Source organism: Nyctereutes procyonoides, unplaced genomic scaffold (assembly GCF_905146905.1).
Source record: "Nyctereutes procyonoides isolate TBG_1078 unplaced genomic scaffold, NYPRO_anot_genome, whole genome shotgun sequence".
NCBI lineage: Eukaryota > Metazoa > Chordata > Mammalia > Carnivora > Canidae > Nyctereutes > Nyctereutes procyonoides.
Window position 1 is genome coordinate 16595727 of NW_026575082.1, and position 66774 is coordinate 16662500.

The 66774-nt window shown below is 45.1% G+C and overlaps 1 protein-coding gene and 1 non-coding gene across 2 annotated transcripts; one reads left to right on the plus strand and one right to left on the minus strand.

Annotated features, from left to right (window-relative positions):
• Positions 1-2946: 2946 nt before the first annotated feature.
• On the plus strand, positions 2947-3135 carry LOC129514683 (U2 spliceosomal RNA). Its single transcript, XR_008665491.1, has one exon. It is a non-coding gene; the product is annotated as a U2 spliceosomal RNA (small nuclear RNA).
• Positions 3136-24847: 21712 nt separating this feature from the next.
• Positions 24848-37898, minus strand: LOC129514615 (gastrin-releasing peptide). Its single transcript, XM_055333349.1, has 3 exons — positions 37690-37898; positions 32397-32639; positions 24848-25194 (listed from the first exon to the last, which is right to left on the minus strand). The coding sequence occupies exons 1-3, from the start codon at positions 37826-37828 to the stop codon at positions 25136-25138; spliced, it is 441 nt and encodes a 146-aa protein (XP_055189324.1). The 5' UTR covers positions 37829-37898; the 3' UTR covers positions 24848-25135.
• Between the last annotated feature and the right edge of the window lie 28876 nt (positions 37899-66774).

Consider the following 66774-nt stretch of genomic DNA (forward strand, 5'->3'; position numbering starts at 1 on the left):
TGAGAAAGTTCTTTCCAGTGCTGACACCAGCTGGGGTCTATATCTAGTCTCTCCATGTGTACTTAAAGAAAAAAAATTAGCCCTTAGTTGTTATTGTTATTTTCACTTTCTTAACTTACCTGCAATCTTTATCCATTCTGGACATCTGTAAGGCGTGATGGACATGTAATAGTAAGAATCTCCACCCTCAAGGAACATGGTGTAAGTAGAGGAAATGACCCATTTCTATATATTCTATATATTTCTATATATGTTTTCAAATTTGTGTCCCATAGGCTGCCCAAAATAGACATGTTCAAAACAAAACTTACTCATCTCTACTCTGTGGCTTCCTATAAACTTCCTTAAAACTCCTCCTTCTTTCTTCAGCCATAGCCACCCAATGGATATGAGAGTCATTCTTGGTGCCTCTTACTGCTCAGCCATAGAGCTTCCAGATCTTAGCTGTCCAGAACAAAGACACCTGCCAAACTCCCATCAATTAGATATGACTAAATATCTACTAATGTCTTGGAAGGGAAAACACTTCGAGGAAGTAAGTTCTTACACGTCACTGGCGTGCCCTGCCCGTGTCCCTTTCCCCATAGTCCACCCCCTACAAGGAGGGTGTGATGCTGGTGCTGGAGCACCCATCTGGGACCACGTCATGAAGCCATGTGTTGAGAATGTTGAGTAATAGGATAGAAGGGACCATATGTGAGCGCTGTACTGGCTCTGGACTGCTGTCTGGGCTCTCTGTTTCAAGTCCATTTGTCACCATCAGCCAAACCTAGCCCTAAATTAGTCATTCCTTTCAACAACTAATGCAGTTCATTACTTAACCGCATCGCTTTTACTTCAGAACATGTCTAAGCTCACCTATCCTTGATTTTCTCTTCCAGATCTCCCCCGTATGGCACTTATCACAGACACTCCTGCTTTACGGTTGCTTCTTCATTGATTCATTCGCAACCATGTATTGAGTCTCTCTCTCTCTCTCTCTCTCTCTCTGGAGCTATAAAGACATGGCCTCCACATGGATCTGCATGTCACTCAATCCTCAATCTATCCTTCATACTATAGCCAGAATTAGGTATCTCAAACAATTCCTCTGCTTAAAACAATTCTTGTGGCCTAAGCAACCAAATCTAAGCTCCTCCTAGTCAGTATGGCATCTGGGGCTCTTCTGAATCAGACCCGACCCATATTTCCAGGCTTGTGTCTGGCATACTTCCTCTTTCCCTCTTTCTTTCCTTGCCTTCTGTTCAAGTGACACCAAGGCACCCTGCATCTCACTGGTCTACCATGTGCTTTTCACTTTGTGGCTTTGAGCATAAATGTTCCTTCTGCCTAGAAGGACTTCCCAGCGTCCTGCTCCTGGTGGACTCCTTCAGGACCTGGCCCAGGTGGCTCCGCCCCTCCATGAAGCTTGGCTGCATTGCGGCAGCATCAGTTCCTTGTCCTCCCCTACCCCAGTGCCTACTGTCCCCAGGAGCACTTCACTGCTGTCCACTCGGGGGCTATTCCAGCACATACCCCACAGTGTCACCTATGGTCCCCAGGGGGACTGTAGGATCCTTAAAGGCCCTAGTCTGATCCTTCAGTGCCTGACCTCATGGAAGCACCCAGTAATTGATGGGCAGTAACCAGCACAAGGGGTGGGTGATTCCCAGAGAAAGCACCACATTCTGTAACAGCGTATAACAAAGAAACCTGCCTTAGCCTGTGAAGTCATGAAGTCCTGGACGACTTCCCTGAGGCTGAGCCCTGAAGGAAAAACGGAAGAATGAAACAGGGAAAAGTTGAGGGGGAGGTCACCAACTTCCTTCCTGCAAAGGAAGAAGGAACAGGGCTTGTCTGAGGCTCCCAAACTAGACTGGTCCCACAGGAGCCAAAGGACAAGTTAAGGAAACAAGAGTCTATGTGTGGCCACAAACAATGCAGGAGGTAGGCTCTGTATCCAATCAGGAGTCGGAAGGAGGGGAATTCTCCAACATGGGAAGGGTGTTCCGCTGCTGGACAGCCAAAAATTAACTGTCACTACAGGTGGTGGTGACAGGATCACTTCAAATAGATTATCGCGCATGTGGTATGCAGAAGAGCTTGGGAGGAGGAAGGAGAGCGTTCTAAGAAGGTTATGGATTTCAGATCTTTCCTGTTTTTTTAATATGGGCACTTGCTGCTAAAAATCCTTCTAAGCACTGCTTTAGCTGCATGCCAGAAGTTTATGTTGCACCCTCCTCCATCTTAAAGCATTTTCTGTGGGGGAAAGATATTCCAGAGCTTGGGCGAAGGCATAGGGGTGGGAACGCTCAGGGCAAGTTCAGTAGAGAGCCGAGTTCGGCAAGAGCAGAGGGTGTGCGCAGAGGAGAGAGTGATGGAGAGAAGTCAGTTGGAGTCACAGTGTGCAAAGGACTAAGAAGTTTACACTGAATGGGTTTCAGATCATCAGTTACCACTTCTAGGACCCCTGTGTTGTTTCACTTTCTTCCTAGATGTGGAATGAGAGAAGTGGAAGTGCTGTCACTCCTCTGGTCCCTCCAACACTGTCCACTAAATGCTGGCATTTCGCAAGGCATCCTCTTCTCCCTCCACTCCCTCCCCCGCGGCACCCCCCTCTATGCCCACGGCTTCTATTATCTTCTGTACACTGATCTCAGAGCTCGGATTCTTTCCCTGAGCTCCTTTTGATACTTGTAAAAATTCCCTCTCCTAAAGCTGCATATTAACCTTCCCTTTAATAAAGCACTACTGCGATGTGAGGACCTGTACGGGGACAGCCTGGTTGCGTCTGCGGGCTCCCAAGCAGGTGCTGTGATGAAATGCTTGTAAATGAGTTGGAGCCCACTGTGGCTCCTAGACCTGATGTGGGTGTGTATAAACTTACTGTCCAGCCCTGAAAACAAACAAACAAACAACTCAATAGCTTCACTCAAATGCATTTGATCAAAACTGAACTAAAAAAAAAATGTTTCTCAGCCTTTTGGCTAAGATCAAGTATAATATCTGTTCTTATCAGTTTACTATCTGACATGTCCTGTATCTGAAGACAACATATTACATGGATTTTTGGAGCAGGGAGGTGGAAAAGGAGCTGGCTCTGTCCACTTCACTCATCAACCTGTATCGCAGTACTTCTAGGATGGTGCACCCTCTCGGGGCAGCCGCAACATCAAAAATCTCCTCACTCACCCTCAAACCTGGCCACCTTGCCACTACAGGAGGCTAAGCCTTCATTTTCCTTCAGGACCTGCAACAGCCTTCTAACTTGCTAATTCAGCTAACACATAGTCGGTGCCTACTGTCCTAGGCACAGAGGTACATCCACACACTTCCAGTTTCAGATCTCAACTCCTCTTTCTGCATGCCTTACTCACCCATTTCCCCTCCCATTGACCTTCTGGGTGATAATAGAGACTCTCTGCTTTAAACAAGCAACCTGGACAGCATCTTCCTCTCGGTAATTTCTTCCCCATACTATTTCTCAGGGTGAGCAGTACCCTCTCACCCAAAATGACAGACTGGCCTAAAATCCCACTTCTCCTGGGAAAGAGCAATCACTTAAAATCACCATGTGATGTTGAAGCTTGGCTGGAGGGAAATTTCTCTGCCAGTGATAGTTCAGAAAGGTGGGGATGGGGCTGGTGGGGGCGTCCTATGAGGAGCAAGCATGAAAAGAGGGAGGCCCGAGGCTCAAGGGAAGCTGGGCTCACATGCCATTTGCACAGGGCTAGCCCTGCTTCAAGGTGGGCTTGTTCCTGCTTTTTTTTCCACCTGGTTCATACTAACCATCCTGTGTCTGTCTCCTTTTCTCCTCTCCTTGCCTCTAACCCTAGTTCAAAGCTCATCTCCTCCAGGGATCTCTCTGGTTTCCCTGGTTGCAGTCTTCCTACTTCCCCAGGATCTTGTGTCTATGAATTCCCCTCTTTTGTCCTCCCCCACTCCTTTTTATTGTTTATTTTTTTATTTAAAAAATTCTTTATTTAGGGGATCCCTGGGTGGTTCAGCGGTTTGGCGCCTGCCTTTGCCCCAGGGCACGATCCTGGAGTCCCGGGATCAAGTCCCACGTCGGGCTCCCGGCCTGGAGCCTGCTTCTCCCTCTGCCTGTGTCTCTCCCTGACTCTCTCTCTCTCTCTCTCTGTCTATCATAAATAAATAAATAAATAAATAAATAAATAAATAAATAAATCTTTAAAAATTCTTTATTTAAATTCAATTTAGTTGACATAGTGTTTTATTAGTTTCAGGAATTTAGTGATTCATCAGTTGCATGTGACACCCAGTGCTCATCCCTTCAGGTACCCTCCTTAATACCCGTCACACAGTGACCTCACCCCCTGCTCCCCTCCCCTCGGGCAACCCTCAGTTTGTTTCCTAGAGTTCAGCATCTGTTATGGCTTGCCTTCCTTTCTATTTTCATATTATTTCATTTTTCCTTCCCTTCTCCTATGCTCATCTGTTTTGTTTCTTAGATTTCACATATGAGTGAAATCATATGGTACTTGTCTTTCTCTGATTGACTTATTTCACTTAACATAATACCCTCCAGTTCCATCCACATTGTAAATGTCAAGATTTCCTTCTTTTTGATGGCTGAGTAATATTCCTATACACATATATAAATATATATATATATACATACATACACATAGCACATCTTCTTTATCGTTCATCTGTGGATGGACATCTGGGATCTTTATATATTTTGGCCGTTGTGGGGGACATTGTTGCCATAAACACTGGGGTGCAAACAAAAGCAAACATGAACTACTTGGACTTCCTCGAGATAAAAAGCTTTTGCACAGTAAAGGAAACAGTCAATAAAACTAAAAGGCAGCCTATGGAATAGGAGAAGGTATTTCAAATGTCTTGCAGGATAAAGGACTAGTATCCTCCTCCATCCCTTTTTATTTTTTTTTTCTCCATCCCTTTTTAAAGCAAATAAGCCCTTGGTAAATGTGACTGCCTAGCATTTAACAAAAATCTGGTGCTCGCTTCGGCAGCACATATATTAACAAAAATCTGCTGGAGGCTCAAGGTTTGGCCTGCAAGGCTTTGTACTCAAGCTCACACGACTATGTGAGTATTCAAACAGGCCTGCTCTGTCTTTTCTATCCTTTATTTCATTTTGTTTGAGGTGAGGAGCACTCCTTTCAGGTTCCCATTATAGAGAGATGACCGGACTTCTTGGCAGGAGGTCGCGGGACCCCCAGCTCTGCCACCGACTTGATGATGTGTGGCTTCAGGCTGCGTAGGCTCGGTCTGGCTGGAGTTCCTGGGCTGCAAAACCAAAGGGCCAGACCCGGGGCCTCCACTACCTTCCCTGCTGCGCAATTGGCTCCGGCGAACACACGAGCTTCGGTAATTTGGCGGAGGCTGCCATCTGATGGCCATTTTGAGAACTACACCTGCTGCCGGCGCCCTAGAAGCTGTCCTAGTGGAAGGCTTGCTTCCCTGCGAGAAGGGCCTTCCAGCAGCCAAGCAATGACCCTCCTGAGTTCTTCCAAGTCCATGGCCTCCATGCTTCCCCTTAGGTGGAAAGGCCCGCCTTCTCCACTCAGGTTCCCGCCCGGGCAGGGACCCAGCCCCGTGGATCCCTACATCATTAAAGCCACCCTAAGAGAAACCAGGAGGCCAAGCAAGCTGTGATTTCATGTTCTCATGCCCCCCACCCCCTCCCCACTTCAAGTTAGGAATGAATGGGTTCTAAGGTAATTTGTGCAAAGCAGGTGTGACTTAACCCCTTAAAATTTTCATGAGGCACTATTTGCATTTTTTAATAAAATGAGCCCTGAAGTAGGGCAGTTCTTTTTTTCTTTTTAATTGAATGCATTTGACATATCACATTGGGCGAATTTAAGGTGTACATGTTAATGTGATACATTTCTATATTGCTATATGATTTCTGTTGTCGCAACATTTAGCACCTCTATCACATTACGTAATTATCCTCTTTTTAGTGGTTGTGATAATAAAGTTTCCGTCTCAGCAAGTTTGATGATCATAGTACAATATTGTCTGTATTGAAGTAGGGCAATTCTTAATTTAAATTCAATTAATTAAAAATCATGCTGGGGGGAGAATTTTAGATGTCTGTGAAGTGAATACATTTGATACAGAGTGTCCCCATCCTGGTATCCTTCAAATCACAGCAAATAGGTAATAAATTCAGTCCTACCAGTAGACATTATCTACTATAGGATTTCCATTCAGGTTAATCTCTAATACCTGGTGTTTCATAACAATGTATTAGGAACACAAATATCTTAATACGCCACCCCACTTAGAAATACATACATTTTAAGAGACAATCTGAGGTGTACAATGACTGATGCAAAGAATCAATGGTGGGATGTAGGTGTGTAAGAAATACGGTGGGGAGATATTTTGAAGCTTGGGGACCACCCTTCAATGACTGAGGTGTTGACGATTCTCAAGGCTCATCTGTGGGAAAGGATACTGAGAATGGTCTATTCGTTTACTTGCTTCCTAGAGGAACAGACATTGTCCCAGGAATGGAATTACCTTGACTCCGAGGTATTTGTAGGAGACAACTGCGGTAGAGTAAACTAGAACTTGCCTTTCCCCTCTGCCCTGTTTTTCCTATTTACAAGCCAGGTGTCCTTGAGTCAGTTCTTAACTTACATACTTCAGGTTACTACTCTGTATGATTTGCATAATGTCATCTATGTTAAGGGTTGTTCTGAAACACTGAACAAGATAATCTATTTGGAATTTCCAGGTATGGCTTCTATTCATGCTAAAGTGGTGTCCGATCCCCCGTTATAGGAAAAGGCACATCCTTTTATTTTTTTTAAGGGTCACATAGCAGAGGCTTTCAGAATGAGCACAGTATTTGTGAATGTATCTTCCCATTTCCTCAATCTAGATATTATGCAAAAGATGCGAGACCCTCGAACACCAATGTCAGTGACACTAGAAGGTAGTCATGATTTGAGGAAGAAAGTGTGTAAATGCTGCTCCACATCACTGAGATTGCCATAGAAACCATGCAGAACAACTCAGTATTTTTTAGGTACTCAGGAAAGGATTTTGTGTCCAGATGGAGCTGACAAATAGTTGCGAATAAGCAGGAATCTAAAGGGTATTATTCCTTCTTAAGCCCATTTCAAAGTAACTATTAGAGAGGCATCTGGCTGGCTCAGTCGATGGACTTTTGATCTCAGGATTGTGAGTTCAAGGCCCATGCTGGGTGTAGAGATTGCCTAAAAAATAAAATCTTTTAAAAAATAACTCTTAAGGAATGGATTTCAGGTAATCAGGAGATAATGAAGGCAACCACAGCCAAGGAATTGTGGATGAGCATTGAACACGTGCTGTCTACAGAACCATGGTGAAACGAATGAGGGACGTGTTGAGGCATGAATATTATGGAACTGATGCAACTGACAAAAAAAAAAAAGGAAAAAAGAAAAACATCAGAACTAGAGTAAATTTGTTAATGCCATATGTATAATAGCTAGAACTCTAATAATATCACTTAAAACTGAAAAGTATATGTATATTTAATCGTACAAAGCTAAATACAAAAAAGGTAACTTTATTGACTAATATGGGAGAGGGCAAAGGGAAGGAGGGAGGAGAAACATCGTTTGGAGTAGGGAATGAATAGATACTGCCAATAAAAACAGATGTCTGGGACGCCGGGGTGGCTCAATGGTTGAGCATCTGCCTTTGGCTCAGGACGTGATCCTGGGGTCCTGGGATCGAGTCCTGCGTCAGGCTCCCCACGTGGAGCCTGCTTCTCCCTCTGCCTGTGTCTCTATGAAAAGTATAGAGATAATAGCACCAGGGACTTGCTATAGTTACATATATTTATACTTTTGCCAGTACAGAGCAGTATGGAGACATGAGGCCGGGTGGTATCTAATAACCACCCCAAGATGATTTGGCCCTGAGCAGGAGCCAGTGGTGCAAAAATCTGGGTTGTACTGGACAAACGGGGTATGGAGCTGAGGGCTGCCATTTGAGTGGAGGGGCTCTAATTTGGAAACTTAGGTTCACATAAAAGCCTACACAAGAATGCTGATAGCAGCTCTAACCTGGAGTCTGCCCAGATAATCCTTCCACAGATGAGTGGCTAACCAGACTGCGGCCCACAAGCCACAGGATACTACTTAGCAATTGAAAGAGTGACGTCTTGGTAGATGCAGCCATGTGAATGCATTTCCAGGGAACCATGCCGAGGAAGAAAGCTAATTCCAAAAGATGTGTGTTCTCTATGGTTCCACTTATATAGTACTTTTGAAAGGACAAATTTGAAAAACAGAGGACAGGTTAGTGCTTGCCAGGGTGAGGGGTGATGGCCGGATGGAGAGTGGGTTATAGAAGGACAACAAGAGGGACCTCACAGCGTTGAAACTGGTCGGTATCTTGACTGCTGGTGGATACATGAACCCACATGGGTGATAAAAGAGTATGGAACCCAAAACACACACACACACAAACACACACACACACAAATGGTTACAAGTGTAACTGGGAAATCTGAATTAAAAAATTAGAAGATCATTTCAATGCCAACATCCTGGTTGTGCTGCAAAATATTATCATTAAGAGAAATGGGGCAAAGTGTACAAAGCATCTGTATTATTTCTTACAACTACATGTGAATCTATAATTACCTCACGTTTCAGTTAAAAAAAGGAAGAGTTTAACCTACTTGGGAGGATGGTGATGAAAGGGATGGGTTGGTGAGGAAATGACAGGCCCAGACATGGAGGTACAAAGGGGGCAGCAGAATGGGCAAAGGCCCTGAAGCAGCAGAGAGCTTGGTGAATCCATGAAACTAAAGAAGTCCAGTGAGACCCAAGTGGGGAGAGGTGAGGTTGGAGGCCACAGCCAGACCAGGCAGGGCAACAGACAACTCTAGAGATTTGGCCTTCTGCCTGAGAATGAAGAGAGACCATGTTCTAAGCGGCAGAAGTCCATGATTTCTTCCAAATTTGGAAAAGCTCACCCAGGGTGTGTGGATCATGGGTTGGAAGGCAGCAAGGAAGTGTGTAGAGAGACCATTTGGGCCATGTGGCCACAGGAAAACTATTTCAACATCCACCAAGAAGGAGATTCAAGATGATAAGGTTCATTGTGGACTTGCGAGAGGGCACGAGCAGAGGAGTGCTACGTCTCACACTTGGACTTTTTTTTTTTTCGAGATTTTATTTATTTATTCATGAAAGACACACAGAGGCAGAGACACAGGCAGAGGGAGAAGCAGGCTCCCTGCAGGGAGCCCAATGCGGGACTCGATCCCAGGACCCTGGGATCACACCGTGGGCTGAAGGCAGGCGCTCAACCACTGAGCCACCCAGGCACCCCTCACACTTGGACTTATTAATGAATAAAGGACTTGTTTTGAGTGTCGGCCGTATATAAAGCCAGCTGATGGATCCTGGTTGAGGTCTACTAGGAACTAAATCCATCAGTCACCTCAGCAACCACGTAATGCCATAGGTTTCCTTCCCTCCATGACTCTCTGGAAACCACGTGCTTCCCCAGCAGGGCCAGAAATGCACAGCTCGGAGTCACTCCGGGGACACATCAGGACCACAGGTGGCATCTTCCGGCCACCTGACGTGGCTAGTCTGCCTGTAACACAGTTCCTTGAACTTTAAACTAATGAACCGCTTCTTGTTTAAACAGCAGATGGTTGGGATCACATTTTTTGCTTCTGGCCAACCCAAAATGTAGAAAGTCAGCCCACGTACTCCAGAGGAGAGGGAATAAGTCAGATGTGGTGCCCAGGCCCCTCCTCTCAGCAACGGAGGAGGGATGGAGGGAAGCCTCGGCCCTCCACTGCCCCACCAGGGTCGAGACTGGACATTTACTGACATCTTCAAATAGGACAGAGGTTCTTGCTTCATATGACTCTCTCTCTTTTAATCTCTCTTTCTCTCTTTTCTCTTCTTCTTCTTCTTTTTTTTTTGTTTTTTTTGTTTAAAACATGCTCCCTGACATCATGTGCCTTCCTTAATGCTCATCACCCAGTTACCCTTCCCCTGATCCCCCTGCCCTCCAGTGACCCACAGTTTATTTCCTATGATTAAGAGTTTCTTATGGTTTGTCTCCCTCTCTGATTTTGTCTTGTTTTATTTTTTCCTCTCTTCCCCTATGATCCTCTGTTTTGTTTCTTAAATTCCACATATGAGTGAAATCATATAATTGTCTTTCTCTGACTTATTTTGCTTAGCATAATGCTTTCTAGTTCCATTCATGTTGTTGCAGATGACAAGGTTTCATTTTTTTGGATGGCCGAGCAATATTCCATTGCATATATACACCACATCTTTTTTTATCCATTGGACTCTTTCCATAGTTTGGCTCTTGTGGACATTGCTGCTATAAACATTGGGGTACAGATGCCCCCACTATTTATATTTTGGGGATAAAAATACCCAGTAGTGCAATTGCTGGGTCATAGGATAGCTCTATTTTCAGCTTTCTGAGGAAACCCCATGCTGTTTTCCAGAGTGGCTGCACCATTTTGTGTTTCCACTAACAGTGCACGAGTGTTCCCCTTTCTCCACATCCTTGCCAACATTTGTCATTTCCGACTTGTTAATTTTATCCATTCTGACAGGTGTAAGGTGATATCTCCTTGTGGTTTTGATTTGTATTTCCTTGATGCCGAGTAATGTTGAGCATATTTTCATGTGTCTGTTGGCTGTTTGTATGTCTTCTTTGGAGAAATGTCTTGTTCTGTTCATGTCTTCTGTCCATTTCTTGATTGGATTATTTGTTCTTTGGGTGTTGAGTTTGATAAGTTCTATAAAGATTTTGGATACTAGCCCTTTATCTGATAAGACATTTGCAAATATCTTCTCCCATTCTGTCTGTTATCTTTTTTTTGGGGGGGGGGGTGTATCTTTTGGTTTTGTCAACTGTTTCCTTTGCCGTGCAAAAGCTTTCTATCTTGATGAAGTCCCAATAGTTCATTTTTACCTTTGTTTCCCTTGCCTTTGGAGATGTGTCTAGCAAGAAGTTGCTGTGGCTGAGGTCACGGAGGTTGCTGCCTGTGTTCTCCTCTAGGATTTTGATGGATTCCAGTCTCATATTTAGGTCTTTCATCCATTTAGAGTCTATTTTTGCATATGGTATAAGAAAATGGTACAGTTTCATTCTTCTGCATGCAGTTGTACGACTTTCCCAACACCATTTGTTAAAGAGACTGTCCTTTGTCCATTGGATATTCTTTCCTGCTTTGTGGAAGATGAGTTGAACATAGAGTTGAGGATCCATTTCTGGGTTCTCTATTCTGCTCCATTGATCTGTGTGTCTACTTTTGTGCCAGTCTCACACTGTCTTGATGATCACAGCTTTGTAATAGAGCTTGAAGTCTAGAACTGTGATGCCACCGGCTTTGGTTTTCTTTTTCAACATTCCTTTGGCTATTTTTTTTTTTTCTGGTTGCAAAAAAATTTTAGGATTATTTGTTCCAGCTCTGTGAGTAAAGTTGGTGGTATTCTGATAGGGATTGCATTGAATGTATAGATTGCTCTAGGTAGCATAGACATTTTAACAATATTTGTCCTTCCAATCCATCAATATGGAACATTTTTCCATTTCTTTTTTTTTAAGATTTTATTTATTTATTCATGAGAGACACGGGGGTGGGGAGCGGGAGAGAGAGAGGCAGAGACACAGGCACAGGGAGAAGCAGGCTCCATGCAGGGAGCCCAACGTGGGACTCGATCCCAGGACCCCAGGATCATGCCCTGGGCCGAAGGCAGGCACTTAACCACTGAGCCACCCAGGGATCCCCCATTTTTCCATTTCTTATTGTCTTCTTCCATTTCTTTCATGAGTGTTCCATAGTTTTCTGACTACAGATCCTTTACCTCTTTGGTTAGGTTTACTCCTAGGTATCTTAGGGTTTTTTGGTGCAATTGTAAATGGAATTGACTCCTTAATTTTTCTTCTGTCTCATTGTTAATGTATAGAAACACAACTGCTTTCTGTGTATTGATTTTATATCCTGCCAAGTTGCTGAATTCCTGAATGAGTTACAGCAGTTTTGGGGGGGAGTCTTTGGGTTTTCCACATAGAGTGTCATATCATTTGTGAAGAGTGAGATTTTGACTTCTTTGCTGATTTGGATGCCTTTTATTTCTTTTTGTTGTCTGATTGCTGAAGCTAGGACTTCTAGTACTATGTTGAACAGTGGTGGTATAGTGGACATCCCTGTCATGTTGCTGACTTTAGGGGAAAAGCTCTCATTTTTCCCCCATTGAGAATGATATTCACTATGGGCTTTTTGTAGATGGCTTTTACAATATTGAGGTATGCTCCCTCCATCCCTATACTGTGGAGAGTTTTAATCAAGAAAGGGTGCTGTACTTTGTCAAATGCTTTTTCTGCATCTATTGAGAGGATCACATGGCTTTTGTCCTTTCTTTTATTTATGTGGTATATTGCACTTATTGATTTGTTGATATTGAACCACCCTTCCAGCCCAGGAATAAATCCCCCTTGGTATGGTGAATAATCATTTTAATGCAGTGTTGGATCCTATTGGTTAATATCGTGGTGAGAATTTTGGCATCCATGTTCATCAGGGATATTGGTCTGTAATTCTCCTTTTTTGGTGGGGTCTTTGTCTGCTTTTGGGATCAAGGTAATGATGGCCTCATAGAAAGAGTTTGGAAGTTTTCCTTCCATTTTGATTTTTTGAAATAGCTTCAAAAGAATAGGAATTAATTATTTAATTTTTAAAGTTTTTAAAAGATTTTATTTATTTATTCATGAGAGACACACACACACACGGGGGGGCGGGTCAGAGACACAGGCAGAGGGAGAAGCAGGTTCCATGCAGGGACCCTGATGTGGGACTTGATCCTGGGTCTCCAGATGCTCAACCGCTGAGCCACCTGGTCTGCCCAGTATTAATTCTTTAAATATTTGGTGGAATTCCCCTGGTAAGCAGTCTGACCCTGGACTCTTATTTGTCAGGAGATTTTTTTTATTATTACTGCTTCAATCTCCTTGCCAGTTATGGGTCTGTTCAGGTTTTTTATTTCTCCTGTTTCTGTTTTGGTAGTTTCTACATCTTTAGGAACACATCCATTTCTTTCAGATTGCCTAATTTGTGGGCATATAGTTGCTCATAATATGTTCTTATGATTGCATTTATTCAATATTGTGATCTCTCCTCTTTCATTCAAGATTCTATTTATTTGGGTCCTTTCTCTTTTCTTTTTGATAACTCTGGCCAGGGGTTTATCGATCTAATTAATTATTTCAAAGAACCAGCTCCTAGTTTCATTGATCTGTTCTAACTGCACTTTTGGTTTCTATTTCATTGATTTCTGCTCTACTTTTTATTAACTATCTTCTCCTATTGGGTTTAGGCTTTATTTGCTGTTCTTTTTCTGGCTCCTTTAGGTGTAAGGTTAAGTTGTATATTTGAGACCTTTCTTGTTTCTTGAGAAAGGCTTGTATTGCTACATACTTCCCTCTTAGAACTGCGTTTGCTGCATCCCAAAGGTTTTGAATAGTTGTGCTTTCATTTTTATTTTTTCCATGAATTTTTAAAATTCTTCTTTAATTTACTGGTTGACACATTCATTCTTTAGCAGGATGCTCTTTAGCCTCCATGTATTTGAATTCCTTCCAAATTTCCTCTTGTGATTGAGTTCAAGTTTCAAAGCATTGTGGTCTGAAAATATTCAGGGAATGATCCCATTCTTTGGTGCTGGTTGAGACCTGATCTATGATCCAGTATGTGATCTATTCTGGAGAATGTTCCATGTGCACTTGAGAAGAATGTGTATTCTGTTCCTGTTCTGTTCTAGATATATCTGTGAAGTCCATCTGGTCCAGTGTGTCATTCAATGCCCTTGTTTCCTTGTTAGTCATCTGCTTAGATGATCTATCTGTTGTGTGAGTGGGGTATTAAAATCTCCTACTATTATTGTATTATTATCAATGTGTTTCTTTAATTTTGTTATTAATTGGTTTATATAATTGGCTATTCCCATGTTAGGGACATAAATATTTACAACTGTTAGATCTTCTCGTTGTATAGATCTTTCAATTATGATTTTTATTCATCTTTTATTAGGCTTTGTTTTAAATTCTAATTTGTCTGATATAAGTGTTGCCACCCAGCTTTCTTTTGATGTTCATTAGCAGTATAAATGGTTTTCCATCTCCTCATGTTCAATCTGGAGGTGTTTTTGAGTCTAAAAGGAGTCTCTTGCAGACTATATATTGATGGGTCTTGCTTTTATATCCACTCTGATACTCTTGTCTTTGGGGCATTTAGTCAATTTACATTTTTTTAAGATTTTATTTATTTATTCATGAGAGACAGACAGAGAGAGAGAGAGAGAGCGAGAGAGAGAGAGGCAGAGACACAGGTAGAGGGAGAAGCAGGCTCCATGCAGGGAGCTTGACATGGGACTCAATCCCAGGTCTCTAGGATCAGGCCCTGGGCTGAAGGTGGTGCTAAACCAGGCTGCCCCCCCATTTACATTTAGAGTAACTATTAAAAGATATTAATTTAGTGCCATTTTATTACCTGTAAAGTCACTGTGTCTGTATATTGTCTCTGTTCCTTTCTGGTCTATGTTACTTTGGGGCTCTCTCTTTGCTTAAAGGATCCCTTTTAATATTTCTTGTAGAGCTGGTTAAATAATCACAAAGTCTTTTAGTTTCTGTTTGTCTTGGAAGCTATTTATCTCTCCTTCTATTTTGAATGAAAGCCTAGCTGCATAAAGTATTCTTGGTTGCATATTTTTCTCATTTAGCACCCTGAATATATCATGTCAGTCCTTTGGCCTGTCAGGTCTCTGTGGATAGGTCTGCTGCCAGTCTAATGTTTCTACCCTTGTAGGTTACCAGTCTCTCATTCTGATCTGCTTTCAGGGTTTTCTCTTTGTCTCTGAGATTTGCAATTTCACTATCATGTGCCAGGGTGCCTATTTTTACTGATTTTGAAGGGGATTCTCTGCACCTCCTGGACTTGAATGCGTGTTTCCGTCCCCAGATTAGGGAAGTTCTCTGCTATAATTTGCTCCAATATAACTTCTGTCCCTTGCCTCCCTCTTTCCTCTTCCTCTGGGATCCCAATTATTCTAATATTGTTTCTCTTTTTTAAAATTTTTATTTATTTATGATAGTCACAGAGAGAGAGAGAGAGAGAGAGAGAGAGGGGCAGAGACATAGGCAGAGGGAGAAGCAGGCTCCATGCACTAGGAGCCCGATGTGGGATTCGATCCCGGATCTCCAGGATCACCCCCTGGGCCAAAGGCAGGCGCCAAATCGCTGTGCCACCCAGGGATCCCATATTGTTTCTCTTTATGGTATCTCTTATCTCTCAGATTCTCCCCTTGTGATCCAGTAATTGTTTATCTCTCTTTTTTCTCAGCTTCTTTATTCTCCATTATTTTGTCTTGTATATCACCAATTATTTCTTCTGCTTCATTTATCCTAGCAGTTAGAGCCTCTATTTTTATGGCATCTTATAAATAGCCTTTTTAAATCTCAACTTGTTTAGATTTTAGTTCTTTTATTTCTCCAGAAAGGTATTCTCTAGTGTCTTCTCTGCTTTTTGCAAGCCCAGCTAGTATCATTATAATCGTTATTCTGAGCTCTAGTACTGACATCTTACTTATGTCCGTACTGACTAGGTCACTGACAGTCATTACTGCCTCTTGTTCTCTTTTTTGAGGTGAGTTTTTCTATCTTGTCTTTCTGCCAGAGTAGAATGATGAACAAGAGAAGAAAATACTAAAATGGCTACAATGACCACAGACAAGTATACACTAAACAAAGCAGAAGAGACCCAAAACAAAAATAAATAAATAAATAAATAAATAAATAAATAAATAAATAAATAATAAAAATTAAAGAACAAAAAAAGAATATAATCAGACAGGTGAACAGAACAGAACAATACACTAGATCCCAATGTGTATTTTGGTCTTTTAGAAAACTAGATCCCAAGATTGTAAAGAAAGAAAAATTTACATATGTACAAAAACAAAATTAAATACAATGAAAGGATAGAATATAATGTAAAAATCAAAATTAAAAGACAACAAAAAAAGAAGGAATATAAACAGACAGGTGAACAGAACAGAGCAAAACATTATACCTTGAGTATCTTTTACTCTGTTTGTTAGAAGAAACTGGCTCCCAAAATTGTAAAGAAAGAAAAACATATATATACAAAAACAAAATTAAATACAACAAAAGGATAGAATGTAACTGTTAAAATGAAAATTAAAAAAAAATTTAAAGAGTTGATAAAATAAGAAATTGGTTGCAAAAAGAAAGAAAGAAGAAAATTAGAATAGAAAGACTAAAGAATTATGGGGGGAAAAAACTCATGAATTCTATATGCTGTTTCCCCCTAGTGCGGGAGTTTTGCAGTTCTCAGTGATCCCTAAACTTGGTCTTGGCTGGATGTTCTTGCCAACCTTCTGGGGGAGGCGCCTGTTGCTCTGAGTCTCAGGGGTCTTTGCCCCCAGCAGAATTGCACCGGCCTTGCTCAGATTGCTCTAGGTGGCTTTTGCTCCCCGAAGGCTTTCCTCGCAGCTTTAGAAGATGAAAGTGAGAATGGAGACCTCCCAGTCTCCAGCCCTGGAGCTGAAAGCTGGGTGGGGGTCACTCCTCAGTGTGCCCTCAGGGAAAAGCAGTCAGTCACCCCTGTCTCCCCGGTCTCTGATGGGACTCTGTGCTCACCCAGCCTGTGACCAAGGTTTCTATCTCGGGAATCCCCAAACCCTGTTGACCTCTGCAGTGCATGTGTGTGCTGCTCCCCCCAGGGGAGGGGGTTCTCCATGGGGTTCTGCTGCTTGCTGGGCCCCTACTCGCAGAGCAGTCACCCACCGTGCAGTGGTTCGTGGTCTATGCCACCCAGAGCTGAGTGTCCACTCCTGGGCTCACTGATGGCAGCCATTTCCCCTCCAGGGCCTGGGAACTCTGCTACACCCAGGCACCTTGGTCTCCCGGTGACCTGGGGGGATCCTGAGACCCTACTGTCCTGCCTGGGATTCTTCTCTCGGATTCACTTCTCCATACCTCCCACCTTGTAGAAAGTGGTCACTTTTCTATTTGCAGAGTTGCAGCTATTCTTTCCTTAGATCCCGAGTTGAGTTCTCAGGCGTTCAGGTGATTTCATGGCTATCCTGCTGAATTCCTGGGACCACGTGAGACTCAGGTCTCCTACTCCTCTGCCATCTGGGACTCCCTTCTTTTACCACCTCGCCTGTCAAAATCATAAGGAATCTCTGGAAGTCTTTGTGCAAATTCAATCTCTCGTTCTCACTGTCCAAGAACAGGAAAATGTCCTGTTTGTGGCATTAAAGTCTCTAAGTAATGGTTGTTGGTTCTGTGAGAACTGTGGTCTCCATCTCTCACAAATGCATTAAGTGCCACAAGATTAGGTGAAGCAGGGAGAGGTCAGGTGGGGTGTGTGCTGCACAGAGCACAGTTATTCATCTAGATTCCACGCAGGGCCTGCTCTTTGTTTCCAGATCCAGTAAGAGCCTCAGCAAACGAATCTCTGGAAATAAATGGTCTGGTTGTTAAGTTCTCCACACGATCTGATTCCAGCTCTGTTCACTTATCAGGGATGTCTGACCAGTAGCACTTCAGAGTGGATGGCATTGCCTAGCAATTTTGTCTCTTCTTAAACAGGCTTTCTAACTTATTCCAGCCACCAGCTGGGAAGGGAGTGAATGAATCTTCAGAATCAGCCGGGAGAGCAGATATTATGCAGTAAACATCTTTTCAAAACATTGCACACACAACCAGAGAATCACAAGCAGGGACAGGAATTTAAACAATATTGTCCAACAAGCATGGATACTCCCCTTACCTCTAACATACCTAATAGTTAAACCAAGAGCATAGACTCAATGCCTCACATGGGCAGACAGGTAATATAAATAAATTAAGCAGGAAGGGGTGGACACTAGGGTGTGATGGGGACTGTGGCAAAGTGGACAAAGTGAGTCCCGTCCATAGGGGCAGCACCAGGCACTGCCTGTCTTCAGGGAGAGCAGGATTTTGCAAGAGCTTGCAACCTGGATTGATACGTGAAATCCCTTGATTTTTAAATATGTGTGACAAATTCTAATTTTTAAGACACCATCCAGGCAAACAGCATGTCTATTTTAGCATCTGACCAGCAGCCTGCCTATTCCTGACTACTAAGACAAATTGCTTTTTATGCTATCCACTTTTCTTTTCTCCACCCAACCCTAGGAATTAAGTGGGAAGAAAGGCACCCTCTCTACAATCTGGACTGGGCTTTTTTTTTTTTTTTTTTTTTTGAATTCAAGATCAACCCCCAGCCTGCCCATTTAGTCTGCTTCTCACTTGAGGTATCATGGGAAATTGCCAGGCGGTGGGACCACAATTTGAAGCTCCCTATTTCCTTTTCATTTCTGTTTATTTCAGTGGTGGAGTCAGAGGAGCAATTACGTTGCTACAGTGATGGCCATTTGTCTTGCCAGGCAAAGAAAGCAGTAAAGGCTGAGGGAGGCCCAGACAAAAACCAGGAGCAGCCTGTCAACTGCAATCACATCAGTGCTTTGAGGAAGAGAAATAGACTATTGCTTGCTCTTTGGGACTCATGGTTTTAAAACTACTGGAAGGACTTTACACGAACATCTGAGAATAGAATAAAACCCAACAAGTTTATACTTACTAGCAGTGGCTACATTTTGAAATTGGTATACTGACGAAACCAGGGTGTGAGGTCATGAGAAATGAGGTTCATGCTTATTGCAGATGCTGTTGGAAGTCCGTCTCAAATCACTTCCACTTCCTTCTTCACTGAGAGAGTCTTGATTTTGTTTATGTTCTTGTCCCTCCTGCCACATGACTCATTGGTAAATCCTAATCAGGGGAGATCAGTTCAAGCGATCAGATTCCCTTCGTTAATGGCTGGGTTAGGGCAAGCATGTGACCCAGCTGGTCATGGAGGTGAGGAGTGGGTTAGAGATCTCCAGGAAAGGATTTATCACTATTAATAATGGGGAGCCTAAAAAGAGATGGCCTCTTTTCTTCGTTTGAATATGGTCATGTCTGGATGTGACACCCGGAACTCCAGCAGCCATCCTGTGACCGTGAGAGAATCTGAACTGCCAGTGGCAGAGTGGTGAGATGGAAAAGCCCACATCTTTGGACTATAATGTGAGTCCCTGAATAAAGCTGAACTAAACAACTTTGAATCCCATCTCCTGGTGAGAAAATAAATCTTTTTATCTTTTATGCAAATTTGAATTAAGGGTTTTCTGTTACCAACAGCCAAAGTGTCCTAACTGGTATGATGTTCATTCTTAAAAGTCTACAGTAAATCTCTTTTCCAGCTAGAGTCGGGTGGAATCATTCACTCATCAGCCATTGATGAGCTCATGAGTCTGATCACAGGGCAGGAAAGCACGGCCACAGTTAGAACTCCCTCATGTTCCAGCGATCTCACCTCTGGGTCCCCACAGGAAACAAAGTCAGTGTCTTGAAGAGATACCTTCATTCTCATGTTGGTTGCGGCATTACTCACAATCGCCGAGATGTGGGAACTACTTAAACGTCTGTCGATGGATGAATGGAGAAAGAAAATGTAGTGTTCAGAGGCCGTGGAATATTACTCAGCCTTAGAAAGAAGGAAACCCTGTCATTTGTGATGACGTGAATGAAACTGGAGGTCTGTATGCTAAGTGAAATAAGCCAGACACAGAACGACAACAGCTGCATGGTGTCACTTATAAGTAGAACCCAAAAAAGTTGACTCAAAGAAGCAGAATAGAATGGTGGTTCAGGGCTCAGGGTTGGGGGAGAGGGGAAATATTGGTCAAAGGGCACCCAGTTTCAGTTATGCAGGATGAATAAAATCTGGGGATCTAATGCACAGCATGGTGACTATAGTTAATAATACTGTATTGTAAACTTGAAATTTGCTAAGAAAAAAAACTCTTTGCATAGAAAGAAAGAAAGAAAGAAAGAGAGAGAGAGAGAAAGAGAGAAAGAGAAAGAGAAAGAAAGAGAAAAAGAAAGAAAGAGAGAGAAAGAAAGAAAAAAAGTGACATGTAAAGTGATGCATTTATTAACTAGCTTGGTTGTGGTAAACATTTCTCAATGCATATGTATATCAAAACATCATATTGTACACCTTAAATATACACAATTTTTATTTGTCAATGATACCTCACTAAAACTGAAAAAAAAAAAAAAAAAACAGACTACCAAACAGACAAAAGCAAGGCTATAGGCTCCCTTCCTCCAGCTTGTTTGCCAAGTCCTTCTGTTCCTAAAGAAATGTGGGCAGAAGAATGCAAATATAGCTCCCACACATACAAATAAATACACACATCCTTCTATAAAGACAGGTGTGACACAGCACCATGGGGGCTTTTCTATGCCACTAGGCATTTGGAAAGTATCCTGAGTTTACTTTTTTTAGTAATAAAAATGACTTCCAATCAACAAAGCGTGATGTTATTATTGTCCTTTGTTGTTGTTTTTTATTTTTTCATTTTATTTTTTTATTTATTATTTATGATAGTTATAGAGAGAGAGAGAGAGGGAGAGAGAGAGAGGCAGAGACACAGGCAGAGGGAGAAGCAGGCTCCATGCACCGGGAGCCTGACGTGGGATTCGATCCAGGTGTACAATATGATGTTTTGATATACATATGCATTGAGAAATGTTTACCACAACCAAGCTAGTTAATAAATCCATCACTTTACATGTCACTTTGTTTCTTTCTCTCTTTCTTTCTTTCGATCCCGGGTCTCCAGGATCGCGCCCTGGGCCAAAGGCAGGCGCCAAACCGCTGCGCCACCCAGGGATCCCTGTTGTTGTTTTTTAAAATTTTAATGTATTTATTTGATGGAGAACAATAGAGTTTAAGTGGGGGGAGAAGCCGAGGTACAAGGAGAAGCAGAGAGAGACAGAGGCAGAGGGAGAGGGAGAAGCAGGTTCCCCTGAGCAGGGAGCCTGATGTGGGACTCAATCCCAGGACCCCAGGATCGTGACCTTATCTGAAAGCAGATGCTTAACCGATGAGCCACTCGGGCCCTCCAGTCCCTTGTTTTCAAAGATGAAGGATAGGTGGAGCCACAGAGAAAACATACTGTCTGGAAACCATGGTTTTCTGACATTTAATGTTCAGGAGAGACACAGGGCAGAGCAACTTCTCATTAAACCAGAAGACCTGTTGTCTAGGAGTCTTCTGGTCAGGTCAGCATCAAGACCCACTACTACCAGCTAGGTTCCTTCCAGAGATTCGATCTTCTAATAGCCAACACGGCCAACAGTGCCTATCCAACATCCATCCTCTTCTCGTCCTTGTTAATATTAAGGTAAATGCTACTTACAGGGTGAGGGAAGGGCAGGTGGCAGCAATGTCCCCAGCTGGAAAAACTACATTTCTCAGCCTCCTTTGCAGTTCTGACCAAAGGCAAAGGCTGAAGATTTCAAATAACAGAGCTTATATGTTTTGTGCCCAAATATCACAGCCTCTGCAGATGTGTTCAAGAATGGTGTCTGTTTCCCCAAGGTGGGAGAGCACAGCCCCATCCAATGAGGAGAGGCCACCCCTGGGGGTCTCTGGAGACAGAGCTGGGGAGGACCACCAGAATCTTGATTGGTGGAGAAGTGGGGCAAGAGCAGGGCATGATTGAAAGGACCAAGAGCATTCTCATTCTCTCCTTAGAGACTCTCTCAATCCATCCGTGGCTAGAGCCACCTCGCTTGTCAATCAGGTGATATGTTCTATAAATTATGTGGGCTGGGGAGAATGGAAGGAAAACCAGAGGGGAAATAGAGAGATGTTTCTGTGTTTTATCTGGGTCTAATTAAGGAAGTGATTAATTGGAAAACACAAAGTCCCAAGAGGCAAAGCTAGGAGCCCTTTCAGTGCACGTGATGACCACCGTCCTTCTGCTTTGGGAATTTGCAATCATTCATTGTTGTGGGTTTCCCTCAAAGAGCTATTTTACAGTGTCTGATTGAAGCAGCCTGTGGCTGAGAAAATGAATAATGCAAATCCCACAATTTACTTAGATTACTCCCTCCACATCTGAGCTGAGTTAAAAAGCTTTGTGATGATCAAATGTCCCCAGTGGGAACTGAAAGGTGGGCATTGTGGGGCTAGAAACTGTACTGCACTGCTTGAAATGCCTATTTAGTGTGTTACTGAACCTCTGATCATAAGCAAAGACTGCCAAATTGCCCTGAGCAATCCACCCTGTAACACTTAAAAAGAGAGAGAGAGAGAAAGATCGTTTTTAAAAGAACAAATTTGAAGATTATTGCTTGCTTCCCTTCTGGATTCTTCCTACTGGTTATCCTGCTTTGCTGCAAGGACTTCTAAATATTGTCACCTCTTAAATGCAGTCTTCTCTTCTTGCTCTCTGCATGCACATCTGGCCTTGTGCTGTGGAAAACAGCCACCAGGCTCCTGCTATCCCAGAATCCCAGGCTGGATGTTAACTACCCTCTAGAAGAGCAATGGGCAGAAATCAAAGAGGAAGTTTGTTTGTTTGTTTGTTTGTTTGTTTGAGGAAAAAGGAGAAAAGCATATGTTATCTGTCTCTGACCATATGATTTGAATACACACTTTTTTTTCTTTTGATGGGGTCCCACAGTTTTTTATTATTATTATTATTATTTATGATAGTCACAGAGAGAGAGAGAGAGAGAGAGAGAGAGGCAGAGACACAGGCAGATGGAGAAGCAGGCTCCATGCACCGGGAGCCCGACGTGGGATTCAATCCCGGGTCTACAGGATCGCGCCCTGGGCCAAAGGCAGGCGCCAAACCGCTGCGCCACCCAGGGATCCCTGGGGTCCCACAGTTTTAATCCCATATTCCCAAAATAGAATCCTTAAAGCTACATTTCCCAGTTTCCCTTGCAGCTAGATCCAGCCATGTGAGCTAGGTTCCACCAATTAGACACAGACATTCGAAACTCTGCTTTGGAAGTCAGCCAAGGTTGAGGAAGTTTTGGAGAGGAGGGACATACCACTTCCCACATAAGTGGAGACAGAGGCTGTAGAAAACAGTGCCAAGTGTGGCAGTTCTGCAGAATGATTTGGGGACAGCAGGGTATGCACTAACCATCTCATCAACCCCATCAGGGGCGTGACTTGGGTCATGGAACCTGCTAGTTTAGCCTTGAGCCCATTTCTCTCACCTCCTGCTTCCTATCTTCCCAGAAGATTTCCTTTCCTACCAAAACAAGTCAAGGAGGATGCTGCTATTCGCAGCTGAAAATTACCCCGCCTGGGAGACACACACTGTGATATGTGATAGGACTGCACTTGCAAAGGACGGTTCAAGAAAGCTCTTCTAGGAGGGAAAACTGTTTCTCTCAAATACACAGATTGGTACAGAGGAGCCCTGCAAGGATCAGGAGATTTGAGGGAGCTGTTCCTGTCTCTCAGAACACATAGAAAAAAAAAATAATTGCAGCTAAAACACAGCATCACATCTACTCTTATGACATAAGCAAAGAAGTGACCATCTAGATGGGGTGTTTCTAAGAGTATTGCCTTTCTGTCCCTGCCTGAAGTGTCAGCATTCAAGAAAGTTTCCCCTGGGTCTGGAACACCCTTTTCATCTTCATGAAATGAAGGGAATTGCTCATTAGCTTCGTGGTAGACTTTCCCCGGCACAGCCCAGGATCAAGTTTTTGGGGAAGACACCAGATGAGTCCCAGGAAAAGGACGGTGGCAGGACACTGGCGACACACTTCATGTATCTCCCCAGGTCTGGCTATGTGAGGGTTGTGAGTCAACACAGTTTTAAAAGAAATTTGAAAGAAAACATCCCATCTTCTGTGGTTCTTTGACAATCAAAACAAGAGCAAGATAAATCTCTTTACTGTTTCAAATCTGATTTCCCCAAACGAAGGAAATCTAAACGTATGGCAAGAAGCTTTAAATCTGTTCCTGTGTGAATGTCATGATAAATTTGGAACTGGTAAGTGCTACCAACCGCCAGGCCACATTCTCTGGAAATGGCAGGGAACCTCTCGAATTCATCTCCTTTTGTTGTGGAGCTGACTAAATCTGTCTGTGGGGACCACTTTCCTCCAAGATTGGCAATGAAATTTTGAAGAAAAAGTGCTACTTGCTGGGCTTAAATATACTGACAGGGAGGTTAAAAGCAAGGTAACATGGACAATGTTAAATGCTGCCGAACCTCTGGTGATTTGGACGTTTGAATTGAAGTTCCATCTGCTATGTGACCTTGGCCAAGTCACTTGACCTCTCTAATGCTGTTTCCTCGTCTATTAAGTGAGAATGTTCATTCTTGGCTTATAAAGCTGTTATGAGGAGAATATTGATAACATTGGCAAAATACCTGGTCATGGTAAGGGCTAAAGAAATGACAATTATTAAGTGACGCGTAAGCCTCTACCTTCAGCCTAGCTCATGCGATGGTAAGGATAAGAGAATATGAGCTTCTAGTTGAAGCCTCCAGAAAGGCTGTATGTCACTACCCGGATTCAGTAAGTGGCCTTCACAAGGAGAGTTAAGGGGCGCCTGGGTGGCTCAGTGGGTCAAGCATTCGACTTCAGTTCAGGTCATGATCTCAGGGTCCTGGGACTGAGCCCCATGTCGGGCTCCCTGCTCAGTAGGGAGCCTGCTTCTCTCTCTCTCCCTTTCCCCTCACTCATGCTCTCTCTCACTCTCACTCTCAAATATATAAATAAAATGTCTTAAAAATTAATTCCCCCCAAAAATGAAGGGAGAGTTAAAAATCCAGTCTATCTTCATCAGTGAGCACACAAGTTCATTATCAAGCTGTTTTGTTTGTTATCTCTGCTGCATCATTTCATTTGGAATTGAAATAAGAGAACTATCTGCCCTTTGGATAAGGTGCTTGGGTTTTTTATTGTGAATGGTAACAGGTTGGGGGCTGGAGTCTAATGGACAAATAGCTTAGATGTAAAGAGCATTGATTGGAAGACTCTTTATGGACAATTATTCACGGCAAACAAGTTCAAAGCAGAAGATGCTGCTTGAAAATCATGGATTTGGTTGAAAGATACAAGAATAGTTAAGTGTTTTGCACAAAGGGAATCTTGTTGATGATCCAGTAGAATCGATGACTGTAGAACATAGTCTCTTAAGGGTTTTGCTTTGCTTCTTTGAGAGAGGCCATTGCTGTCCGTGTTAATTCAGCGGGGGGTTTCTTCCCTCAGGTTGAGAACCTGAAGCAGAGAGTCCGCCAACTTAAAAAATATTAAAAAGAGGAAAGCAAACAGTTAGCGATACTTAAGTCTCATGCTAAAGGCAAATACATTCCCCCACAAACCATCAGCATCACTTGGGAGCTTATTAGAAAAGCAAATTCTTAGGTCTGCCCCCGACCTACTGAGTTAGAAACTCTGGGTGGGGGGAGCCCAGCGATCTGGCCTTTCAGAAGTCTTCCAGGTGATTCTGAGTCTGTTCATGCTGGAGAACCACAGTTGTCTAACGAGAGACGGAAAGAGAGAGACAGAGAGACAGAGAGACAGAAACAAACTGACTTCCTCTTTTTTCTGGAGCTGCTCTATGTTTGGCTCTTTTTGTTTTATTAGCTGAACTTGTATCCTGATAGGACTATTCAGATATATATATATATATATATATATATATATATATATATATATATATATTAAATATTTCATCCATTTATTCATGAGAGACAGAGAGAAAGAGAGAGAGGCAGAGACACAGGCAGAGGGAGAAGCAGACCCCCGCTGAGCAGGGAGCCCGATGTGGGACTCGATCCAGGACCCTGGGATCATGCCCTGAGCTGAAGGCAGACACTCAACCACTGAGCCACCCAGGCGCCCCTCATTCAGGTATATTTTGACCACAGTTGGAAATTAAATGTATGATCACCGGGAATTTGTTACTCAAGTATCAGCTTGGTAGGGGGGCCCTTAGCGAATATGGAATCTTAATTCTTACTTTGTTTAGTTTGGCAACGCCTCATTGCACAAATCAAAGCTAGTTTATGAATCACAGGATGACACATTATGAAGCTCGGACTGTAAGTGGTAGTAGCATGCAACTTGGGAACAGGAGCTAATTTGGATTTCCGCCAGTTGTAAATTTATTGTGGCTTGCTTGTTATGGCTTCTGCTCAAATTCAGACTGAAGAAAGAATGAGTAGTTGTAATGTTAAAATATGTCTTTGTTCCCCATATAGCACCCTTTCTATGGGGAGATGAGAAAATGCTTTTCAACCAGACTGGAGCTTATTACACTTTCCAAGGTTCTCTGGCAATTCAGGTTCCCCAATGGCCAGACACGCCATTTGTTTCTAATAAAGGAGTTACTTATAGTCTCAGGCGAGTTATTACCTGCTCTGTGACTCAACTGCTTTGGCAAGGTGCTAATAAGGCCAGGGACTGAAGCTCAATTCCCACACAGACTAATTAGTTTTGCTTTTCTCCATGTAACCTGGGCTGCACTATTAAGGGTCACCAGCCTGCCTGAAGATGCTTCCATCCATCTTGCAATATAGGCCAGTGCTCATAAAAGGGGCCAGTGGAGGATGTGGGCAAGGATCCGTGAAGCCCCTACACTGGCTCAAAATATTGAATCTGAGCTGTTTGGCTCTAGGGAATGGAAGTAAAGCTACAAGGAAAAAGTAAAGGTAACCGAGGAAGATCAAGGAGCCAGAGGCAAGAGGGAGGGGTCCGTTATGGTGGGGGGAGCTATATTGGAGGTGGGGGTGACTTCACTCTGATCCTTCAGAGGAAATGTCAGGGTGATCGGAGACTTTTTAGTTATTCTCGATTACATATTGCTGTTTTTCCTACATTTGGAACTTCCTCTGGAGTGTTTCACACATGAAGAAATAAAACCTTTCTATTCTCAATGCTGATTTGACGGGACAGTGGGAGCCATCCCTTAAAAGTGAGGGGAAACTTGTATTTTTACTTCCTTCCTGTAAAACCCTCTGCAATGTACTCCCTAGGCCCCTTTCTTCTTGTCCACTGAATAACAGAAAACACACACACACACACACACACACACACACACACACACACGCTGCAAAGAACAATGCTCTAAATTACAAAAGGAACCCAAAGGTCAACTTCAAGCTTCCTTGAAACTCAGGACAATCCATAGCCACATCTAGGATTATGTTTTCAGTACTGGGGCTGACCTAAACACTGTTTCATGTACTAGAAACCATAGGGTAAAAGTTCCATTAATTTTTTGTGATAAGGGTACAGTTAAAAGATTAGGTTAACCTTGAAAATGATTGGCCATAATTGCTAATAAAGTTCTGGAGCTCGTCTTCCATGATTATAGTAGTCTAGTTTCAGTGCACATTTACACAAATCTTTCCTGAATTAAGTAAATATCTTTGTCACCAAAACATGAAGATGCTCAGAGTTTCTGACTACAGCTCTGGGAGATCTGGTGACAGGACTTCATGTTTTATGACTAAAATGCGAGAGGAGAGCATATGTGCAAAGTTTTTAATTTTAAGAAAAGTCCTTCAGCCTTTGAAAATTCCTGCTGCTACTTCTGGCAATGCTCAGCTAAGTTATTAAACCTCGTCCTAACATTGAGCAATATATGGATTTCTAATAGAACCATTCTCTTGTTATTCCCTCTTTGTGAATAAGAAAACTAGAAGATGGGGATCCCTGGGTGGCACAGCGGTTTGGCGCCTGCCTTTGGCCCAGGGCACGATCCTGGAGACCCGGGATCAAGTCCCACGTCAGGCTCCCGGTGCATGGAGCCTGCTTCTCCCTCTGCCTGTGTCTCTGCCTCTCTCTCTCTCTGTATGACTATCGTAAATAAATAATAAATAAATAAATAAATAAATAAATAAATAAATAAAAGAAAAAAAAAAGAAAACTAGAAGATGGTTTCAATTTGCATGTCAACATTGTTTCACTAAGATGGAGTTTCCAAACAAAAAGAGTGATAAACCCTTTCCATCTGTGCAACAACTATACAATGGTTGAATTTTTTTCATATTGCTGGGAAATATATCCAAAAGAACGGTACCAATGTGTGCAATAGTTAATTATTTGACTTGAGATGGAACATAACGTGGGAGATCGGGGTGGCTCAGTCAGTTGGGCACCCAACTCTTGGTTTCCACTCAGCTCATGATCACAGCCTGACAAGGGGTTCATGCTCAGTGAAGTCTCTTTCCCCTCTCATTCTGACCCTCATGCTGCTCATGTGAACTCTCTCTCTCAAATAAATAAAATAAAATCTAAAAAAAAAAAAAGGAATAAAATGGGATGGGTCATCAAAGCTTATAGAAGGAACAAAAACAAAACATAAAAAGATAGAGTAGAAAATTGAGGCCTGATTATTAAAAGATTTATTAAAAGATAGCTTTTTCCCCCCTGCATCACATGAAAACAGAAACACTATCCCCTTGAAACACTCACTCTTTGTGACTGCCCACTCAGGCCACCTCACACTACGACCACTCAGTGATTGTTTTGGAGCTATTCTTTCATACTTGGCTTCTCAGCTTACAGAATATTCTTCTGAATATGACAGGAAAATTTTGATTTTTAAGGAAGGAGCTGAATTTTTTAAAAAGACCTATTTATTTATTTGAGCAAGAGACAGAGAAGCAGAGGGAGAGAGAATCTCAAGTAGACTCCCCGCTGAGTGCAGAGCCTGATGTGGCTCTTGAGCCCAGGACCCTGACATCATGACCTGAACTGAAATTAAGAGTCAGATGCTTAACCAACTGAGCTACTCAGGTGCCCCGGGAGCTGAATTTTTTTCAGTCTCAAATTTATGCAGATCCAGGGTTAGAGGAATAAAGTAACTCAAAATGGATATTGCAGTTTCATTCAAATAGGAATGAGTTAGGGATGCCTGAGTGGCTCAGTGGTAGTGCATCTGCCTTTGGCTCAGATCATGATCCTGGGGTCCTGGGATTGAGTTCCACATCGGGCTCCCCTCAGGGAGCCTACTTCTCCCTCCCCCCATGTCTGTGCCTTTCTCTGTGTGTCTGTCATGAATAAATAAATAAAAGCTTTTTTTTTTAAAAAAAAGGAATGAGTGATGAGCGTAAAGTCCATTTTGGTGTTTATAAAATTGCCTTAGGGAGTTTTGTGGCAGTGATCATTGTTAGTCCTCAGACAAAGGAGAAGGCACTGCTGTTGGACATCCACGCAGTAAGTCCATAAAGTCACCTGATCAAGAAAAGGCTTCAGTCAGGGGCTGGGAAGTCAATCCTAAATTCCCAGAGCCCTCAGAGCCCTGTAATCCACCAACAAAGAAGTGAGCTGGTTGTGACCCCAATAATACAGATGTGGGTAAGAGAATCACTCAAGGCTTTGTACAAAGTTGCTACTTATTTCCGTATCGGTTGGCTTAATCCAGATTTTCTTTCTGAATAAAGGCTCCTAGAGATTTTTCTCCCTAGATGCTTAATGCAACAAGTGAACTTTGCATTTGTGTTTGGCATAGAGAATCCACAGTAGACCAAAGTGCAGTGAAACACAGAGAAGCCAGCTGAGGCTTGGCAAAGCCAGCCCCGCATCTCTGCAAAGGGCCCATCAGTCAAAGAGTTAATCACTGTGAAGGAGTGAAGGCGCCAGCTCTCCAAGCTCGGTGAGTGAAACACAGTATTATTCTGGTCAGAAACTGAGAGGAGGGCAGCCCGGGTGGCTCAGCGGTTTAGCGCTGCCTTCAGCTCAGGGCCTGATCCTGGAGACCCGGGATCGAGTCCCATGTCGGGCTCCCTGCATGGAGCCTGCTTCTCTCTCTCTCTCTCTCTCTCTCTCTCTGTCTGTCTCTCATGAATAAAAAAATAAAATCTTAAAAAAAAAAAAAGAAACCATGAGGAGCAAGGCTACTACTAGATCCCACATCCTTCATATTTAGGATCCACAAGGAACCTCTCGTTCCCCAGGAGATGTTTTATGTGGCCCCAGACTGTCCATGGAGAGGACGTGGGCTCCTACCCTGCTCTCACCAGTGAAAAGCTATGTGACTTGTCTCCGTTTACTCACGTGTGAAACGGGGAGAATGATAGAATTTTCTTGAATCTTCCTCCTTTTTTAGAATTTTTTAAAAAGATTTTATTTATTTATTCATGAGACACACCCAGAGAGAGGCAGAGACACAGGCAGAGGGAGAAGCAGACTCCATTCAGGGAGCCTGACATGGGACTTGACCCCGGGACTCCAGGATCACACCCTGAGCCAAAGGCAGATGCTCAACCGCTGAGCCACCCAGGCGTCCCTTGAATCTTCCTCCTAATACTGCTGTGAGCATGAACAGAGAAAAGTGAAGGTGAACTGCATTGCCTGGTACTTGGATTATGGTAATCACTCAATAAAAGCAGCCATCCTTAGTATTGCTAGAATTGTGATTATTGTTTTTGCTTTTTATATCAATTTTGTGGAAACTTCTTAAAGGTTAATGAGAATCACTTCATTTTCTGTTGCTTTGCTTTCTTCCTATACATTTTATTCTCTCTTCCATCATCTTTATTCTCTCTTCCATCCCATTTACTGTCTTTGTACCTAAGTAATGCCCATTTGGTATAATTCCTTCTCTCTCTCTTCTACGAGACACTATACAAAAAAAAATCAGTTGATTAGATGTGTTCATCAAGTTTTGAAATATTAGTGTGAGACTCAAACTAGGTAATCTTAAAACAAATATAAAGAAGTGCTCTTCTGCATAGAAGGTAGCAAACCAGAATGTTCTCTTCTAAAAGTGTATGTGAATAGCCCCCTCCACTAGTGCTCATCAAAAACAAACATAGAGCACATCCCCAGAGGCAAGGGAAACAAAAGCAAAAATGAACTATCGGGACTTCATCAACATAAAAAGCTTCTGCACAGCAAAGGAAACAGTCAACACAACTAAAAGAAGGCAGCCTGTGGAATGGGAGAAGATATTTGAAATGTCTTATCAGGGGATCCCTGGGTGGCTCAGTGGTTTAGCGCCTGCCTTCGGCCCAGGGCATGATCCTGAAGGCCCCAGGATCGAGTCAAGCGTTGGGGTCCCTGCATGGAGCCTGCTTCTCCCTCTGCCTGTGTTTCTGCCTCTCTCTCTCTCTCTCTCTGTGTCTCTCATGAATAAAAAAAAAAATAAATCTTTTAAAAAAATAAAATGTCTTATCAGATAAAGGGTTAGTATCCAAAATCTATAAAGAACTCATGAAACTCAATGCTCAAAAACCAAATAATCTGGTTAAGAAATGGGCAGAAGACATAAATAGACACTTTTCCAAAGAAGACATGCAGATGGCTGACAGACACATGAAAAGATGCTCAACATCAGTCATCACCAGGGAAATACAAATCAAAACCACAATGAGATACCACCTCACACACATCAGAATGGCTAAAATTAGTAACACAAGAAACAACAGGTGCCCGTGAGGATGAGGAAAGGGGAACCCTCCTACATTGTTGGTGGGAATGCAAACTGGTGCAGCCACTCTGGAAAACAGTGTGGAGTTTCCTCAAAAAGTTAAAAATAGAACTACCCTACGACCCAGTAATTGCACTACTAGGTATTTACCCAAAAGATATAAAATTGCAGATTTGAAGGGACACCTGCGCCATGCTGTTTATATAAGCAATACCAACAATAGCTAAACTATGGAGAGAGCTCAAATATCCATCAACTGATGAATGGATAAAGAAGACATGGAATCATATCATGGAATCATATCTCAGCCATCAAAAATGAAATCTTGCCATTTGCAACAACGTGGATGGTGCCTGAGTGTACTACGCTAAGTGAAATTAGTCACAGAAAAACAAATATATGATTTCACTCATGTGGAATTTAAGAAACAAGACAGATGAACATATGGGAAGGAGGAAAAAGGAGAGAGGAAACAAACCATAAGAGACTCTTAATGGTGGAGAACAAACTGAGGACTGATGGAGGGAGGTGGGTGGGGGATGGGCTAGATGGGTGAAGGGGATTAAGGAGGGCACTGGCCATGAGCACCAAGGGTTGTAAGTGATGGATCACTGACTTCTACTCCCGAAACCAATATTGCACTGTATGCTAACTAACTAAAATTTAAATAAAAATCAAAACAAACAAACATAGGGAGAGACTCAAATAATCTCTGGCCTCACTTTCAAAAAATTCTGGGAGGGCCTGGTGGATTAAAAAAAAAAAATCCCTTCAATGCACAATCACTAATAAGCATGATAACTAATAAAACTCCTAAATTGGAGTTTGGAACCAATATCCTTTTGATATGCTAAGAAGAAAAATCATCTATTACGTTGAAATTAGACAGGGAAGCACCTACTCATTTCTCAGCGTGTATTGGTGTCAGCCTAGTTAAGTGGCTCTGAAGGCTTGCACAATTTATTCTCTCAGCTCAACCTAACTTCCAGCTCTCCCCCAAACACCTCCACCCTTCACCCCATCCCACCCCGCTCCCACTCTCCCACCCAGTGTGTTGTACCTTCACGAGTTGGACCTATGACTTTAAAGTTGCTGTTGTCCTGGTAATCCCAAGCAGACTGGCGAATGCCCAGGGGCTCCCTCTGAGGTGTCTGATGGCTCCTGGTCCCCTTTGCTTCCATGAGGCTTAGTAAATTCCTTGCAGCTTCTTCCCAACGGATGTACCCCTGCAGCTGCTGCTTCAGGCTCCCTTCCTCATAAACATATGGGGACTCTCTGGTGCTCTTTTTCCCCATTAGGTGCCCTGTGAAAAGAAAAACAAAACCAAAATATGATGACCACTGAACCCAGGGGAACTCATAAACAAGAAATTTCAAAGGACACCAGTTAGGTGTGTACAGCTTCCTCCCAAATGCAGAATAAATAGCATTTAATTCTCAGAAGTTACTTCATCAATAACTGATCTATTTTGCTCCCTGTCCAACATGTGCAATAAGTTGGACAAAATTTATAACCGCAACCCAGGGGTCCTGGGGTTGGTCCCAGCACCTATGCTAACCAGCAAGGAGACCTCTGCCAAGTTTTGAGCATCCCCAGTCCTCAATTTTCTCAACTCTAAAATGAACGGGTCAGACTGGATGAAAACTAAGGAACCTTCCATACCTAAAATATTGCCACCAATTCTGCATGCACTGAATTCTATTCCCAGCTGAATGACAGAGGTTAAACATCTTCTTCAATCACTTCTGAATTGCTGCTGCAAAGAAGAGTCTTGCTGCTTTTCTTGGTGTGATTAAAAAAGGATGTTGGTTTCCTCTGTTCTCTAATACAAATAAATGTGCCAAAGGAATTTTTCATTTAAACTTTCTTAGAATTTTAGCTGAGACTGAATCTAGGAATTGTCACCTAGAAATTCATTTGCCGAGTATGTAATGAAAAACGAGGTGAAAACAAGTTCTGAGTAACACTTTTCAGTCACAGAAGTGCAGAATTTTCTCCTAGATGTCTAAAAGGGTCAGTGAAACTCCACCAATGGGTCCAGGGATGGACACTTGCTATATAAATGAATAAAAGTTGCTGCGCAAGAGGCCAGGCCACTAAAAATGTGGACATTCATGTATGTAAGTGGGAAAAGCCACAGTGTCAGAAGTGGGTATGGAATTCAAGGTCTGCATTCTTAATGCCTTAGCCCCTTGCTAATAATGCTCACATTATTTTATTTACTTTCCTCAGTGGTTTTTTTTCTCCCCACCTCTCAGCACTTGCATTTTATAGTACTTTTAAGCTCCTGATACTCGTAAAACTATGATGCTTTTGATTTAAAGCTCATAAGGAAAGAAAGCTCTTGGTGATTCCAATGTTGTTTGGCATTAGATATATTTAAGCAAACATTGCGGGAATAATGGGAATAATGTTGGACAGACCACGGCCACTGAAAATGACAAGACCTCTGGCCACCACCAGAGGAGCCCTCACCAGGACTTTACTGTTGGCGTCTGTTTACAGGACGTTCCATTTGGTCTACTCCACAATAAGTTCGATGCAGAGGAGACTTGTCAAAGGTCACCCACGTGTAAGCAAAGATTCTAGGATTAAAATCAGCGCACAGTCCAGACTCTACTATATTATACTGCTATGAAGTGTCTTTGAACTTCCAAAAAATATAAGGCAGGTAGAAATCACTCTGGGGTCCGGAAGTAAGGGTAAGGTCAACAAAAGTCTTTCTAATGTTATAAAAAGGAATAGAGGTGATATGTCAGTGTATCACGATTCATCATGTGACTCAGAAAAATTTTTTTTTCTTTTGAAGATTCTATTGATTTGAGAAAGAGATTATGAGCAGAGGGGAAGGGCAGAGGAGAAGCAGACTCCGCACTGAGCAGGGAGCCTGGTGTGGGACTCGATCCCAAGATGCCCAGATCATGACCTGAGCTGAAGGCAGACATTCAACAGACTGAGCCACCCAGCCACCTTCTGACTTAGAAAAATTAATTCTGTGAGTCCTGGGGAGCCTGACAATGAGGTTTTCCTGCATTGCCACGTGAGCACTTGTCAAGTCACTTATGACATGACACTTCACACAATTTCAAGACCCTACAGAGGACACAGCCCCAGCTGCAAGACTGGAATCCTGAAGGACTGGCTCCTCACTTGTCTGCTTGGTCAACTTGGTGCCCGGATATCCATGAAATCACCTTGCTTTTAGCCATAACAGTGATTATGTTGCACAACTTCTCAGGAAGCAGTGAAGGATTTGGCTTTATTTCTACGGAGGAAATTGAATCATGATAATGGGAAAGCAGGATTAGAACCTGATGCTCCAGTAATGACCTTGGTCACTCTTCCCTTCCCTCACTGCTCTCATCTAATTAGGACACTACAGATGAGAAAGGTGTTATAACCAATGAAGCAGAGGGGGCCATGGAGACGTTTTTACAAATAAGATCTTCATTTTTGTCACACTGGAAAAATTTGGTGGACCTTTGTAAAATGGGAAGACAAAGTAATCCTCCATCCTGTGATTGATTTAACGTAGTTCCTTGTGACAGTGTACGTATCTGCATATTTGGTGGGTGGGTGCTGGTCAGGCTCTCATCCCCGGATCCACAGACTCACTGGTCATTAAGGAAAGTGCACCATCTATGGCATCCCAGGGAACACACTGGGTCCTGTTTCACTTTGGAGCTGGCAACTACCAACCAAATAAACGTCTCCATAGCAACACGGATGATCTGCCCACTTCCTCTTTTCCCATCCACGTTTGTTATGTGTCCGTATCATAGTAATAGAGATCTCAGCCTAGACAAAAGACAGGCTCTTGAAAAAATAAATAAATAAAAGCTTGCCCAGAAGTTAAAAAAAAAAAAAGGCTTTTGTCCTTTTTAATCACTTCAAAATACCACTAACACAGCAGGGTAGAAACATAAATGAATTTTCTTAAGCTCAAAATTTGAAGATCACCTCAACTGAGGAAAATATCCATTAAAACATAGAGACGTCAAGTGTTGAACTCTTCCGAGGGCGAGTTTTTCTGGAGTGATCCAGAAACAACATTTCACAGTCTCTGGGGTAGCATTCCCACGGAAAGCCATTCTGCGGCTGAACCTGGGTGTTTCAGAATTCAACCTGCTACAACATAGGTGACATCAGTGTCACGACTGGAAGCATTTTCTGGGAGCAGTGGGGACAGTTACCAGTAGTAGTGTTGACCTATATTTTCATATCTATATTTTGCACAAACAAAACATTACCATAAACATCAAGCCAGACAAGAATTTAAGTTTTCCATCTGTTAACTTGCTTTCCATTGCCACACCATGCTTCTCTCAGCTGCAAGAAGCAATTCCCTTAACAAACCTGCAAATTTGTGCTGACAGCTTGGACAGCAATATGTAGCTTTCGGTTGATATAATTGAAACTAAACTGCATGTCTTCCGTGATTGAGGAGGACAGGCATTTACTTAGGAGAGTGGAAAGCTAAATTTAAAATCTAACAACATCATTCATGCTTATGAGTGGTGCTCAGATTCCCAGAGATAGACGTCTCTGCAAAGCAAACTTTTCCTCAATCGCCATGTTATTTTAGACCAAACTGTGATTTTTCTACTTCACCTTCCTCTGTCTCTTGTTTTCCACCATCTCTGCACAGCTGGCCAAGAGATAAAAAGGGGAGAGTGCGTTCCAGAACAAATAGGAAAATGAGAAAATTGGGGGTTGCCACTGGTTGGTATGAGGAACGCCCAAGGGTGTTTCACCACCAGAGCCCCTAAACACGCAGGGATGGGACAGATGTGTTGGAGAACTACAGCAATCAGGGTTGGCCTGCCTCAAAAACAACACGATTCTCCTCCCCATATGACTCTCTTGTCCTGCTTTTGGCCTGCAAGGGCTGCCTTATAATATGTCTTTGTAATCCAAAAAGATGGATGAGGGAAAAGAGATTGGAAACCTGGGAGTTTCGTTCCACCTTCCTAGGCCACCGGCTGGTGGCTGGACTAGACACTGGTCACTTGGTCTAAATTCCCACAAGTCCTTTTAAAGCATCAATTCTAGGTTCAGCTTCTACTTTCTAAATATCCTTCTCTCTTCAAGGGTGGGGGGCTTTTCATCTCCACCCATCCCAACCTCTCTTCTCCATGCCCCGGGGCTGGGTTCTCGGTGTCCCCTCGGAGATCACAAATACCCGCAGCCCTGCGGCCTCCAGGACTCGGCAAACGGTTCTGTTAGCCGGTTCTGTTCGCCGTGCTGAAGACTAACCCGCTGCAAGCCCGAGTTCTGGATTCCTCTGCCAAAGCATATGCAGCACAGAGGAGCAGAGCACGGGACAGCTGTGCCTCACCTCTTCCCATAAATGCGTCCTGGTCCTCACACCATCTGTGACTCGGCTGGTACTTGGATTAGCAAGTATCTTTCCAATACACCGTCGCCCCCTCTGAGTAGATGGTTAAGGAAGAGAGGACCGCACCCCACCCGCACCACCGCCACCCCTTAAGTCGCTTTGGGATCGACCTGCTTCCCGGGAAGAGTTGGAGCTGTCGAGGCTGGCTAGGTGGGGAGGCTTCCGAGCAAGCTTTGCACTGGGCACAAGAGGCTCTGCTGGCGGGGGGCGAGCCCCGGGGTGACGCTGGGTGGGCCCAGGTGGCGGGCCCCTACCCCCACCCCCGCCGGCCAGCAGTAGCGGGAAAGCTGGGGGGTCGCGTCCTCCCCGGGTCGGACGTGCCGGCAGAGGGAAGGGGGAAGGAGCGGGGAGGCCACAGATCTAGACAGACGGAGGACAGCGGGGTCTGGGGGGCCCGAGAGGCCGGGTTGGCGTGGGCGGGGAGCCCCGAGCCCCAGAGAGGGAAGGAGGGAGGGCTGGGCAAAGGGGCAGGAGAGAGGAAATGTTCCCTGGCGGAAGGACTGGGCGAGTCCAGGAGAGCCGCGGCCGAGGGGCAGCGGGCCCCAGGACCGGCTCCCACACTTGTGGCTTCGCGCGGCGCCCGGGGCGCAGCCCGCATCCGGCTCCCCGCGGGCGGAATCCCGGGGCTCCGGGACGCGCTCGGGGACCCCGCTGCCCGCGGCGTTCAAGGACAGAGCCGTGCGAGGCGAGGCTACCGCCCAGCTGGCCGAAGCAAGTATGGGGTAGGTGCGGAGGGCGGGTTAGCGGGTTCGGGGAGCTGCGCCCGCCCGGGTGCCCGAGCGGGGAAGGAGCTCCCGGCAGCCCGAGGCTGCTCAGGGACCGACGGCTTCCCAGGACCCGCGAGGGGCGGGGGCGGCGGCGGCGTGGATCTTTGGGAGGACGCAGATGAAGGGTCGCGGCGGAGCCCTCCCCCAGCCGGGGTCCCGCCGAGGACTGGAGCGCGCGGGACACTCACCCACCGCCCAGTGGTTGCCGCGCGGGTACATCTTGTCCAGCACCGTGCCCTGGCCCCCCGGCACCGGAGCGGCGGGGCCCCGGGGCGCCTGGCAGAGGACCAGCGCCAGCAGGACGAGCGGGAGCTCGCGGCGGCGCATGGTCCGGGCGGGAAGCGCTGGAGCGCGGAGGCCGGCGGAGCGCGCTCTCCCCTCGGAGCGCGGGCGCGAGGAGCGGGACCCGGGGAGCGCCGCCGGTGCCGCCGCAGCGCCGCGAGGCCCCGACTTTATAGGCAGCCCGGGCGGGGGTGGGGCCGGGGGCTCTTCTCCCAAGGCCCCGAGCGCTCTGACGTCTCCCCGCAGCGAGCCGGGGCGCTGGGACAGCAGTCCCCGAAAATCATCCATCTTCCGGCCCAGGGTGGGGGATGCGGGGTAAGGCCGTGCGCACTGCCCCTCGCGACCTTCCCCTAGCCCTGTCCGCCCGGCCCACGGTGGATTCATGCGGCCCATCCTCGACGCCCCGGCTCCAGCCCCACGCCCCGAGCTCCACCCCGGCCCCACCCGGGGTTCCGGGTTCCGCTGGGTGAGCTGCCTTCGGATCCTGCGACCCCGCGGGCGACCCCAGGGGGTGGGCAGGGAGGAGTTGGGGCAGAGGGGGGGGGAGCACGGAGGAAAGATGCCTTCAGGCTGGGCTTTGGGATGCTCACCCCTCTCCCCCTCCGTGGACCACCGCCCCTCTCGAGGTCCCCATCCACACCCCTCCGGACCTTGCCTCCCTCTCACCACCCTTCAGATCCCCCTTCTCACCACCACCAGCATTACCCTCACCCCACCTCCGACACTTCAGAGATGCCCTTGCCCACTTGTATGATGAGATGCAGGTGGCAGCGGGAAGGATATGTTATGTGAACAGAGCTGACAATAATTTTATTATACACCTGGCCCCTTCCAGAAGCCTATTGCTTCCAGGAAGTAGCTGCTTTCAGCTGCGTCTACCAGAAAGCTCAAACTGCCCCTAAGCTGCTATGCACAGGCCTCTCTAGAGTTGCTCAACTTCCCGCTGCTCTTTCTGTGCTCAGCTGTCAAGGAGGGTCAAGGGCCCAACTCCCCCCAGTGTCCGATGCCATGGATACAAAGCGGATGAAGGCCACAGCAATGCCACAATAAACAGAAGCTGGGAGGATGCTGTTGCCCACCTTGAGGCTGGCGGAGCTGGGGGTGTATTTGCAGGCTCCCGCAGGGCTACTCCTCACCAGTGCTGGTGACTTGTCTCACTGGTGGGCCCCTGGTGTTCCTTCTCAACTCTGGTGTTGATACTGTAGAAGTCGAAATCCTACATTTTTCTCCACCTATCTGGTCACTCACTGTATATGTGCCATTCTGAGAAGATTACATGGGCACCTTGCATGACTGACTTGGGCTTGGAAGAGTATTTCCATGCCTATGTCTGGCTATAAGGTAAAAAAATAAAGATAAATAAATAAATAAATAAATAAATAAATAAATAAATAAATTCAAGATCACATTATTAGCCATAGAAATGTGGTACTACTATCCCGAGGGAATGACCCAAGTGACATTCAGTAGAAAAAGTCCATACCTGGCCTGGACTCCATCCATTCTGGGGCCCCAGCCTCTGCATCCACCCCATCAGTAAGCAGACATTCCACTGAGCACTGATGGTGATCATCCATAGATTTACTGCCTCCCATTTGGCTATGAACTTCTATTGGTCTTGTCCCCCCGTGTTCCTATAGAGAACCTGGATCATAGTAGTGTTTACCGTGTAGTTGATACATGAACAACTAACCTGAGAAATGGTCAGGTCTAAATGCCTTCTACAACCTTGGGTCTTTGGAGGAACATTCAACCTTTATCTTTTCATATAAAGTCATAGAAAAATGTCCCTTCCCTTTGTTTAATCAAGATTATTTTAGGATCTTCAAATGATGCTTTGCCCCCATGAGACTGTGGAAAAACCACAATATGTAAATATATTTAAGTGTAAGAACAATTGTATGTCAAGTACAACTCTTCTGCTAATACGGGCAAACCACTGTTTCTTGGGTCTCTTGCGGGCCAGGAAATACCTGGGTCACTCCATCCACTCCTGGTCTTCCTCTAAGCATCCTAGCACACAGGCTGTACCCGGTCTTGGGCTTGGACATGTGACTTGCTTTGGCACCCCATCAGGGCAGTGACTGTGTCAGGCTTGCTCAGGGCTGTGTCCACAGTGCCTGGCCCAGTCCTAGGCTCAGGAAGAGACTCCATAGGTGGGAATGGAGGCACTGTCCTGCAGATCTGGGAGCCTGAGTCCAGTCCCCTAACCAGAAAAGACAATGGATTGTTACAAGTTAGAGAAAGAAACCATAGCATGCTTGATTCAGTCAGCATTGAGTGAGCCTGAACAGATCCTGGCTCGGTAACCTCCTCTATGCCTTTTAAAAGCTTCACCACAGCCCTGCAGGTAGAGATGATTAACCCCGCTGACTTAGTTAGGGGAAAGCTAAAGTGCTTTGAGAAAGAAATCGCACAATGCAATGCCACATCCAAATGACACATCTTGGGGGACCACCTGGGTGGCTCACTCAGAGCATCATCTGCCTTCAGCTCAGGCCATGATCTCTGGGTCCTGAGATGGAGCCCCACATTGGGCTTTCTGCTCAATGGGGAGTCTGCTTCTCCCTCTTCCTCTGTGACCTCACTTGCTCTCGCTTTCTCTTAAATAAATAAATAAATAAATAAATAAATAAATAAATAAATAAATAAAATCTTTAAAACAAAAGACAGGTCTGTTTCTTTTTCTCATTACAGCCTAAGGCAGATGTCCTCAGCTGCAAAGCAGCTGTGTTCTATATGGATATTCAGAAATCCAGGTTTATTTCATCCTGTGCCTCTGCCATCCCCAGTGTGCCTCTCCTCAAAGGGCTGATCGACAAGGAGACAAGGAGCTTGTACCAAAATGTAAATCAATGCACTGCTTCCTTCATCGAGAACATCTTCCTATGGGGAAAAAAAAAGTCAGCTGAGTTCAACAGTGTGCTGGTGATGTTGTGGTTTTGCACTCTAGCACAAGCTCTTTTTTTTTTTTTAATAAAGATTTGCCGAATCTTTTTTTAAAGATTTTTAAAAATTTATTTATTCATGAGAGACAGAGAGAGAGAGAGAGAGAGAGAGAGACAGGCAGAGGGAGAAGCAGGCTCCACGCAGGGAGCCCGATACAGGATCCAGGATCTCGCCCTGGGCTGAAGGCAGCGCTAAACTGCTGAGCCACCCAGGCATCCCTAGCACAAGCTCTTTATCACGGTGTAGGTGAGCAACAAAATGTTCAATGATGAGCAGCTGGGGCATGGACCAACTTTATTAGTACAGTTCTAGTGTCTGTCCTTCATGGCCTGAATTGTAGCTGGCAGGAAGAGGAAAGTGAGGAGCCCCCTCTCTGAATGCACCAGCCCAAATGTAACACTTCTCTATTCCTCTCATATTTCATTGGTGAAACAGGCAGCCACAAGGTCACAGGTAAGTGTAAGAGACACTAGCCTTGATAGTCAGGAGCCTGACTCAGATTGCCCCTCTGTGGACAGCTGCCAAAACCAGCCTAATGTACCTCGGGCAGGAGGACGGTCTTACAAATATAACTTAATGAAGTAAAATGAAATTCTACAAGGCTGGCAAAGAGGGGGATCTCTTCAGGGACACGAAAGACTGGACTTGTAGCTCATTTCCCTCTGTCCCAAAGATCTACATCCCATCAGGAATCTCTTGCTATCCACTCTGGCCAGCACCCTTTAGGCCCAATGGGGTGCTATATTTTCTTATCACTGTGGCCTGAATTAAGAACATTTAATCTAACCCTTCTAAATGGATCTTCCTGTTTTGCTACTTCCACAAAAGTTTTATGTGTCAAATGGGGCACACCATTTCAGTGGCATTAATTTTTCACATGTGGGATGGTGGACTAGGGGGGCTCTGATGATCCCATGTCAGCTCCACTGGTCTGGGTTCTCGGCCAAGGTTTGGTTTAAGTCTGCTCCATGTTTCTCTCCCCCTGGTGAAACCAGTGGGCTGGCCAGAGCATGGTCTCCTCCTGGCGGTGGCAGAGATACAACATGCAAGCTCTCTTAATGCCTAGACCTAGAACTCACCCACTGTCATCTACCTGTTGTGCCATTGGCCAAAGCAAGTCACTTGGCTATGCCCAACATCTAGGGGTGGGAAAGCCCTGTCCCAGAAGAGACAGTGGTATGAGCATGAATATCCAGGGAGCAGTAATGAGGCCAGTCCCTCAGTCTATCACAGTCTACAGGACAGAGGGAAAAGAGAGACAAAGAGTAACATCTAGCAAAATACTCTGGCTAATGGAATGGTGTTCATTCACTTTTAACTTGGCATTCCTGCTGGAGACTTCTAGGGCCACACCCCCTGTGTGCTCTTCTCTCCGCTCCCAGGTGGCATTTTCCAGGAAATTCCATAGCGGTCCCCCCAGCAAGCTCTCTACTCCACAGAAGATAAATATACATCCGGGTCTTATGGGAGCTAGGACTGGCCCCAATCTCCCCTCGAGTCACTACTCATGAACTGTTTCCTGCTCTCCACACCTGCTCCATTCTCCATACTCTGGACTGGCTTCCCTGGCCATTCGTGGGTTTCCAGTCCCATGAAACTCTGTGAGAAGCTACCTCCCCATCCACTATGTGAGAGTTACCTCCCTAGCCCAGCACCTGCTGTAGGAGACCACTTTTCACATGGCCTCCACCTCTGCTGGAACAGCCTCCATCTCTGTTTCCTAATTTCCAATTTCCAAGAGAGAAACATGATCAACTCAGCTCATTATTTTGATTCAGACCCACAGCTTATGGATGAATGAGTCCAGAATATCCAGTCAACCCTTGTCAGGGGCTAGGAACACATGAGGATGTATATGGCAGTGTCTGCTCCATGGGGCTTGTGGGCAGGCAGCGTTCCCTGAAAAGAAGGCATGAGCCCATGGGCACCCAATGTCTCATGCACCAGGGCCTTTCTCCCCAGATCCTCAGGTCTATGTCATCTTGTGTCTAATATTCCATGATTTGTACTTTACCTTTTAGCTCAGTGATTCCCAGATAGTTCATCACTAAAGGCATTTTTCAATTTATTTCTCCTATAGAATTCAGGTGTTTTTCTTTTTTAAAAAAGATTTTATTTATTTATTTATTCATGAGAGAGGCAGAGACACAGGCAGAGGGAGAAGCAGGCTCTCTGCAGAGAGCCCGATTCAGGGCTCGATTCCAGGACTCTGGGATCACGCCCTGAGTTAAAGGCAGATGCTCAACCACTAAGCTACCCAGGCGTCCCAAGAATTCAGGTTTTGATGGGCTTCTTATTGTGAAGCAGACCATGTTGCTTAGATTTCCCACTTTCATTCATCAAAGACATAAGGAATTGTCCATCTGAATGTCTAATCATGTTGAAATAAGGAGTACCGCAGAAGATCAATGTAATTCCAGCTCAAATCAGTGGAACATGGACTTTTAGTTAGTTAATCTTTTCAACTTCATCAAATGTCAATGTATATTTTTTTTATAAATTAATTTTTATTGGTGTTCAATTTACCAACATACAGAATAACACCCAGTGCTCATCCCGTCAAGTGTACCCCTCAGTGCCCATCACCCATTCACCCCCACCCCCCACCCTCCTCCCCCTCCACCACCCCTAGTTCATTTCCCAGAGTTAGAAGTCTTTATGTTCTGTCTCCCTTTCTGATATTTCTCACACATTTCTTCTCCCTTCCCTTATATTCCCTTTCACTATTATTCATATTCCCCAAATGAATGAGAACATACACTGTTTGTCCTTCTCCGGTTACTGTGGCCAAGTTCAAAAAGGGTGTTGCCTGAGTTCTCCTCTGGGATTTTGATGGAATCTTGTCTCACATTTAGATCTTTCATCTATTTTGAGTTTATCTTTGTGTATGGTGCAAGAGAGTGGTCCAGTTTCATTCTTCTGCATGTGGATGTCCAATTTTCCCAGCACCATTTATTGAAGAGACTGTCTTTCTTCCAGTGGATCGTCTTTCCTCCTTTATCGTATATTAGTTGAGCATAAAGTTCAGGGTCCACTTCTGGGTTCTCTGTTCTGTTCCATTGATCTATATGTCTGTTTTTGTGCCAGTACCACACTGTCTTGATGAACACAGCTTTGTAGTACAACCTGAAATCTGGCATTGTGATGCCCCCAGATATGGTTTTCTTTTTTTAAAATTCCCTGGCTGTTTGGGGTCTTTTCTGATTCCACACAAATCTTAAGATAATTTGTTCTAAGTCTCTGAAGAAAGTCCATGGTATTTTGATAGGGATTGCATTATACGTGTAAATTGCCCTGGGTAACAGTCAATGTATATTTTTAAGGTGACTTCTGGAAATACAGAAATGGGTCCTACCTCCATCATTGCCCCCTCATTGTTGAGCCTGGGAGTCCCTGCTTAAGATTGAGGGCCTGGGTTGGCTGTCACTGGTCACTTACACATTGGTATCTGTGAAGGCTTTGAGGGCAGGTCTTGCAGGCAGGTATCTTGGAGAGATACCCCAAGGTTTCCAGGCCCAGGACAGAGCAAAGGAAGAAGGCTGAGAAGGGAAATGATGGGACACGGCCAGGAACAGGGCAGTTGTGTGCGCCATGGACGTGGGTTCTAATTCAGTCTCAGCCACATAGGAGCAACTGGGTGACCTCAGGCAAGTCACTTGGCAATTGCATCCTAGTCTCTTCATCTATAAATTGAGTTGGTGTTGAGAGGATTAAATGAGGTTGTGTGCATGTATGGATTGGCAGCTCCTTTTTTATTTTAATTAATGATGGAGAAATATAATTAGTGCAAGCTAATTTTTATTATACATTGTGAGCTTCAAGATAGCACACTTTCTTTGTTCAGTGCCTAACCCCAGGCTATTTAGCCCCCCGAGGAGGTAATCATATACCTATTATGGACCAGGCATTATGCCTGGTTGTATGTACATTAGCTCGTGTGATCTTCACAGTTGTCCAAGGACGCGGGTGTTATTTATCCCATTTTATCAAGGTGGACACGGAGGCCCGGAGGAATTACATGACTTGTCTGATGGCCCCCTGGTAATTGGCAGAGCCAAGGATTGACCTCCGGTCCATCTGATTCCCGAGCTTTAACTGCAGTAAGTCTGGTAAAAACGGACTTCTTTGTAGTTCCAGAACTTTCTGGGGTGTGACAAATTTCATTGCCCAGAAGACATAAAAGGTATACTAAAAATAATTTTAGAATGGATATTGGGGATAATTTTGAGAGGCTTTTGGGTGAAATCTCACTGCAAACCCCTCCGCTTGTTTTCAGCTGTTGCCCACTCCCCCACCCCACCCTGCCTGTAGATTTTTGCACATCGCCTTCCAACTTACACATGGAAGTGGGCAGAAGTGGTGGGAACATATCAGTTTGCTTTCCAGAGAGGCTTATAGTTTTGGCTACAGCAAGGATGGCCAGAGTCCCACAACATAGCCCACAATGTCTGAAACTGAAAATATATTTCCGAGATCTGCCTACTTGAACATTCTACTGTGCCATCCTCCTTGAAATCTGAATATTCCTGGCATCTCATTGATTACCTTCCATGGTCTTCTCCATGACCGGGCAGACTGGACCATGACCCTTAATTCCAGATTTACAGTTTCTGTGTTCCAGGGCTTTTCAACCTCCGCACTATTCAGATATGGGGCCAGGTAACTCTTTGTTGTGGGGGCTGCCCTGGGCATTTGTAAGCTATTTCGCAGGACCCCTGGTTTCTCCCCGTGAGATGCTAGTCACACCTCTCAGTGTCTGCAGACATTGCAAATATCCCCTTGGGAGGGGATGATCGCCCTCAGCTGGGAACCTAACTGCTCATCCTCCTGAACTACTTTCTCACCTGACCTCCTGATGCTCCCACTTGAACACCCCAGGACTGGAGACACTCCTCCTCTTTGGAGAACACTGACATTGGAAAACTCTTTCTTATAGTGAATGTCTCTAGCTTCCTCCATCATGGTCCTGGTCTGCCCTGTCCAGTCCTTCTGACACTCCTTCCACTGCTTACAAACCCTCTCATGCCTGCCCTGATTCTTCCCTATATTAGATTTTCCCTGTGCCATCAACACCCCCCCCAAATATGACTGCCCTTCTCCTCCCAGTCCTGACTGGTCTGGACATCCTCCAGTGTGCCTATGTCCCCTCTAAGCTTAATAAAGTGAGGGACAGAGGTGCTGCTGAGGGTGACCACAAAAGAATCACTTGCTTGGCTCATCTCCAGAGGGAGCTGAGCATTGGTCAAGGGAGGTGGTGGGCAAGAGGCACTGTTTTCTAGAACTTTCCACAGATATATGCTTGGGTCAGTTGGCCTTATAGGGAATGAAAGCCACTGTATGAGCCGCTGCCTGTTTCGGGCCAACCCTGACTGGAAGGCTAGGAGGCTTCAGATGTTGTGCCCACCCCACAGACTGCTGAGAAGTGAGCACAGAGTGGGGCAAGTCCTAGTTCTGAGCAACGCTGGCTCTTTCTCCTAAGGATATCCACAGAGGCTATGCTCCTCATCCTGGCTGTCTCCTGGGATATTTGTAAAGACAACAATAAAAAAGACCATGCATGTGAAAGCCCTTTCTAGACTTTGTGAGAAGCTGACTGCACCAATGTGAAGCATGGTTATCTCCAAATCATCATCCCCCTCCACCAACGGGCTTCTCTGGCCATAGTCTCTCAACTTCAGCCAGGCAAAGTTGCAACTGAGTTTAGTAGTGAGTTTCTAAGGAAAATATTATTCAGGAAGGTCTCTGAAATGCTATTAGTTTAATCCAATTTGGCTTATCAAATCAAGGTACCTCGATCCATCTCTCTTATGCTCCTTCTGGATGGCGCCTAGCACTGTGGCACCCAGGTATTCAGACCAATATATCACATTATGATGGGAAAGGGTGGCTGGTGGGTCAACTGCACACATGGAGCCTCTCAGCACAGCCTCTCCGGAATGCTGGGGAAGGGGTGGGTTCTGTAGTACAGTAGTGTCCTGCAGCATCCATGGCATTTCTTGAAGCCTGCTGACCAGTGAGGAGGAGAATAATGTCAGCTCAGATGAATTAGGTGGAAGCTGCTTAAAATGATCGATTGTAGCACCTAATGTAATACTGTGACGATCCTTTCCGCCTGAATCGGAATTCTAATTCAAGTAGACTAATGTGGGTCCGTGTAAGGTTCAAAGTGGGGTCATTTGGCTGTCATCTAAGACAGGGGAGGGGACACAACCTAGGTATCCAGAGGCAGTGAAAAGAGTAGTGCTCCAGAATTCATGAGGCTTAACTCCATGTGACCTTCTTGTAGACATAGTATTTATGATAAAGTGAGAATTGCTTTGTATTGATACCTCATTTAATCCTTATTGACAGGTAGATGATTTCGTTTTTCCCTTTCTTGGGGAGAGAGAATATTAGAAAATGTAGATACATGTCCATGATCAAGCAGCTGGCATTAGAACCCTGGTGGTATGGGACTGGCTCTCCCTGTTAAACACAACTCTTGGTTGCTGCCCTGGTGCAACAACTTGTATATTAAGGATCTAGAGTTTTACCTAATTTACATCTAGTTTCTACCTGTTTGCGTTAGTCATGGTTCTCCAGAGAGACAAACCAATGGGATGAGTGTATGTATGAATACACACAGATGGATCAGTTGATTGATCTATGTATCAAGATATTTTAAAGAATTAACTCAAGCAATAGTGGAGGCTTCCAGGTCCAAAATCTGATGGGCTGGGCCAGCAGGGTGGAGACTCAAGGCAGAGTTGCAGAATCCAAATGCAGACTGTGGGCAAAATTCCTTCTTGCTTAGGGAAGGTCAGATTTTTTCTCTAAGGCCTTCAACTGGTTTGGTAAGACCCATCCATATTCTGGAGTCCAATCTGTTTTCCCCAACGTCTACTGATTTAAATGTTAATTTTATCTAAACAGTACTTTCACGGAAACATCTAGAATGATGTTTTACCAAATGTCTAGATATTGAGGCCCAGCCAAGTTGACACGTAAAATTAACCATCGTACTGTCTCTCTCTGTTGTCAAATTTGGGCAACTGTCATCTCAAAGGCACTCTGCATTTCCCGTAGGCATTGGGCAAATACCGCTTTCCCTGGCGTTCCGCCAAAGTTGGGGTTTTCCAAAGGAACTTGGCTAGAAACAAAGGAAACAAAAAGAAAACATGAAAATGGAGACATGGATAGGATTTTTCAAAATATACACCAACTGTATTGATGTATCATTGACTTCTTACAAGGCACCTATTTTGAGGATACACTTTGCTGAATTTTGACAAATGAGTACAACCACCCCCATCAAGAACTTTCACGTCACCCCCAAACATACCTCCAGCTTCAGTAAATCACTGATCCACTTTCTGTTACTAGAGATTGTCTTTTCTAGAGCTCCATGGCAAGGGCATTCTACAGTCTGTAGTCTTTTGTGACTGTTGTCTTTCATCTATAGTAATGCTTTTGAGATTCAGACACAGCCTTGCATGTGTCAGATGTTTGTTTCTTTCTTCTGATAAATAGTCTTCCATCTTGTGGCTGTGTTTCAATTTGTTTCCTTATTTGGGCTGTTGCCAATTGGGGGGGAGGGGGTTGTTTTGTTTCATTTTGCTTTGTGCTTTGTTTCTGGCTATAATAAATGAAGCTGCTAAGAACATTTATATCTTTGTGTAACATATGTCTTCATTTCTCTGGGGTGAGTGTCTGGGAGTGGAATTGCTTGGTCATATGGTTAACTATATGTTTAACACTCTAAAAAGCTGCCCAGCATTACCTCCTGATCCAAAAGCCAATCCTCCCCATCTGAGTAATCCATCAAGTTATAACTCCATGTTCGGAATGCCTCTGATTCTGATTTTATTTACTGCCCAGAAATAAATGCCTGCAGAGCTTCAGCCAGTGAACACTTAAACTCCTCCTTGAATGTTTGCTCCTGCAAAAAGACGGCTTTCCAGAACCCATTTCTACAGATTTATGATTTAACTTCCTTTGAAGACACTCTACTGAAAATGAAGTATTGCAAACTATTGTGAACAAGCCCATCTTAGCTCCCTATTGACTCACACTTAAGCCAGAGCATGTCAGCTACTCAGATCAAGGCACCTTAGGAACCCAGTTGCTTGGCTGAGGGGAAGAGAGAAGGAGACGCGGAGCCTGTTGTAGATACATTGAGTCCATTCCCAGTGGTCACTTCTCTTTCTTGCTACCCCCAGAGCCCAGCCTCTCATGGTGGAGCATGGCTGCTCCAACTCAATCATAGCTGTCTGGTTTCCTATTTTTCTTGTCTTTCCTGGGACAGGAGCATTCATATGACCTATTTTGGCCACCCAACTGGCCAATGGGACCCAAGACCCATGGGAAAGCTTTTGCCTTCATGATAAAGGGAACAGCTATGGATGGCACTGGCCTTCAGCCTTCTCTTGCCTTGAACACAGACATTCCACCCGCTTTGGCAGCCATCTTGCAACCATGACAGGAAGGCTCAGAAATATAGAGATGTCAGGCCTGACATTGCCAAAATAGGAAATTATCACTAGCATCTGTCCACCTCTGCCTTCTTGTTACATGTGACAAATAAACAAATAAACCCCTATCTGCTTAAGGTACTGTGAATAAGGTTTTTTTACAGACCAATAAATCCCTCAGCAACAGAGACAGATCCTGAAAAAGGAAGTGGGAGCATACTGAAGGGAAATATCCTGTTTCTTTGCTAGCACCAGCAAACAGGATTTGCCTACAAACAGAATCAAATTCTTTTCTCAAAGTTTCTAGGAATCTTCTAGGTTTTCACACTGATTTCCTCCTGCTGCTGTGTGTTCCCCAAGGAATAAGGGTGGTTAATCCCTTCTTCTCCACCATTTACTCTGTGACCTTGGCCGAAACACTGAAACTCTCTGCATCCCGGTTTCCTCATTGGTAAGGATTGTTGTGAGGACTTAAAAAGGAAAAACTGAGGAAATGGCGTGAGCATTTTATTTTCTTTAGAATTAGCAGGCCATGCTGTAGGTAGAAAATAGTTTCAGGTGTGCAATATAATGATTCAACAATTCTATACATTTCTCAGTGCTCATCATAGCAAGTGTCCTCTGTGATGTCAGCATTTTAAAGTGCTTTCTATACTATTCCATGATATCAGGAAAAGAGAAATCTTTTCCATTATACCAGTGTTTAGCTTCCTGTTGTAGATTTTGTTGAGTGCTCTTTTCTTCAGTATATATGTGTGAGGGCACGTGTTCAAGTAGCAATGGATGTTCACCAGCCTTTGTCAAAGGTTTTTTTTTTTTTTTTTTTTTTTTTTTTTTAAGCTAAATAAAGTTGTTCTAACAGAGTCTGGGCTATCTGTAGGAGCTCAATGGGTGTTGTTGACGATGGTGATGATGATGATGGTGATGATGGAGACAGAATGATGGCTTGAAAGCACTGAATCACCTTGTAGCCTGATGAAGGTGTGGACTTCCCCAGAGGTCAGTTTGTCTTTGGCAAAACTCTGTACCTCTGAGCTAGGACTGCAGGGACAGCAGGTCTGTATCTGCCACCTTCCCCTTTCCCTGCTGCAAAATCTCCTTCAAACACAATATGCTAAGTTATTAAGCCAACCTTCCAAGGTATGTTGGAGGAAAGCCAAGTCTCCCGCCAGCCTCTCCAACACCACTCCCTCCTCTCTCGTGGGCCTGCTGATTACTCAGACAGTCAAATGTAATCAAACCCAACGGTGAAATGCTTTCCCTTTTCTCATTCAATGCCATCTTATTTAGCTCTGACCCGGCTTCTCAAATGTCTAGTTCCTTTGGTAATTTTGACTTTAATTTATCTTCTGTGTTTGCCATTTGTCACTCGTTTTGCATTATCTGCAAATTTAATCTAAATCTAAAGTCGGATTTACTTTCTCCTCCGGGTTGTTAATGAGCACTGTATATTGGATAATACAGTTTCCTGTACCGAGGCCTATGAGATCCTTGTTTCTTACTCACATTTAGATCTAATTTAAGATGCCACTAATTATTACTTGCATCGACCATTTGTCAGAAAACCCAAAACTACATTCCATCAAATCTTCCAGGCCCTCCTTCTTTAATTGCCCTATGAATTGCCTGGGTCAGAGGTTTCACATCAAATAAATATTTAAATGATTTCCACTGAATTCCCCTGCGGGGTTTCAAGCCCATAATTGTGTTCAAAAATGGCTGTGCCGCTATTAGAGAAAATAATTTGAGGCTTTTGAATCTGCCTGGCTTCTTGCTCATTAGATTCTCTTTCACCATGTGCGGACAGATCAATTTTCTTATTAAATTTCTTAAATTTTTACCTGGAATGTCAGGCAGAGCACGAGAACATTCATTTCCTGAGTCATCATGTTGATGAATATTCCTTTGCTTCTGGGAATCTTGGGAACCATATCAGATCCCAAGATTCCTGTTCTCCTCACACTGTACCCAATGGCTCTGATTCCCCACCAAAGCCTGAAGTGTCCCCCACTTCCTAAACGGAAGCATTAAGAGTTTAATTACCCCTTCCCACTTGGTTAGTAGCCAGTCATTACATTACCTTTTAATCCAGTGCTTCCTGACTTTGGTCAATTTTGCCCCCCACCCACATTCCCACCTTCCATCACCCCTGCCCCAGGATATTTGGCAATGGCTAGAGACTTGTGGCTGTCACAACTCAGAGGTATGGGGCATTGGGGGGCAGTGCTCCTGGCATCAGGTGGATGGGGGCCTGGGATGTGGCTCAGCACCTTAAATGCATAGGGCAGTCTCCAACAAAGCATTTTCTGGCCCAAAATGTCAATAGTGCAGAAGCTGAGAAGCCCTGTAATATCTAGACTATTCTCAAAGGGGGCCCTCTCTCCCACCAGCACCACCACCAACCTGGCTGAGGAGTAAAAAGACCTGCTCCCCACTGGCCAGCCCCTTACCTGTCTGGACCACAGCGTCTCATCATTACGTTTAGGTGGGGGGTGGGTATTAAGTTAGACATAGTATGTTTCTAAATCCCATTTCAGTTCTCCTCCTTTATCCCTCCCTCCCTCCCTCCTTCCTTTCTTCCTTTTTCAAACATGTATTTATACCGAGTGCCGACCATGGGCCAAGCACGTTTCTAGACTGTGCAGAGAGATAACTCAACAAAAGAGACAAAACCCCTCCCCACAGAGAGCTGATGCTCTAGCTGGGGAATGAGACTCAAGCGAGGACACTTCAGAGACCTGTAGGCTCTATGAAGAAAAGAAGGCAGGGTTCTAGGCCCTGTTTGATGACCACCCATTTCAGGGGCCTGAACCCCAGTTCTGAGGCAATAAGGCTGAATCTTTACCACAGAGATGGGTGCTGTGGCTCTCATTTTAGCAAGGCCATTCTTGGATTACATACAGTAAGGCATAGCTACTGCCCACGGAGAGAACACTTCCCAGAACAGTGAATTTAAGCTGTTCTTCACTTGCCTACTCCCATGCTCTTTACCTTAGCCCTGCAAACATGAATGGAGGCAGGGATACTGAGTTTGGCCCCGGGGTTTGCTACTTATGAGCTGTGTGGCCTTGAGCAAATTCCATAATCTTCCTGAGGATTCGATTCCAAGAAAATAATGGTACCTATCTCGTAGAGATGCTCTAAGGATTCATGAGATGCTGTATGTTGAGAGCTCAACACATATCCCAGTACTCTGTAAAGTGCTCAGACAAGGGGCTATTGTTCATATGGAGGAAGCAACCTTTTGCACATTTAAGCTGTCCTTTGCACAGTGAGCCACCACTACCTTCTTCTTCCTCTAGTGTCTACTGGGAGGCAGAGATTTAGTAAATACCTTTAGGGTAAATCCCAAGACCTCCCTCTTCCATGGTCATGGCTTTCTATTGGACCAAGCTCCCCCCTCACCAGTGGTGTCAAAGAGAAATGGAGGCAGGCAGCTGTGAAAGGGACCAAGGTAGGGGAGAGCCATCAGTATAGAACCGAACTCTTCTCCGCTGAGATAGAAGGTGGGGGAATTTTTAAATAATGAGTTGTGCTAAAGGAAGAGTACTGAAGGAGACGCTTGGGGGTGGGGGCTTTACTGTGATTAGACCATCTGTGTTTGTTATTTGGTGCTGATCCAGCAGAGAGACGCACTTCTCATATCTTTATGACAAGAGATAGTTCGCGAATTGGAACAAGGTGCCCACCAAAGTTGGGCATCTACTTTCCCACCAGACTGGGAGTCAAGGGAGCCATCACCCAGGGAGTCTGCGTTCCATAGAGGTGGCTCCCAGATCCTTGAGGAAACTTTCCCAAGTGGCAGAGGATTTATATCTCAAAGGGCAGAGAAAGGATTTATAATTGTAATTTTTCTAAAGTAACTGCTCTAAGAAAAGAGACATCTGGGACCTGTAGTTGGGTTTTAGATGGAAAAAAAACAGTAAATTCTCTTGACAGTGTTGAGCTTTCTTAGATAGGCACATTTAGAAGGCTGGGGTCACCCTGGAGCCATGGTTGAGGCTGATAGAAACCATGTTAGAGGGGAGGTGGGCGGGGGTGGGGTGACTGGGTGACAGGCACTGAGGGGGGCACTTGACGGGATGAGCACTGGGTGTTATTCTATATGTTGACAAATTGAACACCAATAAAAAATAAATTTATTTTTAAAAATTTAAAAAAATAGAAATCATGTTAGAGTTTGGTGGAGCCTCATAGTGTGCAGGGCTGGACAGAGTCATTTGTGATGAGAAATTTGTGCTTTTCCACAGGCCTGGCTTTCCTGGGGACCAGGGCCTCCATCACCTCTGAGGAGTATCTCGAAGTCCTAGATAAGTATCTCCACCCTTCATTAATCCTCGGTCAACTGAGGGTGTGGCAGGAGCTGTCATCTGTTAATAGATAGCCTCTAGTTCAGAGAGAACATATTTTAAACCGACTGTTTAGGCATTCCTACAAAACATGTAAAATGGTCTGGAAGTTAACAGAGTAAAAATTTAAATCCCACCTCCCTCCAAGTCCAGCTCCCCAGAGTTGCTCATTACTAATAGTTGGATAGTTTGTCTGAAAGCTCTTTGTGTATCTGAGAGCTCTTGGTCTGAAAGCACTTTTACTATCCTCATTTTGCAAACAAGGAGAACCAGGCCTCCTTCCCAGGTTGTGGTGACCGGCTGGTAAATAGAGCTAGAATCTGAGCCCAGGCAGTGTGGCTGCAGAGCGGACATTCCTACCTGCCATGGCATATGTCAATGTCACTATTATTTTTTTTAAAATTTATGTTTAAATATTTTATTTATTTATTCTTGCGAGACACACAGAGGCAGAGACACAGGCAGAGGGAGAAGCAGGCTCCATGCAGGGAGCCCGATGTGGGACTCGATCCCAAGACCCTGGGATCATGCCCTGGGCCAAAGGCAGACGCTCAACCACTGAGCCACCCAGGGGTTCCAATGTTATTATTTTTTTCACTGGGATCACGTTCTCTCCTGAGGTTTGCTTTATTCACTGGACAGTAGGCCTAAGATGTTTCCCTGTCACTCCACACAAACCTACCTTCTTTTGCCGGACCGTTAGCCCTCGTGTGAAGGTACTATCATTTATTTAACCCACTCCCACTTGGTGGTTATTTATGTGACTGCCCACTTCCAGCTGTTGCAAACAACGTTGTGATAAACATCTCGGAGCATGATCTTCATGTGCATTTATGAATGTTTCCGCAGGGTTGAGTTCCTAAGAATGGAATTGCCCTACCTGAATGTGTGCACATTTAGAATTTTCTGGTCACTTCCAAATTCCCAAAGGACATCTGTAAATAGTGCTGTGTCCCTGGGACCTTCACTTATGTCACTTGGGGCTGAAATATTTGGCCTCCCGCCATTTAGGAACTTCTTGGGTAAAACAGCTGGCTGTTGATGGTCAGAAAATTAGCATGCTGGCTCCAGTGTGCCAGGGGGGTCTCTGTGGAGTGCCCTCTTGCACTGATTTTGAATTAAAATTAACGGTTAATTCTGATGAATGGAGTAGGGGTCATAAACCTGGCTTCAGCTTGGCTGGAGGGGCTCCCAGTTATCTTCTCTGATTTTGGAATCGAGGCGTAAATTTAATCACAGCTCAGACTCTAAGTCTCCTTGGGGTTGACTTTTTATTTTTCATTTGAGGCTTAAATCTCCTAAAGAAACGGGTTGAATTAGCAGTAGAGTTGGTCATGAGAAAATTCTTTAATTGGAGCCAAAAAAATTTCATGACCTTTTAAATTTCCTATAGTCTAAAGAAACCAGATAAACCAATTTTAATTGACTTAAAAGTATGAATACCAAAGCACATCGCCCTCCCCCTCAGAGTTAGAAGGAAGGTGCTTTATTGTTGTTGGTTTTTTTTTCCCCACCCTCAGGAAAAATGATCCAGGAATGAGCTTGGGGACAGGAAGACATTAATGGGTTGCATGCTGGCAGTTTCATTGCTCTGCCATTCAAGTAGTTTGCATGGAGATAACAAAACATAAAAACTGCCACACGTTTGTCATTACTCAACTTAAAACATCGGAACCACAGGGACTTTCAAAAACCAGGGCTGATATGAACTGTATATATTAACAGACATAGTCGTCTACACATGCTTAGTGCAAGGGAGAGAAATAGCTAGAAAACCGCCAGAGGATGCACCAGCTCAAAGTCTTTTTTTTCCCCCTCCATGCAGAGACTTACTGTCTGATTTCCTGGAAGTTTGTGATCTTTATGGGGAGTTGATGAATTTATATTTTTTAAGCAGAAGGATCTGTTATCACTTTAAAGAGCAATCAGGAAACCTCTCACTCCACTGGGCTCTTCCCCAACGTCAGCGTCCCTGGCTCCAGCACCACCATGCACCTGACAAGCCCCCTGCCACCGCCTGCCTGCCCCCAAGCAGATCCTGCTCATCCCGGCCCTGGGGAACCGCGCCTGCATCTCCCTGCCCTCCTATTCCTCAATGCCTTCCCCGCCCCCCAGGAAATCAGTGTCTCCCCCACCCCAGGAGCCTGACTCTGCTTCAGAACCTTGTCAGAACCCTCCCTAGGTTCAGCTGGGACCCCCATGTCCCCAGCACCCCGGACCCAAGCACTTCGTCCAGGGGCGCAGGTCTCAGCACTGCTATTCGGGCTCCCCCTTAGCTTTCTTTGCTCCTCTGCTCGGCAGGGCTGCTCCTTCCATTGGTCACACTGCCCCGAATCCTCCAGGCTCAGCCCGAAATGCCCCTCCTCCCAGTGGTCGATGACTGTGACTGTCCCAGCACCCCCCACCCCCCACTCCGCCCCCAGAGCCTCTCAATGCTCAGCAGGTGCTCCGCCCCTCCCCAGTTCAACCTGCCCGGCTTCTCTTCCTTGCGCTGGTACTTGTTCTCCCCACTCAGACTGTCTACGGCTTGAGGGCAAAGACCACGTCTCAACCGGGAACATATTTAATTAGCAGTCGGCCTGGGAATGAGTTTCCTTTACGCAAGTGAAACATCCACGGAAGTGATGGGAAGCCGAGCCACGCGCTTCAGGACAACAGGATGACAATCCCTCCCTGAGTGTGGCCCAGGGAACCCCAAGTGCCTCTGGGCAGGGTGGGGGACCTGCGCATCCCTCTGCCTTCAATTGCCAACCTTGGGGTGGCCTTTGCTAATTTCCCCCTTCTTCCTATTTTTTTTTCAAAGATTTTATTTATTTATTCATGAGAGACAGAGAGAGAGAGGCAGAGACACAGGCAGAGGGAGAAGCAGGCTCCCTGCAGGGAGTGACCAGGACCCTGGGATCAGGCCCTGAGCCAAAGGCAGGTGCTCAACCGCTGAGCCACCCACGTGCCCCACCCCACTTCTAAAGTTTTAAGTCCTTCAGTATCCTCTGACTTGCTTTGCTTGTCCCCTTAGATAAATAGAGACCCTGTCACTTCCCACTCGATTGCATGGGTGGGCTCCTAACAGTCGCTATTTGTTGGTGGTTGACAACTACGACTGCACGATCCCACAAGGAAGGTGTAAACTGCAGCCCCCAGTCTGCAGAGGAAGAAGATGAGGCCCAGAGAGGGATGGGAATCACTTCAGAAGCACGTAGCATTGCTGAGAGGGATCCCAGGCCTCAGTGAAACCCACAGCCCCGTTTCTAACCTCCCCCTGGGGATGCCCATACCCGCAGCACCTGCTGCATTACAGGCCTTATCTCACACCCCAGTATAAACACATTTATCTTTGCTATGGACATTTTGGGCATTGACCAAAAGACACATTACCTTTCCATGGGGAAGAAGAGGGACCCACACAAAGGTTGGTTTCTGAAATTGTTATTGGCCGAGCTTTGGGGCTGCCCCAAATCCCGTGCGTTGCCAGGCCCTCTTACAGACAGGCCCCTACCCACCAGGAAGCCTGTCTGTGACTAGCGACCTCTTGTCCTGAGTTTACGGGGGAACCTGTGGTCTTTCCCATGGTCTCTCTCAGCAGCCGGGCCCCATGCCACCCCCAGTCCCTGCTCACTGCCACAGCCCTGCATTCCAACTCCCCCAGCAGCAGTGGGTTCAGAAATCAGGCCCCTCCCTCCCTTGCACCCCAGATTCCTGGCTGCCAAACGTACACTTGCCCATGCGTGTGCGTGTGATTCCACATTCACCAGTCGTTCCCGCAGCTCCCAGGACACAAACACATTCGCCCTGGCTGCCCCGCTCCTCTCCCCTTCTCCCAGGACCTTTCTCAGAGGCCAGGCTGCCCTAGCAGCACGGCCTGCCTGTGCATCAGCCCTAGGAGCCCAGCGCTTCCCTTGGGTCCCCACCGCGCATGCAGAGAGTACAGCAATCAGCAGGAGCTCAATAAATACCTCCTAGAGGCCCAGGCACCGCAGCGCAGGGAAAAGCGGGTCTCTGTTTGCTCCCGGCTGCATGACTATAAAAGCTGCACAAACACAGCCCTGAAGCCCGAAGAAGAAAAAGCTGCAGGAAACACATCCCTTTAGGCCGCCTGGCCGCCCTGCCGGATAGGACACAGGCCAGGCCAGGCGGGGTGGGGGGTCTGCTCCAGCCGTGTCCCTGAAAACCCCTCCTCTGACTGTCCTGGGAGGGCTGGTTTCTGGGTATTGATCACCATCCTTGCAGCTCGATAGCTTCCATGTCTTTCCTTCTATAAACACCATCTGTTTGGAGGACAAGGCGCGGAAAAGGAGTGTACTAAGCCGTTAGAGACAGGCAAGCCGTGGGGGCGAGGGGCTCTACTGAGGTTAGGGGGAAGCTCAGAGGCACACAGCTGAGATGGGATTTTTCCAAACTTGAATCCCACCAGTGAGGCAAAGGTGAGGGAAAGCCATGGCACTGAATTACCTCCGCTGTGATGTTGAGTGCATCTCTTACAAACGAGGGGAATGAGCTCCGCTAGGAGGATGCCGGGAGGGTCTCTATGTGTGTCTCATTCCTCCCAAACCCATCAGTTTTCCACACACACATACACACACCCAATGCATGGGGGAACATGTCCCCAGGGGGCTGGTGCTCACAAGCTGCGCCTCTCGCCACAGGCCTGAAGCTGATCCAGTCCTGGAGCCGCGGAGGCACCTGGTCATACATTGAATTCCTTCCTCCGCAAACCATATTTCCTTGGGGCACGGTGCCTGGTACCCACAGCCACAGGTTCAGTCTGGAGGCCTGTGTTTTCCCCAGTGGCATCAACAGCTCCATGACGGGAGCACGCAGGGGCTCGTTGAGGGTGCTTGTCACCTGCTGCTTGCTAACAGGAGTCGCTACTACTTTGGATGACGCGGTGGTGGCTCAAAACACCCTCCCAGGTTGGAGCTTGGGATTGGGTTCAGTGGGATGGAGGGAAGAGGGAAGTTTACAAGGAGCCACGGAAACTCAATTGCACGGAGAGACAATGACATCACAGTAACATCTGGGAAACTGACCCCTCCGCTCCAGCAATACCTACTAATGGACCCCACCTGAGACACTACGTAATAGTGTCGCTTGGCTGCTAAGAAGAAGCTAAGGCTATGTTTGGCTACGTATTAACAATCATGATACTTAAATCCACTGGGGTGGGACCTATTCTTAATGCTGATGGGGTCCCAGATCATGGAGTGGCATCTGGGTACAACCACAAGGCCTGGCATTGGATGTGAAGATTTGGGCTTGAGCCTCAATTCTCCTACCCAAGGGTTGGTTGGTTTCTTTGCACCGCCCGCCTTGCTGAGCCTGTTCCCTGATCTGTAGTACGTGAGTTCTGCTACCTTTCATGCGTGTTCAAAGGGTTGGAGAGAGGATCGAATAAGCTAAAACATTCCAAAGGGCCATGAGCTGATTCCCATCTCAGGAGCCGCGTGTTAGAGCAGGAGAAGCAGGGAGGACTTTGGTGTCCCACGAGGACCCCGCGTCTCACAAACAGTAGCCCTGTGATCTTAGGCTAAGGTATTTCAATTCCCCGAGCTCAGTTTCCCCATCCGTGACGTGGGAATTTGAAGATTATATAAAACCCTGGATATAAACCACTTGGCATACAAACATATCCGAGAATTGCTAGATTCTTCGCTTTCTGGAGGAATCGAGGAGGCATTACCAGGAAGAGAGAAGTCTGAAAACGGACCAGATTGTTGTTTCCAAACCCTTGAAGGGTTGTCATGTGGAAGTGAGTAAACTTTTCATGGGTTGTTCTAGAAGCTAAAAGCAGTGGGTGAGAGTCACAGGGGCTTCTGTTCAATAGGAGTTGAGCGAGTTCCATGCTGTTCCACAGAACACACTGCTCCAGAAAGAGCAAGTATCTGTCACCATGAGGTACAGAAGCTGGGCTTGATCCACTGCCTCTCAGGGACGCTGTCAAAGACCTCTCTGCCATGGGAGAGAGGGGACTGAGACTTCCCTTTCCACCTTAAAATTCTATGATCCGTAACACTATGTTCCTCTAATCCCCTCATATATGTTTTCACTCACAGAGATAAAACCTATAAAAGCAACCCCTTAGAGGGTTATGAAGAGCTACCCCTGTGTACATGTAGCTTTAGAAAATAAACTTTGGTTCTACGCTTAGATAGTCAGAGTATTTTGGGGACACTCTTTTTTTTTTTTCCTTTTACGAAATTTTATCTAAATTCAGTTGATTAATGTATTATTGATTTCAGAGATAGAGCTCAGTGACTCATCAGTGTTATGTATCGCCCAGTGCTCATGACATCACTTGCCCCCCCTAATGCCCATCACCCAGTTACCCCTCCCCTCACCCCCCCTGCCCTCCAGTGGCCCTCAGTTTGTTTCCTATGATTAAGAGTCTCTTACAGTTTGTCTCCCTCTCTGATTTCATCTTGTTTTATTTTTTTATTAGGCACATTCTCTGCCACATTATGGCAAGAATAGCAAACTTCATGTCTCTGATAAAATCTAAAGACCAGACAGATAAAGTAAAGAACCAATGGGCAGAATCGGACTCTGTCATTGAGAATGTGGAGTGTCATCAACCTTGGCAGATCGTGATCGAGGCCAAAGTATATTTTACTCCCTCATCCTCAGTATTTTAACTTACTTTTTTAAGTATATAGAAAAGTACAGAATAATATAAAACATACTTAATGTATATATCAGACAGATTCAACACATCTTAGCTTGTGCCATATTTGCTTCAGATCTTTTTTTTTTTATTATTTAATAAAATATCACCGATGCCTCTGAAGTTTACTTTGGACTCCTCTCCAATCCTGTCTCTTTTTTCTATCCCTGGAAGTAACAACTACCCTGAAATAGCAACCACAGCCATGCATGTTTTTTGCTGTTTTTATTATATATGTATGTATCCGTGAGCAATGCATGTGTATTAGTTACCCGTTTCTGTGTATGAAATCGCCTTAAAAAATAGTGGCTTGAAATGACAACAATCATTTATTTTCTCAAAATAAATGCCATGGGTTGGGACTTCAAGGTAGCTTGATTGGACCATTCTGGTTTGTAATCTCTTAAGGTTTTAATAAGATGATGGCTGGGGCTGCAATCATTTGAAGGCTTAAATGAGGTTAGAGGATTCACTTCCCAGGTGACTCCCTCACAGAATTACAACGTTGTGAGCTATTGGCAGAAAGCCTCAGTTCCTCCTTGTAGGATCTCTTCACAGGGCCACTTGAGTATCCTTATGGCAGGGGAACTGGTTTCCCCAGAGCAAGTGGTGAGAGAGAGAAGGGGGAGGGGAGAGATTATACCCTTTTTTTACTTAGCCTTCAAGTCTTCTAACTTATTTCCATTACACTCCATTGGCCAGGGTATATCCATGTCCCCACCCAGATTCAAGGGAGGGCACAGCCCCCAGCTTTTGGCGGGATAAGTTCTGTTGCAATGTGGATAGATAGTAATATTGGACTGGATTTATCATGTGAAATTTGCATTCCCCCACTCACCCCCAACTACTTTCTACACGAGGGGGCCAGGAGACCCTCTCAACTGAAACATTGAGAAATAAATGAGGGGATAAGCTGGACCCTTAAAAAGTGTGTGGTTGCTCTCCTGTGGAATAGGTATGGTATTACTGGTACACATCATTGAGACGGGCTCCATGATTTAAAGGGGGAAACAGGAACCCTAGAAGAACAGCAAACAAGTGACTGCATTTATTTCTTTTTTAAAGATTTTATTTATTTATTCATGAGAGACACACAGAGAGAGGCAGAGACATAGGCAGAGGGAGAAGCAGGCTCCCTGTGCAGGAGAGATGCAGGACTCAATCCTGTGACTCTGGGATCACAACCTGAGCCAAAGGCAGATGTTCAATCACTGAGCCACCCAGGTGCCCCAAGTCGCTGCATTTAAATACCAAAGTCAATGTGGGCCCACCTACTGTAAAGGGCAGCACAGAGGTACCAGTAATAAGAATGCCTTGAGCTTCAAAGATCTTTAGTGGTGATGAATTGATTTTGGTGTCCCTAGGAAGACAAAAGATAGTCTACTAGAGTACTGCTGACTTATCTAACAAGAAAACTCTAGTCTGATAGCCTAAAACCTAACATGAGTAACTACAGTCATGACCACTCATTGAATCTCCAGATAGAAATCAACTATGAGATCTAAAGTCCTTAATTGCAGGGAACCTGGGTCTTCTTGAGGAAGTACACATATATAAATGTGCATATGTAAAATGTACATAAAATTACATATTATAAACATACAAATAATTGATGTACATGTTCTAAATCCTCCTCAAAACTTTCTCCAAAAGGACTTGAAACCATTTGTCAGAGAGACAGTGCATTGGGGAGATGGAAATATCTAGACCTTTGGGGACTTACTAGACACTAGCTCTGAATTGATTTTAATTCCTAGAGACCTCAATGTGACCGTTCTCACATGTCAAGTTGAGGGCTTATGGTGGTCAAGTGCCAGAGTCATGGTGGGATTGATTTGTCTACAGACCCAACCAGTTATGTCCCAGTTTTTAGATGTGTATTAGGAATAGATGTACTTGGCCCCTTCAGAATCTCCAAATTCATTCTGACCTGTAGAGTAAGGGTCATTATGGTAGAAAGGACTAAATGGAGGCCTGTAACATGTCCCCTCCCTTCCAACATAGGGGAAATATAGAGATGGAGCTCATCATCAAAAGATTAAAAGATACAGGGGGTGGTGATATTCATCACCATTCAACTCACCTGTCTGGCCTATGCAGAAAATGGGTAGATCCTGGAGAATGTCTGTAGACTCTTGTAAGTTTAAGCAGGTGGTGATTCCAATTATAGCCACTATCCCAGATGTAGGATCTTTACTTGGACAAATCGACAGAGCCCCTGGCACTTGGTACACATCTGTTGACCTAGATAAAGCCTTTTTCTCCATACCAATGTGCAAGGACCATCACAAGCAATTTGCTGCTACCTGGCAAAGCCAACAGCGCACCCTGACATTCTTGCCTCAGGCCTTTGTCCATTCTCCTGCTCTCTGCCATAATATGGTCCAGACAGAGCTTGGTCACTTTGACAGTTCAAACGACGTCAGCTGACATGCTGATTGAATCTGATGAGCAAGGGATCCCTGGGTGGCGCAGCGGTTTGGTGCCTGCCTTTGGCCCAGGGCGCGATCCTGGAGACCCAGGATCGAATCCCACATCGGGCTCCCGGTGCATGGAGCCTGCTTCTCCCTCTGCCTGTGTCTCTGCCTCTCTCTCTCTCGATCTGTGACTATCATAAATAAATAAAAAAATTAAAAAAAAAATTAAAAGAATCTGATGAGCAAGAAGGAGGCAGTTCCTCTAGATGCCCTTACTAAAGGCACATGTACTTGAGAGGGGTGAGAATAAATCTCACATAATTCAGGTGTCCACCACTTCATTGATGATCCTGGAGGGTTCAGTGGTCTGGGGCCCATCAAGCTTTTCCCCCTATGGTGAAAGATAAATCACTGCTCCTTGCATTATCTACTAGGAAAAAGGAAGCACCATGTTTGATTGGCCTCTTTGGATTTTGGAGGCAACATATACCGCATGCAAGTGTGCCGCTTTGACCAACCCACACAGTCTCCAAGTAGGTTGCTAGTTTTGAGTGGAGACCAGAGAAAACGAACATATTACAGCATATTTGACTGTAGCGCAAGCTCCCCTACCATATATATTATGTGTTGACCTATCATAATCAAAGAATTCTCAAACAGCCAATTGAAGCCTAATATACTTTTACAAATACCAAGGGACAAAGTTAACTGAGTTTCGAGCAGGCTTCAAATATGATTTCATAATCTGCAATTTATTGCTATACTTTGGCCTCCAATACTTTTTATTAATGTTCCATTTTTCTCCCGGTCCAGCAGTCTCAGTGTCATTCTTAATATTTCTGCTTTAGTTGGGGCTGTCAGTATTTATTTCCTTGTGATTAGAGATGCAAATCCCCTCAGCCTTCCTTGGCAGGTGACTGAGGCCCTGTCTAATTCTTCTTCTGGGGACAGACTTCCAGAAGAGACTGAGAACTCACAGCTAAGAAAGCCAGTGTTTGGGGAAAAAAAATGGCGTCAGAGAAACCCCCTTAGCGGTAGCTATCATGGAGATAGCTGTGCAACAGGGGGCCCCTGCTTAATATTTCCTGTTCAATGGCACCTCTGTGCCCTGATGCCAGTGCTGTGGAGATATGGAGGGGAATATTCATGCAATTTACTTTATTCACATTCACTCAACAAATGTGTTTATTGAGTACCCACTCTCAGCTCAAGACTTTTATGTACCTTGCTTCCTACCATCTCCCCTGGAACGCAAAGAAAACAGTATAGGACCAGGCCCTTGGGGGAAGGACAGGTCATAACAAGTGATTGTGGTACTAGCAGGTCAATGTGAGCACAGGTGGTAGCCTTACCCGGGCAGCCACAGAGGGCACAGACAGGGGAGGGACTATCCTCCCTTGCTGCTGTGAGGTCATGGTTGGTTTTCTGTGGGTAAGCCTCACGGCTCAGCTACCTGGCTATGAGAGGACACACCTTCTCACCAGGGCGCTAGTCTCAGTGTAGCATCAAGACTGCGGTCTTGGGACACCTGGGTGGCTCAGCAGTTCAGCGTAATCCCAGGGTCCTGGGATCGAATCCTGCTTCTACCGTCACCTAGGAAGCCACATAACACAAGGGATGCAAATTTAAACCCCAAACATTTCCAAGGAGGGAGTGGAAGGAAGTAGCATTCTATGGTCTTGCTCTTCCAAGTGGGCCCACTGACCGGCACCAGCAGTAGCACCTGGAAATGTGTTAGGAATGCAGAATCTCAGGCCCCACCCCAGGCCTCCAGAGTCAGAATCCACATTCTGACAAAACCTCCAGGCGATTTCTATGCACAATCAAGGTTTGAGAGCGCTGACTTGGGGCCACCTATGTGGGTAGGGAGCAAAGTGCCAACCTATGTCCCCTCCCTAATTTCTTCATATACACCCCCTGCCCCCTTCTTAGATACTGTACTGCTGTGGGAGAGAGGGAGTTGGTCATAGCACCTAAGGAGGAGATGAGAGAAGCAGCAGCTCTCCAGGAAATGCATTTGGCCCATGGTAAAGCCAGGTGGGTAGGTCAGGTTCCAGAAATCCTGAGAGGGTTGGGGTGCAGGACTCTGTTGCCCTGGAACTATCCTCTGGAAGAGGAATTTCTGACCTGCTTAATGGACACCCTTGTCCCACGAGCAGCAGCCCTGGCCGCCCATCACAGTCACCTGGGCGCATCGCCGAATGCAATACCTGGTCCCACCTGCAAAGACCCTCTTTCAAATGTGTGCGTGGGAGCCCAGAAACTTGGATTGTTCAAAGTGCCCAGGAAATTCTCGGGACTGGAAACCCCTGATGATGAGAAATTTAGAACGTGAAATATAGAAATTTAAGTTAGAAAACCCCTAGGCCTACCCCACCTGCTCCCTTCCCACCCCTGGGCTCTCCCCTCCCCCTCTCCCTAATTCCCTCCCCACTTGGCAAAAGCTGGAAATGGCAAGAGACAAGGGAGAAAAGTGCTCCCCAGCACAATGGAGGCCCCGTGGACTTGGGTCCAGAAGCATGAGGCCGTGCTGAAAGTTGCCCAGTGGGAGGCATTTCTAACAGGAAAACCCATCAGAGCCCTGGGGAAGGGAGGACAGGGTGGCTCTCCCTGCCGTGTCCCCGGGGAGGCCCAGTCTGGAGCTGGGAAGAATTACAGGTGGCTGTCTGGAGCTCCACTCCTGCACAGTTTCTTACTTATCTTTTTTTTTTTTTTATCTGAGACTGTTTGTTTTTCAAATTTCCGCTTAAATCCCTTAATCTCCATTTTACATCTTACCTGTCAGAGTCCCCACTGGGATTCTCATTTTGTGAGTTCCTAGCAGTTGCTGGAATGATACAAATTTGTTATTTCTTTCACCAATTTGGATCACAACTTTATACTTGGCCAATCCATCAAAAACTACTTCAAGTGCATTCGTAGAGTGTGTGTGGAGGGGGTGGCTGCAGCCAGGGAGGCTACACCCACCGAAGGAGAAATTGTGGGTAGAAACTTGGTAAAGAGCACTGCATAGCAATCCCTGTTGTTGAATGGAAGCGAATGTGATTCCATAGGCCTAGGGAAGGCCCTCTTGTCTAAATTTTCCACCTCTGGGCTCTCATCTGGGAGGAAGTGTAGACATGTCTAAGAGAGACCGTCCTCACGAGAAGGATATGGTCAGACTGGTCATCTATGAAGCAATAGATTGAAGAGATTCTTTGAAAATAGAATCCAAAACCACAGTTTATTCCACTTCATTTCTGAATAGCCAGGACTACTTACGATGACCTTTAAGGTAGCAGCCAACCTTACTCTTGATGGGCCAAAGGCAAGCCACAAGCAAATGCTTGGAAAACACCAGCTTTCTACATACATGGAAGGAAGCTCTTTTATGGGTCTTTGCTTGGCTTTAAAATGCTTCACAGTTGTTCATTCACTTTCTATCAGTAGTTGGAAAGTAGGGGCCCTGGGTGGCTCAGTTGGTTGAGCCTCTGCCTTTGACTCAGGTCAAGATCCCGGGGTTTTGGGATGGAGCCCCACATCGGGTTCCCTGCTCAGCAGGGAATCTGCTTCTCCCTCTGCCTCTGCCTGCTTGTTCTCCCTCTGTCTCTCTTTATTTCCCTCTGACAAATAAATACATAAAATCTTTAAAAACAAAATTGCAAAGTAGAGGGGCACTTTGGTGGTGCAGTCAGCTAAGCATCCAACTCTTAGTTTTAGTTCAGGTCATGATCTCAAAGTTGTGAGATCGAGCCCTGCATCAGGCTCTGTGCTGAGGGTGGAGCCTACTTAGGATTCTCTCCCCCCTCTCTTTCTGTCTCTGCCTCTCCCCGACTCAAAAAAAAAAAAAAAAAAAAAAAAGGGAAAGTAGAAAATATAACATTGCAAGCATAAAAACATGAAAAATGGTCTTTTAGTGCTATTTTCCATTTTTGGTTTCCATGTTGACTTGAAAAGGCATCTGGCCTATGTACAATGCATGAAGTAGGACCATGAAACTTAGCTTTGCACTCACAGGGATGAGATTATCCCATTTGAAGGATGATTTATTAACTTTGAGAGTGAATCACCAGGCTCCCTTTGGGTCTCTCAACCACTCTTGAGCTCCAGTCGAATGCTCCCAGTGCTACCAGGTAGGAGCTCCAAATGGCAGCCTGATTCTGTTAATGATGCGTTTTTTCCTTAGTGA

Excerpts from the sequence above, each read along its gene's own strand:
- LOC129514615 (XM_055333349.1), bottom strand. The coding sequence starts at position 37,828 with ATGCGCCGCCGCGAGCTCCCGCTCGTCCTGCTGGCGCTGGTCCTCTGC. Across the intron at positions 32,640-37,689 it reads CGGCAACCACTGGGCGGTGG|GGCACCTAATGGGGAAAAAG; the intron begins GTGAGTGTCCCG and ends TTCTTTTCACAG. Across the intron at positions 25,195-32,396 it reads CATAGGTCCAACTCGTGAAG|TTGGCGGACTCTCTGCTTCA; the intron begins GTACAACACACT and ends ATATTTTTTAAG.